Raw genomic sequence first — 54187 nt, 5'->3', positions numbered from 1 at the left:
GTGTCTTGTGCAAACTCATATTGCTTGTTCAGTGTTTATTTATCAAGACTGTGCTCTCAATGATTTACCTTGTTTGCTGGTGCTGATGTAAAGACCAGTGGTAACTGTAGTACGTGTAAACCTGAGATTGTGTTGTAACAATGTAACATTGTACATAAAAGCTGTATTGGATCTGATTGCCTAATTTAGTAGTGTTCAGCATGGTGATGGCTTGGGGATAAAATCTGTTGCTTAGTCTGTTAGTTTCAGGTAGACATTCAAACAGTACATGACCAGGGTGAGCTGGGTCTTGAAGGATTTGGTTAATGTTCTTGAGACAATGGGAGCTGTGCAGTTTTTCAAGCGAGGGGAGAGGACAGCTGACTATCTGCTAGGTCAGCGGTCCCCAACCTTTTTTGCGCCACGGACCGGTTTATGTCCGACAATATTTTCACGGACTGGCCTTTAAGGTGTCGCGGATAAACACAACAAAATAAAACCAGTACTGGTACCAAAAAAAGAAGATTTATTCATAACACACGGGGAAAGACCCAGGGAAACCCAGTTAATGATAAAAATGATTAAAAAAAGAAAAATAAATAATGATAAAACTGATAAAAACCCTGAAAACCATAAATTTCACACTTAAGCCTCAACTCCCGCGGCCAAGTACCAAATGACTCAAGGACTGGTACCAGTCCGTGGCCCGGAGGTAGGGGACCGCTGTGCTAGGTAACCTTTATAACCCTATTGTGCTCTCTCTTCTGTGCCACTGTGCAAAACCATGCACAGAGAAAGTAGCACAGGATACTTAGAATAGAATATTAGAATAGAATAGAATAGAATAGAATAGAATAGAATAGAATAGAATAGAATGCCTTTATTGTCACTATACAGTTGTACAATGAGATACAGAGCATCTCCTACTCAGTGCAAACATGCTGGGTGGGGGGGTGGGGGGGTGCAGTTCTGCAGCGCTATATACATATGGACGGTATTAACAGAGGGAAAAAGATATATATATATATATATATGTATATATATATAATGTACAAATATACAAGCCGGTTTTAAAAAAAGTAATAATAATAATAAATAGTGTTGTGTATATACAGTTGGGTTATTGCACATAGAATTGGTATTGCACAGTGGTGGTCCATAGAGGAAGTGGGAAAAAAAAAAGTCGTGTGAGTTCAGGGTGGTTATGGCTTTGGGGAAGAAACTGTTTTTGAGTCAGTGGGTTTTTGTGCTGATGCACCTGTAGCGCTGAACATGTTGAAACCAGGGTTTGCTGCTCTGCTGAGGCAGCAGGAGGAATAAATGTCCATCAGGGAGGGAGAGGGCAGCCGATGATCTTTTGTGCTGTCTTGACCACACTCTGAAGCCTCACTCTATCCGCCTTGGTGCAGCTGCCGTACCATACCGTGATGCAGTAGGTTAGCAGGCTCTCAATGGACGAGCGGTAGAAGGTCAGCAGCAGGTTGGAGTTCAGCTTGTACTTCCTGAGGACTCTCAGGAAGTGCAGCCGCTGTTGGGCCTTCTTGACGACCGCTGAGATGTTGTCTGTCCAGGAGATGTCAGCAGAGATGAGGACACCAAGGAACCGGAAGGTGTGGACCCTCTCCACACACTCCCCGTTGATGTAAAGGGGGGCTAAGTCAGTGCTGTGTCTCCTGAAGTCAACAATGAGCTCTTTGGTTTTCTTAGTGTTCAGTGCCAGGTTGTTTTCTGAACACCAGGCTGCCAGCTTCAGGACTTCCTCTCTGTACTCTCCCTCGTCTCCCTTTGAGATGAGTCCGACTACTGTGGTGTCATCAGCAAACTTGATGATGAGAGTGTTGTTGTGGGTTGAACTGCAGTCGTGGGTGTAGAGAGAATACAGGAGGGGGCTCAGCACACAGCCCTGTGGGGAGCCGGTGCTCAGTGTGCGAGTGGAGGAGAGATGAGGCCCGAGTCTCACAGTCTGGGGCCGGTTTGTGAGAAAGTCTTTTATCCAGGCACATGTGAGAGGAGGGAGGCCAAAAGTGACCAGTTTGGTGATGAGGATGTCCGGGATGATTGTATTAAAGGCTGAGCTGTAGTCCACGAAGAGCATTTGGACGTAGCTCTGCCGCTGCTGTAGGTGACTCAGCACAGTGTGGAGGGCTGTGGCGATGGCGTCTTCTGTGGATCTGTTTGCGCGGTATGCAAACTGGTGGGGGTCGAATTCTGGGGGGAGGTAATCCTTGATGTGCTGAAAGACTAGTCTCTCAAAGCATTTCATGATTACCGGTGTGAGGGCCACAGGGCGGTAATCATTCAGGCTGGAGATGGGAGACTTCTTTGGCACTGGGATGATTGTGGCTGATTTTAGACAGGATGGGATGGCTGCCTGATCCAGTGAGAGGTTGAAGAGTCTGGTGAAGATGAGGGTGAGCTGGTGTGCGCATGCTCTTAGTACCTTGCCAGGTACTCCATCTGGACCGGCCGCCTTCCTGGGGTCCACTGCTAGGAGGACACGTCTGACATCGTGCTCCGTTACAGTGAGTGGAGTGGTGCAGGAACCAGGTGAGGGTGAGGATGAGGATGGGAGCAGGGCTGAGGCAGATGAGTGTTGCTGTTGTGGTGTTTCAAAGCGGGCGAAGAAGCTGTTTATTTCCTCTGCCAGCTGCACACTTAGGTTTTCTGTTTTCGCAGTGCTGCCTCTGTGGTTGATGATGTCTTGCATTCCCTGCCACACCTCCCGTGTGTTGTTGCTGGACAGGTGGGACTCGATGTTTCTTTTGTGGTCTGACTTGGCTTTTTTAATCCCCCTTTTCAGGTCAGCTCGAGCAGCCCTGTACAGAGCTCTGTCACCTGACCTGAAGGCGGCATTGCAGGCTTTGAGGAGTGAGTGGACCTCGCTGGTCATGCAGGGTTTTTGGTTTGGGAAAACCCGAATGCTTTTGTCCACAGTCACATTTGCAGTACAGAACTTGATGTAGTCCAGTACTGATCCTGTGAAAGTTTCTAGGTCCTGGTGTTCAAATATGTCCCAGTCTGTCTCTGTGAAGCAGTCCTGTAGTTTGGAGAGAGCATTTTCAGGCCAGGTTGTAACAGTCTTTGTGGTGGGCCTGGCACTGCGCCTGAGGGGGGTGTAGGCTGGGGAGAGCAGGAGGGAGAGCTGGTCGGACTGACCGAGGTGGGGGAGGGGTATGGCTCTATATGCATGCTTGATGTTGGCTTTGCAGCGAAAAGAGGACACCAACAGTTTTTCAAAGATGTTATTCTTTCTGAGAACCCTCAGAAAGTAGTTTCTTTTTCTTTCTTTCTTTCTCTCTCTCTCTGTCAGGTGCACATGTGTGAGCGTCTGGTGCAGGTGGGGGACGGAGAACGAGTGTGAGCGTTTGAACTTTGCTTTTTTCACAGTGGTAATTCACTTTTTCGTCCTGTTGCAAAATTCTTTTTCACCTGTTTTTTGTTTGGTGTTCTTTTCGGCAGCGCTGAGCTCTTAGCTCGGTGCGATGGCCGGAAGAAATCATGCGACGGAGGGCTTTCGGAGCCTCTCCCGGCGGCATGGTATTAAAATACCAGTTGGTACCGATTTTTCTGTAGAGGAGTGTGGTCTGGCTGTAGGGGTGGTTGTTGGGTATGAAAGTATAAAGGCAGCTTCTAGGATGAATAATGCGGTTGTTATGTTTCTGAATTCTGTTGACAAAGTGAATAGCGTAGTTGAGAAGGGAGTTGTTTTGAGAAGTACGTATACCACGGTTTTCCTCTAATGAACCCAGCGAAGAAAATCATTGTCTAATTTGCCACCTTTCATCAGTGATGATAAAGTTGTCAAGTCATGGTCAGATTGTGTCAACTATGGTTATGCTCCCTTCTGGGTGTAAATCTGCGAAGTTACGGCATGTTGTTTCATTTCGCCGACGGGTGTATATGATTCCTAACAATGAGAATGAGGAGCTGAACATCGTGATGAAATTTAAGGTTGACGGGTTTGACTACACAATTTTTGCAACGACGGAAAACATGAGATGTTTTGGGTGCCATCAGGAAAGGCATTCGGTCCGTAATTGCCCTGAGAAGGTGCATAATGAGGCTGAAACTGTGCAGGTCTCTGACGAAGCAGGGGAGGGGACTTCGGTGGGTACTTTGGCAAGGGTCTCAGCAGGTGAGGGGGACAAAGGTGTTGCTGCGAGTGACGCACGGGACGGTGCCCCAGTTTTCAATGTCGGAGATGGAGAGACGGGCGGAGTTTCAGGATGTGAGACTCTTAGCAGTCATGATACCAGTGAGGTTGCCACTACTTCTGCTGAAGTGTGTGAGGAGTTTGGCCAGACGCCTACGTCAGTAGGAGTGCAACAGGAAATGGATGTGGATGGAATGGTCCGCAGTGACGGGAATTTGTGTAGGGATAATGAAAATGTTTTTAAAATTCCACATACAAAAAGGAAACCTAAGGACTTTAAAGGTGCAAAGCCAAAAAAGATGCAGGCGAAAGAAAAGGGTGGAAGAGAGAGTGAGTCGGATGTTTTATCCGATTCTGATAGTGATAGAGAGTCATCTGACTCTTCTATTCCTGATGGTCAGAGAAGTAATGGGTACAGTTTAGAACAAATTAGGAGTTTTTTTGGAAGTAAATAAGAAACAATGTGGCACTAATTCGGGATTATTTGGATGTCTCTAATTTATTGGGCTTAAACTTTGGTCTGATTTCCCTCGACCAAGAAAAGGCTTTTGATTGGGTGCCTGATAAAACGGACAGCTTCTTTGGCCTGTGCTTTAGACCACAGCTCACGGACTTTGACAGCCCTGGTCCTTTTTTGGAGAAGGAGAAGTACCGCTGGACACCACTGGATTCGCTGACTGGGAGGGTGTTGTATAAAAGCTGTGTTAAGGCAATAAACAAAGCAAAGTTAAATGGTAAAACTGATACGCCTTGGAGGGAACATTTTAAGGTTGGTTTTGATGTGGGCCCTGCATGGGGGTCTCTGTACAAGCCACCATTGACCAAGAACGCTGGTGATTTACAGTGGCGGATTTTACATGGTATCATTGCGGTAAATGCTTTTGTGTCCACCATTAAGCCTGGGTCTTCAGATGCATGTCCTTTTTGTTCGATGAGAGAAACTGTTTTTCATTGTTTTGTACAATGTTTCCGATTGATTTATTTATTTTCGGTTCTTACTGGTATTTGGGAATCCTTTGGAGAATGTTTTACACAACAGTGTTTTATTTTTGGGTTTTCGTATGATAAAGGGAAGAAGAAAAAGGGGCGATTGCTGAATTTTTTCTTGGGCCAAGCGAAGTTGGCAATTTATTTGAATAGAAAGTATAAGATTGATAAGGGACGAAATACTGACTGTGTTGAGCTCTTCAAAGGTTTGTCGAGAGCCAGAGTGATGTTAGAGTATAAATATTATTTCAATATGGATGGATTGGATGCTTTTCGAAATCTTTGGGATTATAAAGGCAGTCTGTTTTCTTTAAACAACTCTGAACTTGTGTTTAGCAATGTGTTGGTTTGAGCTGACTGTTTGTATGGCTCACTATTGAGTGAATAAATGTGTTTTTAAAAATCAAAATCTTTCTTTCTTTCTTCACAACCTCAGCAGTGTGTGTTTGGCAGGTCAGGTCCTTCCTGCTGTTGATCAGTCTTACGGTCAGTAAGACTAAAATAGTGCTTCTACTTACAAAAATCCAACATTTCACTTCCTTAGTCACTTCCTCATTTTATGTTCCACTTGTATTTTTATTAAAAAGGGAGTTGTTCCATCTTTGCTGGATTGCTCTGCTCTTTTCTCTGCTGGAGAAACTCTTTCTGGAGAGCAGTGGGCTGGTTTGTGTTCTTAGAAGAGAATCTGTTTGGACTTGTGGAAAACACTAACTTGTAGAAACCAGGAACTTCTCTAGTGTTGCTCTTCTATTTGAACTCTAATTTAATGTAAATAAATGCCCTGAACTTCTATGATCGAGTCCTGCATTTGAGTGTTGCCTGTTCAGTGATCCCGGAAAGTTTTCTTTCTGAAAGCATCCTGATGAGACTATTCATCACTAATTATTTCTTTATTTGCACATTACATTATGTGTGTACACTAATATTCAAAGCCCAATAAGCTCATCAACAAATACGAGATGCAAAGGAACAGATGTAAAGCATAAACCAGATACATTTATTACTGATATAGTTGATATAAAGACAAACTAGCATGAGTTATAGCCAGTGTAACCAGTCCCATTCATTCACCGTGTCAATGAAAGCTCTACAGAGGCAAAAAAGAAATTGCTGAAGAGGAGATGGTCAGGTGCTCCAAAAAAGCACTATCATCCCTTTCAGACCTCCTCAACATTGGAGTCAACTAAAATTGTCCATAACAAGAACACATAGGTTTTAACAACTGAACAAAAAATATTTGCACAGAGGTGTTCTAACTAAGAGATAAAATCAGAACCTTAAGATGGTCGTCCAACTATAAAATAAGTGTCTTTTAAAAAAGTTGATGTTGACATTGATGTTTTTGGTCAGTGGGTCTGACAGAAGCAGCAGGGTCAGTCAAACTCCATCAGAAGAGGAGACATTTTCACAGTTCATTGCTCCATCGTTTTCATTATTACACACCTTTAAAAAACAAAATGGCATTCTCACACATCAATACCATCTGACAAGTCTAAATTTTGTCATCTTTGGGCAACTATTACTCTGCTTTTAGTGATTATTACCCAACAAAATGACATTGTAAAGGTATCCCTGTCATTACAGTTTATTCATTTTGTAGACAACCTTGTCCAAGTCACTTTAGAAAATAAGTGCATTAAAGGGCAAGTTAGCATGCACTTGGTCTGCAAAGAAAGAATGTAATAAATATTTAATAAGTCTATTTTAAAAACTCACAGTGTTTGTATCCATCTTTGCTGGTTTCCCTAACAAGACAAGACAAGACAAGGACTCAACTTTTGTTCCACAAACAAAATTCAAGTTAATCCAACCTGCTTGGTAATATTCTGACCCTTACCTCTTTTGTATATGATGATGACCACAACAGCTATTAGGAGTATTAAACCAACAGGCACAATGATGAACATCCACCAGTCTGGTAAAGAATGTAAACAAGAGTCTAAGGAGCTTGGAAATAAAGCGACTGGATGTAAAAATTCTTAAAGATGTTTCAACTCTCATCCAAGATGCTTCAGTTCATGCAAACAATACAGCACAAACAAAAGAAATCTGTTTGCTAATTTATGTTCTGTTTAAAACAAATTAACATAAGAGGGGGAAAAAGAAGCTGCACAGGGCTACATCATCAAATTACTGTTTTATTGATCTGCATCTTCTTCCTTAATAATGAATATTGGCTACTCCTGTATTGCAATGATATTAAGAGCTACTTATTAATATCAGTTTGAAGCTACTTCCACTTACATAGATACAAGCAACATAAAACATTGCATATAAAGGAATCAGATGAATACAAGAACAAAAATCAGTTTAGGAAAAAGTAAATATCAAAATAGAAAAACAGTACATTTCTTCAAAAATGTCATTTAGATGATTTTAAATGGTTATTCTTACCTGTTTTCTTACTCTTACTTGGTGACAGAGGATAGAAACTAAACAGGTGCTCTTTGCCGCTCATTTCTGTCACGCTGCAACTTAAAAACTCATATTTTGATTTATAAACTTCATTATAAGTCAGAAAGGTTGCAGTGGCTGAGCAGGTCGACTGAGTTATCTTTGCAGATGTATTATTCACAGCCCAGATTTGACCATTTTTCATCCACATCACTGTATGTCTACACCTCCCATATGTCAGCACAGAGCACTTCACAGTCACAATATCAATGTTCTTCCGTTCAGTCACTGGTGAAGAAGAAAAAGATACAGACACTGTGAGACAAAGATAATACATAACTGTTGTGATGCTTTATTATGTTGTGCTAGGAGCACACTCACTTGTGACAACAGACAGGTCAACTCTGTGATCTGCACCTTTTTGTTCTCCTAACTTGTCAAACTGTTTGCAGATGTACTGACCAGCATCTTCAATGGTTACATTCTTTATAGCCAGAAAACATTCCTGTGTAAAACCCAGCCGGTCCGATTTGGAATAATTGTGAGCTGTGAGTCCAAAATTGACCAGTTCCACTTCTCGTTGTCTTGAACTATTAAAAATCCAGGTGATATTGCCAGAGTTACAAAGATCTTTCACATGGTTACAAGGCAAAATGACTTCATCTCCATCTCTGACGACAAACTCAAAGTGTTCAGCTGCTGTTGTTGTTCAGGAGAAATAAAACAATTATCAGATATTTGAAGATGCTTGTTTGGTTAACATCACAGTGGCTGTTTAGTAATGTCATCTGCAGACTTAAGATTAATAAAGGAAATGTTTGAAATCTCACTTATGAATAAATGTGCATTTTTACCTGTTAACTGAAGCATTGGCATCAGTAATAGAAACAATTTAGTCCATTTGAATTTGGGATCCATTGTGCATGTCAGTCTTTGCTGTCGTTGTCACTCTAATGGTGGTCACAGACTCAAAAGCAAAGCTTCCTTTAGAGGGAAACAGCTGACATGTAATGAGTGTGATTTCACTTCCTCAAAAAGAAAGTTTGTTTTCTCTCTTGACATTATTTTTTTTAATCAACATAGTTAGAACCAACCAATATTAAAAATATGAAAGGTCATGACAGGCTGACAAAGACCCTGTATATGTGAAATGACCTTGCACAATGGGCAACTGACCATAAGACGGAAAAAGTTAAATTTTTATTTACACTGATGTGTTAAAAAAAGACACATTTCTGAAGATTGTTAGTTTACATAAAGCTTTCAATATCCTCCTGAGAACCAAGGAAAAAGAATCTTCCCACTGAACTAATAGAGGCCTCCCAAACACATGGGATATCAATGGAAATCCCAGGATGTCCTCTATTTGGTACATCAGTACTTAGTAGGTTAGCTCAAATAAGTTAAAAGATATAGACCAAAAACAAATGTCCATTAGAGATGACATAAAGGAATAGGCTGGTTCTATGGAGGATATTGCTGCTCTTCCAATTTAAAACAGGACTTTTTGCTAAAATTAAAGAGCGTTAAGACAAGAGTTCACCTGATCAAGCTGGTTCCTTATTCTATTTTTGAATTTTTACATCGAGAGTAGATGAGGCATGTAGTTTCTGTTATGACCTTATTCCTTAATAATGAATATATGCTAATCCTTTTAGATAACCAGTGTCTTCTGTTGTATTGCAATGATATTAATAGCTACTTATTAATATCAGTGTATTAATAGCTACTTATTAATCAGTGTGAAGCTACTTTCACTGACATAAATACAAGCAACATAAAAAATTGGATATAAAGGAATCTTTTGTTTTCACATGAATGCAAGAACAAAAATCAGCAGACAGTTTAGCAAAAAGTAAATATCAAAATAGAAAAATAGTACAGTTCTTCAAAAATGTCATTTAGATGACTTTAAAAGGTTCGTCTTACCTGTTTTCGTACTCTTGGCGATAGAGGATAGAAACTAAACAGGTGCTCTTTGCCACGGATTTCTGTCACACTGCAACTTAAAAACTCATAATTTGATTTATAAACTTCATGATAAGTCACAAAGGATGCAGAAAGGATGCTGTGTTGTCACCCTTATGTTCAGTCACTGGTGAAAAAAGGTGACGATTTATATATTTATTTATTTATAAATCTAAAATTTTGCTACCTGTTGCTGGGGAAAGGGACAAGAACTCACCTTTGCCTTTGATTGGAGAAGTCCCTGGTGATGGGTGGGGTCAACAGACAGAACACCTCACCCTAACCACTATGAAAGTGACATGTTGAGATACAGCAGAACTGTAGAGGGACAGGGTACTATGGTGTGATGGACTGACTTACCTGTGTGCAATATGAAAGAGCTAAATATCATAATTATTGCTCTGATGTGTTTTATCTGTCCATACCTCAGTGTGACAATCTGTTACAGTACTGTAGTACTCTGATACTTCTATGGTTTACTGATCACTCCCTGTCATCTCAGCAGGTTCAGTGTGCACGTGACCCCAAGGAACATCCTGAGGATCCCAACTTATCTTTACTCTGATAAAGAATCAGACGCTTCAGTGTAAAATGGATGCTTTGCCTCTGTTTTGTTGCTCATAACTGTTGCCCTACACTAAACACAACAATACTCTTTCTGTAGCTCAGACAATGATGACCTTGATTTAACCTGTGCGCATTTCTAGAGCTCATGTTTACCTTGTAATTGTAAATACTTGAGTGATCAATAAATGTAAGAGCGTATTGGAGATTCTGCTACTTCTGTGTCAGGCTGATCTTACTGAATTAAAGGCTCTCAATTTAATCTTACAGATTCAGTTCAATTCAATTCAGTTTTATTTATATAACACCAAATCACAACAACAATCGCCTTAAGGTGCTTTATATAGATTTACCACATGTTTATGTACAAGTTGTCTTTCATTACCCAGCATTCTGAGACATAAAATGTTTCTTTTTCCTTTTTTAATCTAGGCTTACAGTCTCTCTTTGTCAAAAACATGCAGACTACTGTTAATTTCTCAGTGCTGTTTTTTGACCCTTTTGCAAAGGTAAATACAACTCATCAAGACAACCTGGTTGTGTGCGCCTCAGTTTATTTCAGATTTCAACCACACCTTTGTCAGTTGGAATAGACTCCACCCAGCTATGATCCTAATCTGGATATATAGTTAACAAAATATGTGGATGTGTGAACTCTGGGTATGAAGGACTGATGAAAATATTCCTCCTCTGTCACATACTCCTGTTTTCCTCCTTTGTTTCTCAACTGTCTTCCTGTGTTCTTTCTCTCCTTTGCCTCATTCTTCAATTTTATCTCACTCAAAATGTGTCTCCCACCATGTGAAGATGAAACAGACAGTGCTATATATCCCCATGTAACCACGACGAACTTGTCTAAAAACCCAGAGTGTTAAACCCCAGCAATACAGGTAGAAACTCCTGACAGACCTCTCTGACTCAAAGCTTCTCTGATAGTACAAATGTCCTCCATCTGTAATAGAGTCTATTTTGTCTAGCAGCTTCTGGACCTGGCATCCATCTTCCATTTCTTCATTGTTGAACACGTGGTACAGACCGCTGCAGTTTTTCAGCACCTCCTGCAGGTTGTTGTCTTTGCTGACAAACTTCTCTATGTCGATGGTGTTTTTCAGTCGGTCTCCATAGGTGAAAAGCACCATGGTGTGTTTGGAGACGTCAGGACTCAGCATGGTCTGCAGGGTTTTCAGCCCTTCCTGCTCTTGTTTGGTGAATCTTCCGAGCTGAAGGACAAGGAGGAAAACGTGAGGACCTGGAACGCTCAGCTCGAGTGCTTTTAACATCTCTGCTTTCACCATGTTTGTAGACAACCGAGTGCTGAAGAGTCCAGGAGTGTCGACCACAGAGACTCTGCGACCCTGAACATCAGCTTCTAGTTTCTGACTGCACAGAGTCACCGGGCTGGAACTGATCTTACAGTCAAACGCCTTCTTTCCCAGGATGGTGTTTCCTGCTGAACTCTTCCCCACTCTCTCCTGCCCCACCAGCACCACCCTGAGGTGTGAGCCTGAAACAACACAGGTCATCACGGGGTATTACACCAGTGTCTCAGTATGCTCACCACCTGAACACATAATAGCTCATTTTATAAACAGCAGACCACAATACACAGCATTTCAGACAGCATGTGCTTTTTCTCTTGATGCAGATTTATTTTAAAAGGATCACTTTACATTTCTTACCCTCAATAATCCAGAGGGACACATTTGACCAAACGTTGGCCTGTTGCAGGGTGTTTGCTTTGATCACCTTTGAGTCCATCAGTGGCAAACAAACAAAGTGAGACTCCTGTATATATGAGGGTCTGAATTATTTCAGAAACAACAAATTGCAGAAGATGAGATAAAAAAATGCCTGCCTCCCACCCCATACACTGTATAGTGAAGTGATTAGGTGTTCTTCAGAAAACTTCCAAATGTTAGTTTTTGAATGTTGAAATGATTCAGGCCACATGTTGATGCTTTAAATAATGTTGTATAACAAAAGTCCTGACACAGATTGTCATCTTTATATTTTATTAGAACATGCATAAAGTACAGGAAAGGCACAGAATTGTTCTGATTTTTAATCAACAGAAAACCCCACACGCCACACATGTACACACACATAAATGTGTGTGTGTGTGTGTGTGTGCATGAGAATCAGTTTAGACACGGTCTTCTACTGACATACAGCATAAGGACAGACAAAAAAAATAAAAAACCATTTAATCACACATTTAATTAAAGAAATAAGATGCTAATCTCTATCTATATCAGAGCACAAATCAGCCTCATGATAAAGATAATATGGTGACAGACTAGAAAATATTAACAATATATATGAATTATAGTTTAAAGTTTATCTAAATTTATCATATGGGTGGAATGATCTAATTACTGTACGATGCATCCTGTTGCATCTTTCACTCTGAAATATATATCTTGTTTTGGAACCCCGACAGATGCAGCTGCAACACCAGCTCCTACACCACCTCCAACGGCAGCTCCAACAGCAGCTCTAGCAACAACAGCTCCAGCAACACCAGCTTTAGCAGCAACTCCAGCAACAGCAACTCCAGCAGCGGCTGCTCCAGCAGCGGCTGCTCCAGCAGCGGCTGCTCCAGCAGAGGCTGCTCCAGCAGCGGCAACTCCAGCAGCGGCTGCTCCAGCAGCAGCTCCAATAACAACACCCTTTAGAACAGCCTGAACAAAGGAGTTGTCTTCCTCTGCCTTTCTTCTTGCTTCTTCAAGATTCATGCCTGGATGTTTTCTCAGAAGTTCTTCAATTTTTTGTTTTATGGCTCTCTCAGCCTCTTGGAACATTTCGTTGGTGTAGAAGCCTCCTCCATTAAGTTGAACCATTGCACGGATCTTCAGCAGCAGCTCTGTGAGCTGAGAGGTATCTCTGTCATCGGTGTCAAAAACATGATAATTTCTGTGACATTGACTGATGAAGCGGCGGAGATCTGGATTCTCATTAATTAATTTTTCTATGGAGGCATGTCTTTTCTTCAGCTCATCTCCATGGGTAAACAGGACCATGGTGTAACGCGGTGCCTCTTTTCCAAATATTGTCTGAATGATTTTCACTGATTTTTGTTCTTCTTTTGTGAATCTGGTTGGCTGGAGCACAACCAAAAAAACATGTGGCCCAGGAGCAGCAAAGGACATGCATCGAGCAATCTCTCTCCTCACCTGCTCTTCAGATTTATTTGTGTCACCCAGTCCTGGTGTATCAATTACAGCCAGTTTAAGGCCACCAAACTCTCCCATCTTTTTCTCACACACTTCTGTCACTGAGGAAGAAGACAGCTCAGATTTAAAAGCATCTCTTCCTAAAATGGTGTTTCCTGCTGCACTCTTCCCAACTCCAGTTTTCCCAACAAGTACAATCCTGAGATCTCCTTGCTTTACATCTGTGAAGAATTTCACAAACACAATGATGTTACCTGTTTACCTCCATTAGAACCACTATATATGCAAACATTTTTACATAATACTTTGAATAGAAACAAATAAAAGCTTTAGATCTTTGCAGCCCAAACTGGTCAACAGTGATGGCCATGACCACTACCTTTTTTGCAGAGACACCACACTAAAGTTAATTCTGTTTTGAATTAATTATTGTCAGTTTTACTGCTAACAGTGTTGATAATGTTCCTGGCTCCCCCACTTGTGTTTCACACATCCTTATACTTGCCCTTTGTCACAGATTATACCATATATTTTTCACTTTTGTAATTTTGATTAAATATTTTGTTCCAGTTCAAAAAGATTGATTGTGACTGTTAAAAGCATTTGATGAGGGCAAGTGATATGACCACATATCACCAGCAGGAAGCACCATTGCTTTAACACTGTTAAAGCCACAAGGTTTCTCTCGATGATTCTGAATCTAAACAGGGTTTATAATATCACCTATAAAGGTTTGTTGGGGAAGAGTTAAATAGAACCTGGTCAACAAATTAACTCAGCTTTCCACTGGATGAGATGGCAGAGATGGATGGGGAGAGAGAGGTTTAAGCACTTTCTATTAGGCTACTGCGCCCACAGAGCAAGAATATGTATGTGTGGACGGATAGATACAGTTCTTAATGTAAAACGCTATAGTAATACACTCACGGATAATTAGTGTATATCTTAGTCATTATCTGTATAAATGTGCGTCTTTGTTAATTATTTACTTAGACATTTTAAGTCATCCTCTGAACAATCAAAGGTTTTGCTGTGATGGTCAGTAACCACTGCCCACCAGTGGCAGAGTTTATAATCGTTACGTGCCGACCTGTCTACTTGCTGAGGAAATTTACAACTATTCTGCTGGTGACTGTTTTTACTCACCCACTCCAAACAACAACTATAGGAATAAAGCACTCAGCAAACTTTATCCAGCTACCAGTGCTCAACAGACAGCTTTTCCTAATGGTTTCCTCATTCTAGCTGGGGATTTCAACGATGGAGTTCTTAAGACTGTGCTTCCAAAAATTCATCAACATGTTGATTTTCTCACTATGGGAAACAGCGCACTGAACCTGCATTACACAACCTGAAAAATAGCATACAAGGTGTCCCCCTTCCCCCACCTAGGCTTCTATGATTGCATCAGTGTTATGTAAAAAAGAGCCTACAGACCTTGAGTGATAGCCAACAAAGTTCCGAAGCAGGTGGCCAGAGGGGGCCATGGCAGCACAGACTGCTTTGACACAGAAGATTGGAACATGTTTAAAGAGGCAGCCACTTACAACCCACAGGCTGACACACAAAAATACACGTACATGTGTGTCCATCACTGTCCAGATCACCAGATGCATATATGGTATGACGGACAGACAATGGCCACCTGAAATGATTGACTGGGGATAATCTACAGGTTACTTAATCCCTGCAACACAGGCAATTTGAGAGTTGCCAGGATGTGCTTGTCACAAAGAAAGGTAATGAGCCATTTCAAGGATAGCAGAGACACAAGAAGTCTGTGGCAGGGGATTCAGACCATCACATACCATAAATCCTCTAAAGATGTCATCACATTAGATTGCAATACTTGATACTTTATTTATCTTTCATGCTGGTATCTCATAATGTTACAGCTCTCTTTTTACATTATTTATTATTTTAATTTATTTTAGCTGCATACCGTGGATTGGGGGAGACATTTAAATCCTTTGCATTGTATTGCAGAACGGACAATAAAGCTGACTTTGATTTTTATTTCGAACTTTTAATTCTAATGATCTAAAACTACCTCTTCCCATGTATCTATACTCTGACACAGTAAAAAAAACGAATAAAGCAGATAATCTGAAAGTCAAATGTGTGTGTAATATAACCACAGCAGACCTGGCGACGTGTTTATGCTTTTCAGCATTTTTGAACACTGTTATTACAGTTGCTGTATCACACACACGACTCAGTCTCAGCTTTCCAGCTCAGCCGCCGAATACACATCACCAACAACAACGACCACAGACAGACAGCACAGCTTTTTAAGCTGGCGTGATTGCAGATGCCGTGCAGGTCTGTCTATCTCCCCTGCAGCGGTACCGCAGACCACGCCTGGTTTGATCTGGTTTGATGTTTGATGGTTTGATGTAATAAAAACTAAACAAACAAACTCTCTTTTGGGCACACTATGAGAAACCCCTTTTTTAGATGCTGCAGACTGAAATGACTGACTGCATGATTCGGTCTCTAATGTTCTCATGTTTGTGAACGAACTTTGGTAGACATTTATTCTGAAAACATTTTTTTAAATATCTACATAATCTAACAGTTTCTCATCTGTTTTTATCTTCTTCATCGGAGAAGTCACATCTAAAACTAAATGCATGAAAGATGGTTTGGAAAATGAAAAGTGAGCAGATGGAAATCCCCTCATGCTGATGGGGAATACACGGCTCAGACTAACTATGAGTAGTTCATGTGAACATCAGATTCGGAGACAGCCAAACACACCTAACTTCAACCTTTAAGTAGCAGTGTCTGGCGTTTTATATGAACTTTAATATAAAGTATACCAAATAACTTTAAAAAGGTAGAAGGTAGAAGACTGGAAAACACACTGAAATCATTCCCTTGTACAGAATGATTACATTTGAACTGTTCTATAATTTAAACACAAAACATATTTAATTGGCTTTTTATTGACTTTAACTTCAGATTTTTGTCTTTATAAAGACAAAAGAACCACGTAAAGTAAAGATAGAGTATTTACAAAATATAGGATAAATAGATTATTTCTAATCTTACACAATAAATAAAACGTCAAAATCATAAATATCTGTGATATCTATTATAGAAAAGCATATTAGCTCTAAATGAGAATAAAAGTTGTGAAAGTACTCACTATTCATTGCAGGTTTGCTATTCATGTTTTTGTTTGTTTGTTTGTTTGCTTTTTTCTAAGCAGCTGATCTATCAAGTGTGGTCACTTTCCAGTCTCCAGATGGTGAAGAGTTTCGTTTCACCGAAAAAGCTGTAATATAGCCTGCCCATAACCCCCTCACTCAACATCCCTTACACAATCACGAGTTGGAGCAGATAAAAGAGCTGCTGCCAAGTGCAATGTGGCAATGTAGGAAGTCAGATAGAATTCATAGAATTCACCTGTTTCGAACGTTCTTAGTGTGCGTCAAACACTTCAAAAATAATGTTGATGTAAGGTAACATGATACAACAGGTTTGAAATGATCCTGTAGATATTATTCGTTTTTATCTGTCTTTGTGGCGCAAGTTTAAAATCACTGTAAAAAAAAGTAAGACTGCTGTCAGGCAAGCCCTCATCTGTGAAGCTACAGTCAATCAGGTAGTTATTCCCGACAGAATTTGTTTCCCCTGAGTTGGAAGCGCACTGGACAGGGAGAGTGGATCCAGTTGAGTTCGCCTCCATTCCAACCAACTAGACTTGGAAGTAGTGATTTTTTACTTCTGTAAAAAAGTGATAAATGAGTGTTGTTATGTTACTATTCAGTTTGTGGGTTACAACGAAAATGATACATTAATTGTTCTCACGTGGTATAGGACGGGATTGTTTGCTAAATAAGAGGATAATCACATCTGTGTAAACTCATTTCATATAAACTTTAACACTCAATATACCACTTTCTCAACAAGTGAATGGCTCTGTGTTTGTTTCCAGACATCCTATAAAAATATGGTTTGCTCTGATTGTTGCACATTCCCAAAAGATATGTCTGCTGGAAACAAAAGTACACCTGAGTACATCACTGAAAACATCTAAATACAGAAATTTAGTGTAAATACATCAGCAGGGGCTGCACAAACTGCTATTACACACACACACATGAAAGTATAAAGAAATATAAAAATACAAAACAGCCTAAATTTAAAAACTAAAATGTCATTCAAGGCTACAAGAACCAGTTGCTGTCTTGGGTAAACATTTGCAACCTGAAATTCATTCCACTTTTGTGATCTGAAAACAAGGTCATTAAACAAACAGGTAAACAAATCAATACAATTGCAATGAGGACTGAATGGATCCAAGTACAAGTGAATGAGATTTATTGAGAGGAATAAAATACAAATGTTATCGTCCTTCAAAATGCCTTATATGTGCTACTTTTCCAGCTTTGTAATATGTAGATTTTGTTGTGTAGCCTCTTATTTGTGATTGTCTTGATCACTCTGTTTTGTTTCTGACATAAGAGACTGAGAGAGAAGAGATCAATTTATCAGCAAACTAACCTTCTAGCTGCTTTATTCAAAAAGTAGTATGGATGTATGTGGACTGTGATGTGTAGTCAGGAATACCTAGCTGTGCTTATTGATGTACACTAGAACTGCAGTTTATTAGTTTTGCATTAATAAAAGATGAATTAAATATCTCATTACTGTTTAAAAAAACAGGCAGAAAAAAAATATCAAAGCATAGGTAAAGAAATATTAATATTTAAGCAAAAGACACAGCAAAAGTATGTCTCTTTATGTAATGTTGCACATTTCTGTTATTGTTTCAGGCTGTTGATGGTAGCATAGAGGTTTACAGGTTTGGGATAAGAGCAGGAGGAAGCTTTCACCATACTGTAGGTAACTGCTTCATCTTCATCTCTGCCATTTTTTGCCAGGACCTAGAAATGAATCAAGATTGTGATTAGTTTTATAATGTATACAGTCACTTGCCATTTTGTTAGGCTCACCTGTTCTATTCCTCAGTAATGCAAATAATCACATAATCATATGTCAGCAGTCTGAGCAAAATGCCTTGTTGATAACAGAGGTCAAAGGACAGTTTGCTTCTAGCTGATGGAAAGGCATCAGTAACTCAAATAACCAATTATTAAAACCAAAGTAACCAAAGCAAAAATAGAAAATGGAAAAATGTTGCCTGGTCTAAAGAGTCTTAATTTGTGCTCTTATATTTGGAAGGCAGGGTTAGACTTTGGTTTAAACAAAAGCGTGGCTCCATCCTGGTTCAGACTGGTGGGTATATTGATGTGTGCGATACTGTAATCTTGGGCTCTTTCTTTAAATGCCAAAGCCAAAGTGTTGTTGCTGACCATGTCTATCTTTTTATGACACAGTGTACCCATCTTTTGATAGCTGCTTCCATCAGGATATTGTGCCATATTATGCAGCTCAAATCACCTCACATGGGTCTCTAGAATATGAAATTGGGTTCAGTGTACCTTCTGTAGACCTTTGGGATGTGGTGGAGTGGGAGAGTGCCATCATGGATCTGCAGCAACTGTGTGATGCTATCATTTAAATATGAACCAACAGTCATCAGGAATGTTTACCACTAAGAATTAAGGCAAAAAGGGGGCCCAGCTATGTAAAAGCAAAGTGTACCTAATCTGCCCGGTCCATGTAATTGATAACAATAAACTTACCAAAGTTTTAGTAGCACTCTTGGTGAAGGTGATGGAAGCATAGCGAACAGTATCTTCAGGATCAGCCTACACAGAGACAACAACATAATGACTGCTCGGTTGATTCCACACTTCAGAGAGGAAGCAGTACATGACTCTTTGCTATTACAGAGAGCTGAATGGTTGTGAGAGCAGACTGAGTCAGTATAAGGTCATCTTTCTGTTTTTTCTTCTCTTTTTTAAAAAAGAAATTGGATGTCATCATAAACTAAAAGAAAAATTGCTGAAGTTATTTTAATTTAATATAACATAAAAAAAGACAAAGTTAAGTTCACATGTGCTTAGTTTATCCCAGATTTTGGGTATTCTTGTGTTAGAGCACAAGAATGTGCCATACAAAAAGCCTTTAACAATCATAGCCTATAACAGGCTTATAATTAAAAGAAAACTTACAGTGATTTCCCTCGTCTGCAATCTGCTTTCTGAAAAAGAGAAACCCAGTTAGAGTCTTCAGGCTGCTTAGATGTTTTTCATAAAAGCTTCATCTTGTGGAGGCTCTTACCTTTAAATTTCTTCCACTGGATGAATATAACAACAACTACACTTATTAGGAGTGCCACTACACCCTCTAACGCAGCAATCACCTTCCACCATTCTGAAGAAAAGGACAACATTTAAAAAAATATTGCTGCAGTTTTTTGTTCTGTTCTTTGGCTAAAAATAAATTAAATTTAATAAATTTATTTAATAAACAAAGGTTTAGGGGTTTTTTTGTCCAGGCAAAGAAATGTGAAATCATTTTCTTGTGAGTAAAAGAGGATCTTGTTGAGCAACAACAACATGATGTCAGGCTTAGATGTGACTTAGAACATTAACTTTTAATAGGAAATGTGTCAAAATACAACATTTGAATTTCTTAGAAGGACAGTAGGAGTTTCAATGAATAATGATTATTCTATATGGAAATTACTTGGATTCCAAATTGTGACGAAGAGCCCAATAACAACATTCACTTAAACAGAGAGTCATCACTACACAGGAGTACAGGAACTGCAATATTTTTACGATTAAAAAAAAAGAGAAACAAATCAAAACAAATACCAAATTCTCACCTGTTTTCATACCAGGAAGTTGAATCCTGAAGGTAAATTCCTTTGTATTGTCATCATCATCATTTTTCACTTGGCACTTGAATAAGTCATAATTCTTTGATGTGTAAACATTATGAGAAGTTGTAAAGGTCACACTGGCTGAGCAGGCAGACTGTGACGTCTGCAAGCCTGTGTTATTTTTATCAATGGGTTTATCTTCATACAGCCACTTGACTGTGTATGGGCATTGTTCATACACAGAACAGGTCAAGGTCACCGTGTTGCCTTCTTTACGTTCGCTCACTGATGAAAAAAGAAAAGAAAAAAATAAGGAGAATTTACGGCAGTCCTCAGAGTAACTATGATTTTTACAGTAATATGATGTTGAACTGAGCCGTTTTGAGCCGATAGTATTATGATGGAAATACTCACTGTTAACAGGAAAGAGTCTGTTTATAAAATCTGGACCTTCTTGTTTTCCTGATTTGTCGAACATTCTGCAGGTGTAATCGCCAACATCCTCAGCTGTGACATTTATCACCAGCGAACAGTTTACAGTCACACTTAGTCTGGGTGATTTATTCTTAGCATTTGCATGCATCTTCCCATTTTCAAATAGTGTCACTGCTCTTGGCTTTCTAGATGTAGTGAAGAGCCAGGTAGTGCTGTTACATTTATCCTGATCATCTTTCACATTTCCACAAGACAAAGTGACTTTATCTCCAACTCTAACAGGAACATCAGAGCCCTGAACTTCTGTTGCTGGTAAAATTAGAAACAAATGCAAAAATGAGATATTAGAATACAGTTATAATAACTTTAGATACATCAGTTTTTAAATAGTCCTTCTCATTTTCACAAAGACATTATGTGAGGGGGGGCTGAATGATTAAATTGAATGGTACTTATACTATATGGCATCTTTTTAATTTGATCTTTTTCACTTAATTAAACTGAAAGTGGTTTCTCCCATACATCTCTTTCAACCAAGTAAAAGTTTGAAATTTTACTTGTAAAATTTTACTCGTAAGTACATGTATTCTTACCTAATAATGGATGTATAAGTATCATTAGAGAAAAAAACATTTGAATCCCTCTCAATTCCACCATCGTGCCTCTTGGCTTTTCTTCTTCTTTGTCACACTGTCTCTAAAATAGTCCCTCCTATAAAGATATGTACCAATTATTTCCGATGACATCACTTCCTCAAAGTGACCTATATGTTAAGTCTACGTAATTCTTACTAAAAAAAAAAGAAAAAAGAGGCCATTTGTTTTCTCTCTGAAAATGTATATTCCATTATTGATCAACAATACACTTAATAAAAAACCTTAACTTTTGCAATTAGAAGCAACATAAAGATGTAAGAGGAAATTCATGTGCAGTCTCAGTAAGACAACATTATGTGCTGCACAGACGTGACAGTGATATGTTTGAATGTCATCAGTACAAAGGATTACACAACAGCATCACTGGTCAGTGATTGAAAACTCTTAAGTATCCTGTACCTATCAGTAGTAATTATAGGATTCTTTGTGTTTCAAGGAAAAAACACAAACAAACACAAAAATCAGGATAAATCTGTTGTGAACACCTCACACACAAAATTCTCACCTGTTTTAATACCAGGAAGTTGATTCCTGAAGGCACACTCCTGCACATCTTCACCATTTGTCACTTCTATGTGGACACATTACAAGAAGTTGAAAAAGGTCACAGTGGCTAAAGAAGCTGACTGTGATGTCTTCAAGCCTTTATCACTTCCTGAAAGTGACCGTTATGTTCTGTTTGCGTCATTTTGACCAATAATACATTTTCTAGCTCATCATCCAGCACAGTTACTGTGCACCCTATAGATTAGACTATTTTCTGATAGGAATCATAAAATACATGGTACGACCCAATGTTAAATCATTTTTTTTATTAATTTTGAAGAGCTCTTGAATATCCAAATTGAACTCAGGCTTCTGCAGTAATTATGATAATCACCATATGGAAGATAAAACTAAATAAAAATGTGCTTCTTAATGCGTTATTAAATCAAGCCAGTAATCTTCTACAAAGTCAGAGTAGCTGAAAAAAGACCCTTACATAATCATCAATAATCAGCTATTGTTTTTTAATGTCATTAAATTCCTGAAATGGATACACATATACGGCATATGATGTTGTAGAAGGTGTTGATTGGTCAAGTCTGAGAAACACATAAGTTTCAAACTCCATTAGGATATCTGACATTTTCACTGTTCATACGTCCAGCGTCATCATCATTACACACCTATAGTAAGAAATATATCAGAAACATATAGTGCATGACACATTTCAAACTTTCTAATAGTAACATTACTCCACATAGTTCAAACTATATTAAGACTCAACGTTACCTTCCATACCAACATGCAGTTGTGGTAATGACATATTTGACACCCTAAAAAAGAAAGATCAAAGAGGCGTGTGAGGATTGCATCTTCAGATAAATATTTATTACAGTTCTTCTATTTCTTACAGTGTGATGTTACCATGTTACTCAGACAAAACAAATGTAAATTTGGTCTTTTTTTTTTGGCTTTCACATGTATATAGAGTAGTGACTGCATTGTTTATGGTGTTTATAGTTATCCCGCTGACAAATCTGCCTGTCATATTACCCCAGGTGGACCCAGGTTGCTCCTTCCTCAGCCAGGCAGCTTATTCTTTCATTCTCTTCTTTTGCTCATTCTCTGTCTTTCTCTCTCCTCTCACTGAGAGAACATGGCTGGCACTGTGGCATCGAGCACCCTCAGCTGCAGACACACCTGCTTCTCCTGTGCTCATCTACCTTTCATTGTCCTACAATGATTTGCTTTTGCATTGGTGCAGTTCTTATACAGTCAAGAAAGTAAAACATGTCAATTCCACTCTAGTTACAAAAATGCTTTTGTCATCAATAGAATAGAATAGAATAGAATAGAATGCCTTTATTGTCATTATACAGCTGTACAATGAGATACAGAGCATCTCCTACTCAGTGTAAACATGACAAGCATGTTATAGACTGATTTCGCATTCCTTTTCTGTTTTTTAAGCACTCATGAATTTAAAAAGAGTCTGTAGCTTCTATTCTAGCTACAATAGTAGCTTCTGTCAACAACATAATCATACACAAAAATCATCTGGCATGTAAGACCTTGTAACACCAGTGTCACTTCATTGATATACCCCCAGTTTATTAAATACAAACTTTTACACATTCTCTTAGAAACTCACACTAAATCTTAGAATGTCTTGGCTTTTAATCTTAATCCTATTATCCTCTTTTAGTGTGGTCTGGGTCACTTTTCCTCATATACGTTTCTATGTTGTTGAATGAGTTAAAAGGGTAAAAGGAGCAGGGCGCAGCATTTGGTGGCATCTGCTGGTGAAGTTGCTTTACAACAGATTCACTCCCCACCAATGTTCCCTCTAAGCTGCGCACGTGCGCAATTGCGCACTGTTGGCACGGTCTCTGCGCAGAGAAAATCTGCGTTGCGCACACAAAAAAAATTCTAACCTGAATCGAAAATAAAGTAAATATGTGCCAACACTGACACATTTTTCATGTGTCTGAGCGAACATACAAACTCCCTGAGCGATCTCGTGGACCACTGTGAGCGACATCAGACGTGTGCACTGTGGTCATGCCAGCGTCGAATCCATCCAAGTTACATCTTTATTAAAATAATAAAATTACAGCATTTACATTTCTGTTAGACTACTTTTAATTAACTGCTTTAGCCCACTTACAATGAATTTTTTTTTTTTTTTTTTTTTAAATCTTGTTCATGACCTGTGTAGTATGTTAACACTATTGGAAGTAAAAATAACTTGAACTCCAATTTTGAAAACACAACTTTCTTTCTTTAAAAAAAAAAAAACTCTGACAACAAAGTTTTTTGCAGTTCTTTACCTAAAAATGCAGCCAAGGCGGTTTTTTTAAGCAAACATTTCAAAATATTTACAGAACAATCAGGTGTTCTGCATCAAATCTGATGCCACTCCAAGAAATAATTTCTTTCCACTATGAGATAAAGGAGAACAACAGCCTGATACCTGCAGGCCTGACAACAGGAGATGTATCACTCCTGTAACACCTGTAACATTCAGCAGTCACCTCATTGTTCTGACACACACAAGAAAACTATTGACTACACTACACACTAACTACACAAGATTTGCGCTAAACGTTGCAAATCTCTCACGTCTCAAAACACCATCGTCACTCCTAAAACTTCCTCCCGTTTCTTAACAACTAAATGCCGTGTTTTGATTGGTCGACATGGTACATTTTTCGACCAATAGGAAAGGGTGGAGTGTTTCGGTTTCGTCTTTGCTCACAGGCGGAGAGTGCTTTCGAGCGTTTTCCTTATAAAACCCTGTTTTTACCGTTTCTTCCCGCAGTAAATATGAACAACAATAGTATTCAGGAAGAAGACCAAACATTGCATTTTTTTTTAATCATAACTCTGGTTTTATGTGGCTTATCAATACAATTTAAAAACTGGTATAAAGTCCACACTTTTTCCGTCAATTGTTCGTCTGTCCTGCTCACATCTCCAAAGGTTGTACACGTTGTCATTAACGTGGCTTCACTCCACATCAGCCACGACGCTTTGCTAGCTAAAACACCGGTGTTGGCACATATTTACTTTAATTTCAATTCAGGTTAGAATTTTTTTTGTGTGCGCAACCAGATTTTCTCTGCGCAGAGACCGTGCCAACAGTGCGCAATTGCGCACGTGCGCAGCTTAGAGGGAACATTGGTAGTGATGGGTTCATTCCATGAGCAATTTGGGTTTGTCGCAGTTCCCATTATTACAGTTTAGACAGCACATAGGTGAACTACCCTGTATTAAACAGTTGGCTTTGTTTGGTTGATTACCGGTGTTATGACAGGTAGGTGAACAAAACAAATAGAACTAGACAAGACTTAAGTTTTCCATTTACAGGCCCCTCCAAAAAGATCAAACAAAGATAAAAGGGGTTATGGACAGAAACATTTAGAAAATGCACAAAGAAACAAGTCTGGAAAATAAAAATGTATGTTATGTTAAAATATAACAAGTCTGATAAGTGACATACTGGCATCTCAAAGCACGCAACTTAGAACAAATTTAACTTCAAGTTTAAATTAGTTATTTGTCATGAACCGCAGTGCGTACACACAAGCGGGACCCAAAAGCAGACTCAATACGTCTAATGCGAGCAAGAACAGTTTATTGTTTTAACATAAGGTGACCCGGAACAACCAAGGAAGCAAAAACGAGGAGCTGAAGAAAACCGGGAAGACAAATGACACAGGGAAGCCGTAATCGGGACCGTGGGAGGTATCAGAGCGGGACCGTGGGGCCAGGAAGGGGGGGAGTGTCTGTGGGAAGTGAATCCGAGGAGGGATGAGGACAGATGATGCACTTAGTGATCCGAGCAGGCAGGAGGACAGGCAGGTGGCAGACACAAAACGCTGGATCGTAACCACTGAGGGGTGACTAACTGGCACATCCGTCAACACAGGGTTAAATAGTCCTCCAGGTAATTGCCCGGAATGGAATGCAGGTGTGCAGGTGATGGCCCAGACTGGGGGTGTGGCCACCGGGGCATCCCACACTATCCTCAGACACAGACAAGGCCACGGACCATGACATATTTCTTACACAGACTCAAGAAAATAAATTCAAGCATTTGGAGAAAAAAATATTCAACTTAGGATTAATTTAATTTAACTTTCTATATGTCAATGTGCATAGATGAGTAATTTAATAAACATGAATATAAAGTCTAAAATATAGAAATATTTATTACTGATTTGTTTGATATCAAAGGCAGGACTGATGAGCACATATGATGCATCCTGCATGACCATCTCCATTCAGAAGTTTTTCTTTGTTTGTGCCTCCACATCATACTACGCTGCCCTTGAGAAAGCTGACAGCAATGACCAGGCCAGGCTGTTGGTGTCAAAAAAGATCCACAGGGCTTCATTGAAATAGTAAGAACATTTTAGAGTGCTTTAAAACTCTGAAGAAGAAAAAAAAACACCAGCATGTATAAGTTTCTTCTGAAGGCCTACAGTATGAAGAAACCCTGAAAAATGTCTCAAGCTTTTTATTACTTGTCTAAACCTTAAGTGTATGAACCTGTATTTTTTTATTTCAAATTTTGGTCATAATCATTTGTGCTAACATCTGCAGTTTGATGGACCCCAATAGCATTCCTTTTTTCTTTCTTCTTTTTGTGTTTTCCTTCAAAACAAACAAACAAAAAACAACCAACACAGAGGGGAACAAGGACAGTGGTTACAACAACTAATACAGAAAAACTGATTTTTATAAAAGCTTGTAGGATTCTAAATAGGACTGTATCGAGAGTTAGGTGAAAAAATGAATCTATGTTTAAGAAGTTCTAATATTTGTACAAATATACGGCACACTTATGTTGGTCAGACTTCATCGAGACGTCAAGGCTGGACATTTTCATAGTTCACTGCTCCATCATGATTTTCATTAAGCACCTGTGAAATAAATCATGATGACACACTCAAATCACCTGAGATCTTCACATTTTCTAGTAACAATATAAATTCTCTGCTCTTTGGGCATCTATTGGTCTTTATAAAGCATAAGTAAAAATGACATCGTGCTCATCTGGTGCACACTTCCATCCAAAGCAAACATGTGCAATTGAACTCAGATGAACATGAACATTGAAGAAGTTTAAAAGTTTAGCATGAACACAATGGAGATTAATTATCTGTAGTCTTAGCACGAGAGGACTGATGAGCACATACGATACACATTCCTGGAAGGAAATCAGTTTATGGACTTAAACTACACGCAGCTTTTGACTGAGTCACATATGAATCCATAATTCAAATTAAAGTTAAAGGAAAACAGGACTCAGTCCAGCTTTTCAATTCCATGAATATTCAACTCATTTGGCATTATTTCTTACAGCTTTTTAAACTAGACCAACAAGGCCTGTATCAAACATCACAGGATGAAAACCCTGTTTGTATTGGAACTGGAGTTTATTATTTGATTCATTTATCCTTATATGCGCTTTGTTCGTATTTCTCATAAGTTAGATTTCATCCTGATAGTAGCTGGCTCTAAAATTTGTGTATTAGTAAAGTCTAATATACAAATGTGTTTTTCAAAGTGTTTTAACTCCGTTTAATAGACTCACCGTGTTTTCATTTGTTTCTTCTTTTTTACCTAAAAAGACAAGAAAGATTCGAGATCAGCTTCAAAAAACAGAATCGTGATATGTCTAACCTTCTGGTTTAGATGTGAATACTCTCACCAGCTCTTGTCCAAGTATTAACAACCACAGCGACTGTTATGAGTGCTGCCAAACCCACAGCCACAATGATGAGCCTGGGCAAGACTGGGAAGAGAAAAAATACAATTTACAAGTTGTTTCTTGTTCTTTTTAATATGGATGACTTCAGAAAGAGGGAATACATGTCCTCAGTTATTAATGGGTGCCTGCTCAATTAAAATAAATAAATTATAATAAATCAATCTGATTTATAATAAATCAGATTGTTCTTTTGCTTTTCTTTGACATGTGATTGAAAACCAATTCTCCGATGTGTAAATACAAGGTCATGTTAGAAATTTGACAGCGCAACTTTTACATCATTTCTTTGTTATTTTGAATGAAATCATATGTTCATTTGTTAATTTGAGTGTCTCACCTGTGATGATGTGAAAACTTTACTGCAACTGTCAACATACATAAATATTGATTTGTTGTAATAAGCTAATGTAATTTTATTTGGGGGTGGAGTTGGTGGGTGGTGGAGTGTTTCTGCATCAACAACATAATGTAAGTCTAAGGCTATGTTCACTAATTTCACTACTAATGCCATTAACATCAATTGTGCACCTGAATAAATAGTTACACGTGGCTCCCTTTAGCTGAAAGCTCACAATAATAAGTTTTAAACAATTAAATATATAATTAAATATATAATTATGGGGAAACTGGTAAAAAACTGTTTGCATTTAGATATGGCATGAATGTGTTCTTTCAGCAGGTTCAGGTAAAGGTCATGGATTCAGGTTATAATCTCAGGTGTGATTATAGTTAAAATAATAACCACTTCTGAACTAGTGTCGCCGCCACCGCTGGAGGTGTGGGCGGCCTCAGGAAGAGATACGCCCTGTCGGGGGTGGGGACACCAGTTGGGGAGAGTAGGTTCGGCCGGATGGCTCCCTGGCCTCAATCCAGCGATAGGGGTGTGTGGTAAGACGTGGTCGGTGGTGCCGCGCGGACGCACCTGCACGGCATCCGCAATCACGCCCGCCTGTTTAAACACGGGGACTCAGGGGTTGGTGGAGGACTGTGTTGTGGTGTGATGTGTGGCTGGCAGCTTGTGAGCTGATAAAATGGCTCATAATTACAACCTGTGGTCCCGCCATGCCTTATTCACGTCACAACATACAAAAAATATTTGGTTTCAAGATGATGCTATGCTATCTCATTTATGTAGAGATGAATACATGATGTTATACGCTCTAAGTAGATGGAAAAAAAGACATTTAAAACACATTTACAAAAGCAGTTCACGGTATATTCGATAAAAGCGTAGCCTTAAGATAAACTATTATATGAAGTTCTTATTCCTAAAAGAATGTGACACCACATTATCTCAGTTACGCAGAGATAAATAAATGAAGTTACTACAGTGGGCTCTGTGTAAATGATAGAAAAAATGTTACATTTAAAAGACAATTACAAAAGCAATTCACATTATATATTCTCACCAGTTTGGTCAGTTTGGTCACTTAAAGGATGATTCCTGAAGGGGAACTGTTGCATTGCTTTACCCTTTCTCACTTGGCATTTGAATACCTCATAATTCTCTGATGTGTAAACATTATGAGAAGTTGTAAAGGTCACACTGGCTGAACAGGTGGACGGTGATGTTTCAAAGTCTTTGGCATTGTTATCAATCTCTTCATCCTTATAGAGCCACTTCACTGTGTATTGGCATTCACTGTATTTCAGCACAGAGCAGCTCAGTGTCACTGTGTTCTTGTCCTTATGTGCAGTCACTGGTTAAAACAGACGAGAGTAAAACTACAGTTTGAACTTCATTGAATTTATGTTGTTCTGAGGGGAAACTTGAGCTGAAAACATTGTGATGGAAATACTTACTGTTAACAAGATAGAGGAAGGCTGGAATATCTTGATCTTGTTTTTTTTCTGATTTGCTGAACTTTCTGCAGTTGTACTGACCAACATCCTCAGCTGAGACGTTCCTTATCACCAAAGAACAGTTTGCTGTCAAACTCAGTCTGTGTGATTTAGTTTTGGTATTTTTGTGAATGTCTCCATGTTCAAACAGTGTTATTGCTATTGTGTTGCTAGAATTAGTGAAGAGCCAGGTAGCTGCATTACATGTATTCTGATCATCTGTCACATTTCCACAAGACAAAGTGACTTCATCTCCAACTCTGACAACAACATCACAGTGTTCAGTTACTGCTGCTGTTGAGAAGAAATTAAACACTTATCAGAGATTTTAAAATAGCACGTTAAGAAAAACAGAAACAACATACTTTGCTGCACTTAAATGACCATTGATCATATTACATCATCAACAGTAATAATAAAATACATCCCTGAAATCTCATTTATATCTGTATATGCAGTCTTACCTGTTAACTGAAGCATTAGTATCATAACTGAAAACATTTGAATCCATATGAAGTCAAACATCGTGCTCCTCAGCCTTTCTGCTTCTTGTATTTCACAGTAATAACTGTCACCGTGTCTAAAATAGTGCTTCCTGTAGAGAGTTTCAGAGATGATTTCCTGTGATGTCATTTACTTCGAATGAATTTGAGGTTTTATTTCTAAAACTGAGATGTCAGAGGTAATACGCGGCTCACAAAGATGCTGTAACAATCCAGTTTGACTACAGGAGAGACGAGTGATTGTGAGACAATAATTATTTAAAGAAAATTAATTTTAACAATTTAAATCAGACTTTAAAGCAACACAGGGCTGTGATAGGAAAACTTTTTTAAGACTCAGTAAGCACACACTGTGTGCAGTCCCTTGGTGGAAGGTGGCAATGACATGTTTGATGCCATCAACAGGAACAGGAACATGTCAGGATTGTACTTTAAGATAAAGATTTCCCATAATGCAACTCTACATTGCTTTATACAATGTCTTTTACAGAGAAAGAAAAAGAAGTTAAACTGTTAAAGAGAGTGAGAGGTGAACTGCCTAAAGTCTTAATGTCCTCATATATCAGACTAATCAAACTATATTCTATTGTTCTATTAACACACTTAAAATGACTTTGTGATCTGTTGCTGTGGACGGTTCAGTTAGACTCTATCAGAACATCTGACATTTTTAAAGTTCACTGCACTGTCATCTTCATCGTTAAACACATGTCAACAAAATAAATAAATAAAACTTTTTAAATAAAAAAAGTCTGCTTTATAAAACATAAAACTGAAACCTGAATACTATAAAAAATAAAAGATAAAGTAAGCTGTATTTATAATGGGCAACTCTAACTATTAGTAACAAATTAATTTCTTAAACCCTGAAGCGAACGAAAAAAGAAAAAAAAGAATTTCAGAAGATCACTCTTTGAAGCTGTTCATGGTGCTGTTTTTCCACTGAAGACAGTCTTTAAGTTTAAGAGATAGCGGAGTCATCTTAAAGCTACCATTAAACAAATAAATACATTTAAAAAAAATTCAATTTTAAAGCTAACCTGAAGCATTGATGTCATTAATGAAAATATTTCGATCCCCCTCAGTTGAAACATTATGAATTTATTTCTTTTTTTGTCACAGTCTCTAAAATACTCCTTGTAGAGTGATAAAGTGTTGTGTTCCTGTGAGTAGCGTGATGTGACAACAAAAACAGACATGTCAAGGACACAATGTCTCATAGCATGCACAAGCAAAAGTGACGTGTTTGATACCTTAAAAAAAGAGTAAGAGAAAAGGTGTGAAGATGTTTATAGAGATAATTGCTTCCAGTAACGCACTTCTTCATTCCTTTATATAGCATGCATTAGAAAACAGGATGAAGTGTTAAAGTGAAGTAAAGAGTCAAACTCCTCTCCCGCTTGTCTGATTAACATGCACCAAGCAGATGGTAATCTGATCTGGTATTGCATTTGTTCCAAATATAATGTATTGCTTTATGCATATAGCATGCATGTCTGCATGTTGGCTTTAGTCATATGAGAATGCTTTTAATGGATAATAAATATCTTTCTTTTCAATAAAATGCAAAACACAGGTTAGTACACAAAAGGGTCACAAAACAAAACAAATTAAACTTTTTTTCTTTTTAATTCACAGACATTGTGTACAAATGTAAAATGCATAAAATGCATTTTGAATTAAAAAGATTACAGGAATATGAAAATATTCTAAGCTTCTGTACTGAAATATAACCTAATGAAAACCTTCTTCTTTTGCACACAGTAATACAACCCAAAACCAAACAAAAACAAGCACACAGAAAACGAATCATTTATAAATGAAAAATGATCGTAATAATATAAGCTATATCTATACTGTAAGATATTTTTCTCATTTCCTTCATTACTTGATCTTAGCATAGAGATCACTGGGGTCTCCCACAGAAGAAGAGGAGGGAGCCTTCACGATGCTGTAGGTCACTTTGTCATCTTCTTCATTATCATTTCTACCCAGAACCTAGAAATCAGTAGAAATAAAAATGGCAGAAAATAACTGAATGAAATGCAGCTGTTTAATATCTAATAAAAATAACACAATGTTAAATAATGGAACCCAAATTTAAAATGGAATAAAGCACAGCAGTGATTCAGAATAAGTTCAGTTTGAGGACTTTTTGTTAAAAGTTGGTCGACTGTTTTTCAACTTTTTTTGGGATGGAATTTTACATGATAGTTTTTAGCACGTTGACACATTTTCGTCTCTTTTATGAGGCATTTGTATTATTAAGAGACATTTCCTTTTTAGACAAAAAGACAGCTCACCTGGGCTTTACTGGCAGTTTTCTTTGTGAAGCTGATGGTGGCATAGCTAACAGCAGTTTCAGGCTCAACCTACAGAGTGAAAACAACATACTGCTCAGTAACAATGTTAACTGTACATATACAGTTACGAATAACATGTAACTGTATGATCTCTAAAGTTTGTGTGAAGGAGACTGAGTAACTGCAGGGTTTCAGTTCACACATAAAATAAAATTAAAGAGTAAAAAGTGATTTGTTTTCACAATTTCATTTTGTCTGTTTCTCTTTAAGGTGTGGAGACACAGCAGAGGACAATATCAAAGTATTTAGTCTTTTAAGTGTTTCTGATCATTTCATTTTAAAACTTACTGTGTTTTTACTCATCTGTGGATTGTTTTCTGAAAAAGACAAAAAAAAAATCCAGTTGTTTAGAAGGGGAATCTCAGGTTTCTCCAGACTCGTGTTATAAGTTTGACCTTTTAAAGTTCTCACCTTTAGTTCTCTTCCATCTGATGAACGTTACAACAATGATGAAGAGTGCTGCTACACCCAAGCCCACAAGAATAAACGTCCACCATCCTGGAGAAAACAAAAACTTAATAACATTTCTGTCTGTAGCTTTCTTTTATGTTAAAAGTCCAGCAGGTAAAAGAAAATACATGCATGTTTTAAATCTATGATAAATGTTGTTTTACTTTTCTAACATTAAGAAATGTGGAGTAGTCTTTGCCTGAGTAGTTTAATTGTTAGATATGTGTGTGTGTGTGTGTGTGTGTGTGTGTGTGTGTGTGTGTGTGTGTGTGTGTGTGTATGTGTGTGTGTGTGTGTGTGTGTGTGTGTGTGAGAGTGTGTGTGTATCGACCACAGCTACGTAAGGATTATATGAAGTTCTTTTAAAATTCCTAAAAGAATGTGACACCACATTATCTCAGTTATGCAGAGATAAATACATGAAGTTACTACAGTGGGCTCTGTGTAAATGATAGAAAAAATGTTACATTTAAAAGACAATTACAAAAGCAGTTCACAGTATATTTGATAAAAGTGTAACATAAACTATTCATATTCTCACCAGTTTGGTCACTTAAAGGATGATTCCTGAAGGGGAACTGTTGCATTGCTTTACCCTCTCTCACTTGGCATTTGAATACCTCATAATTCTCTGATGTGTAAACATTATGAGAAGTTGTAAAGGTCACACTGGCTGAACAGGTGGACGGTGATGTTTCAAAGTCTTTGGCATTGTTATCAATCTCTTCATCCTTATAGAGCCACTTCACTGTGTAATGGCATTCACCGTATTTCAGCACAGAGCAGCTCAGTGTCACTGTGTTCTTGTCCTTATGTGCAGTCACTGGTTAAAACAGACGAGAGTAAAACTACAGTTTGAACTTCATTGAATTTATGTTGTTCTGAGGGGAAACTTGAGCTGAAAACATTGTGATGGAAATACTTACTGTTAACAAGATAGAGGAAGGCTGGAATATCTTGATTTTGTATTTTTTCTGATTTGCTGAACTTTCTGCAGTTGTACTGACCAACATCCTCAGCTGAGACGTTCCTTATCACCAAAGAACAGTTTGCTGTCAAACTCAGTCTGTGTGATTTAGTTTTGGCATTTTTGTGAATGTCTCCATGTTCAAACAGTGTTATTGCTATTGTTTTACTAGAACTAGTGAAGAGCCAGGTAGTTGCATTACATTTATCCTGATCATCTGTCACATTTCCACAAGACAAAGTGACTTCATCTCCAACTCTGACAACAACATCACAGTGTTCAGTTACTGCTGCTGTTGAGAAGAAATTAAACACTTATCAGAGATTTTAAAATAGCACGTTAAAAAAAGGAAACAACATACTTTGCTGCACTTAAATGACCATTGATCATATTACATCATCAACAGTAATAATAAAATACATTCCTGAAATCTCATTTATATCTGTATATGCAGTCTTACCTGTTAACTGAAGCATTAGTATCATAACTGAAAACATTTGAATCCATATGAAGTCAAACATCGTGCTCCTCAGCCTTTCTGCTTCTTGTATTTCACAGTAATAACTGTCACCGTGTCTAAAATAGTGCTTCTTGTAGAGAGTTTCAGAGATGATTTCCTGTGATGTCATTTACTTCAAATCAATTTGAGGTTTTGCTTCTAAAACAAAGATGTCAGAAGTAACAGGTGACTCACAAAGATGCTGTAACAATCAAATGAGACTACAGGAGAGAATTTTGACAATACAACTTTTCCAAGAGGAATTTAAAACTAAATTTAAAGCAAAAACACGGCTGTGAATGGAAAACTATTTTAAGATGCAGACTGTGTGCAGTCCTTTGGTGGCAGTGACGTGTTTGATGGCTTTAAAAAGGAATAGGAACATGTGAAGAATGTCCATTGAGATAAATGTTTCCCATAATGCAGCTCTACATTTCTTTATATAATTTTTATAGAGAATGAAAAAAAGGTTGACTTTTAAAGACAATGAGCGATGAAGAGTCAAAGTCCTCACACACCAGACTCACTGAGATGCAAGATATGAATAAAAATGTATTCTAATATATTAAAACACTTTAAATTACAATTTTTTTTTCAAATCACCAACTAATGTAAAACTTAAAGTGAGCAAGATCAAAATGATAAACTGTAAGTTGTTTTTCAGTGGAGTCTTAGAGAGGGAGGAGGTTTAGTTAGACTCCATCAGAAGATCTGACATTTTCATTGGTTGACTGCAACGTCATAAAAACCACCAGTTATTTAAACTTTCTAATAGCAATTTTACTTTTCAGTAATCAGAAACATATCACAATATTCTAAAAACCGCATTCAATTAGATTAGCCCTCACCGAATCACCAGCTGTTCAGAATAAGAACAAAGCTTTATGTGGATTATTAGTATCTGTCTTTTTGTCACAATCTCTAATATTGATTTCCTGTGAGTAGTGTGATGTCATTTCCCCAGAGTCACCTTTAAGTACTGTCTACACTATTTTCTTTTTTTTTTTTTGTTGATTAATAATTTTAGATAAAAGCAGCATTAAAGCTGTAAGCAGTCAATGCACAATTCGTTAATACAGACAAATTAATTACTATATTTAGGACACAATTTTAAGAACAGTATAAGTAGTTGACAAGGAAACCATGTTAAGGACACGATGTGTCATAGCGTGCACAGGGCAGAAAGACATGTTTGATACCTTAAAAAAAGAATAAGAGAAAAGGTGTGAAGATGTTTATAGAGATAATTGCTTCCAGTAACACACTTCTTTATTCCTTTATATAGCATGTATTAGAAAACAGGATGAAGTGTTAATGTGAAGTAAAGAGTCAAACTCCTCTCCCACTTGTCTGACTAACATGCACCAAGCAGATGGTAATCTAGTGATCAATGCATTTATGCCAAATATAACTCTGCATGTTGGCTTTAGTCACATTGTAGTGCTCACAGTAGGTGCACAGTAAAATATCCACCTTTAATAAAAAAAATCCACAGCACTGTTATCACACAAAAGATTCACAAAATACAGAACAGATTAAACTACTGTGTTATTTTCAGATTACAGATGTGCGTTTGAATCTAAAGCAAAGAAAAGCTAAAGAAAAAATATTGTTTTGTTGATCAACATTATTAGAACAACACAATATCAAAGTAGTCAGAGTAGAATAACTTATTACAGAGAAATGCATTTTTGTATTTAGGACACAATTTTAATAAATTCATAAGTCAGTGACAAAACAACTATGTTTAGGACACAACATGTCATAGGGTGCGCTGGAAAGTGACAAGTCTGATACTAGAGAAAAGAATGAAAAAAGAATAAGAGCACAAAGGTGTGAAGATTGTTAGTAGAGATAAATATTTCATGTAGCACAGTTCTTTGTGTCTTTATATAGTGTTTATTATAGTGACATCCACTGTGAAGGTTCCATATTGCAACAGATTCCCTTGTTACTTGCTCTCGAAACATGTAGGAGGGCCTAGCATGAACATACATGAAGATAAGATCACGAATGGCCGTTTATAGAGCCCCAGTGTTTGGGTTGTCAACTCTGGGCTGCTTTAGCTTTTTTTTTAAACTGGATATTGCAAAATAGACAGCAGGACTGATTGTTAACTTGTTTATTTGCAGATTACATTATGTTAACATTTACTTACCCCATTTAGATTCAGAACTCATTTAAACTGATCTTGAATTTCTGAAGAAGTTTAAACCTATTATATCCAACCTCCTAATGCCTCTTGAATTTAGCTTGCCAGTGAAGACCCCAGCGGCTGACTCATAATGATTCAGCTGCCTGTGTTGCCCCTCAAACCCCAGCCATTGCTCTTTTCTCTTTCTCATTCTCCTCCACTGCTCTGTGAGGCTTCTAAGATGATCCCAGAGAATGTCCTCCTTACTGTTTCTGTGTGTGTGTATAGAAGATAATATGTTAACAGTGGTGTGAGACTGCAGATACAGAACACCGCCAGTAGGGGGAAGTTAAGACTATTTCCAAGCATAGAAAAACTTCTTCCTTCAGCTACTCCCTTTAGCATATCATTTCACAGCATATCATTTTCATCCACCTCACATTATACCCCGGTCCTCCTCTGTCACACCAACCCTCTGCATGTCCTATTTCTAAAAACTGAACTATTGCACTGACACAGGCTCCTCTAAGGGGCAGGTGTAAAGTAACTAAGTGTATTTAATAGAATATTATATTCAATTCTAAGTGCCTGTATACACCCCAAAACAACAATCAGAAACAGCTTTTCAAAGAATCTTTTCAAACAATAACGTTTATCAATATGAAAAATAAAAACAAACTAAAGACATGCTAAGCCTAACCCTATAAAAAAGCAAAAAATAGGAGAAAATTGTACAAAAGAAAACTGCAGTTTACCCCTACTGCCTAAGTGATGTAAATAAAGTTACTTCATGAGTTAAGTTATTTGCAAAGACTGCATCAGACAAACCAGCAAACAGGCACGATGGCACAAACATCACTTGACAAGGGAACAAACAACTATCAACTTTGGAGGTCAAAGTCAGGGCAAAAAAAGCTGCTTCTGTGATTACTGCTGGAACCAGGGTTTTTTTTTAAATGGTGAAGTACCAGTCAGGAGTTTTGACTGAGGCCTGGATGTGGGTTTAACCACTCAGGAGAGAGATTCTCAAAGGTGGTGACGTCAACTTTCAACTTTCTGGTTGTCCAGATTTGTTGTACTTGCTGTAGTTGTGACAACTTATATTCTGAACCGTTAATTTATTTATTACCAGGGAACAGTTTTCTGTAACACTCAGTCCATCTGCCTTGTTTTGGCATTTTTGTGAACTTCTCATATTCAAACAGGAAGCAATGTTAAGGAAGTCAAAATTCAGGCTGGTGCAGGTTGATAAAGACCCTCCATAGCTCTATAGCTTAAGTGGGCTTGTACAGTAGACAAAAGGGGAGTTACATCAGCACTAGAAACAGAATATTAGCTATCAGAATAATATTCAATAAGACCATACCGTGTCCCATGTTGCATTAGTGCCAGTGATGTATCTGATGTCTTCAAAAGAAAGAGAAAACAAACATCTGAAGATTGTTACATTTTAATTGGAGTTCAGATAAATGCGTGTGATGCTACAGATCTTCTTTAGATGGAATACAAATATAATATCAGAGTAAAAGCTTAAAAGTCATAGTCATGATACAGACATCAGGTATTTTTTTGGTTTGACCTGCTGGTTCCTTATTCTATTTCTAAAGGATTTCTTCTGAAAAGTAAAGAGGAAGTATTTTAGGCAGAATGTCAACACAGCGGCAGCAGAGCTCTTGTGGTTTTAGTATCTAATGATAATAAAATACAAATCAGAAATACAACAAAAACAATTTTATAAAACATTGAGTGTCCCTTACATGCTTGATAACTGGTCTATTTAAGTTTACTTTGAAAGATAGATGAACAAGACAAACAATATTAAGCAAGACTGAAGTCCTACATTTGCAGAAGGATGTTAGAAAAAAAAAGCTGTAAGTTTTAGGCTATATACATCTGCACTTGCTGTGTACAGACTGAGGAAACAAATGAGCAATGTGTGGGGAGAGAAGTAAAAGGTGGGAGAAGCTGGACTCAAATAACACGAGAGGTTAAGAGGTGCCGGACCAGAACAGAATTATTAGGCGATACTTTACTTGCAGATTACATTCTTTTCAAACATTAGATTCTTGAAAAAACAAATTTTATTTAATTTTAAATGAGTTCTTTCTTACACAGAGTCATAATAAAAAACAGCTCAAGCCTTTGCAGCGGAAAATTTCAGACTAAATTATATTGAAGTTTAAATGGGTTGAAGTGCATACAGAGGCGTTTCAGGAAACAACAATATAAATTATAAATTATTGAAATGTTTATTATGGATGACCGTCTCAATTCTGAAGTGTATCCTTCCACAGATAATTTTTTATGCCCCCCAAACATGTCATGTGTGTTGTCTTTTGGTTATAATATTTCACTTTCTACCACTTTACTTCCCGGATATCTGTGGTTCAAGGAACACCAGCAGGATTTTTTTCCTCATACAGAAAAAGAAGTGAAATGTCTCAGCAACTAATACAGGGAAATCAGTTTTACAAAAGCTGCCAAGCTTCTAAATACAAAATGTTATCAAGACTTAACTATTATAGTCTAAATTGAAAGTAATGTGAAATTATGATTCTCTGTTTAAAAGGAAATAATGGCTATGCAAACATACAACATGTTTATGCTGATGTTGTTGACATTTATTCTCCAAACTTCATCTGGACAGTTTCATGCTTCACAACTCCATCAGCTTCCTAATTAAACACCTGTGAAATAAATCATAATGATATACTTGAATCTCTTTTTTCAGTAAGAATATAATATATCTAATCTTTAAACATCCACTGCCTTTCATTTAGCACAAGGTAATACACTGTAGTACCCATGATATGACATTAGACTTGTTTGAAACACAAATCCATCCAAAGCAAAAATCAACAAGTGCAATCAAGCTCAAATGAACATGAACAACAAATACATTTCAAACAATGGCCACTTGCACCAAGAAGTCTGTTTTACAAGTTTGATTTACAAATCATATAATTCAGTTTCCACTCTGTTCAGCGGACTCACCGTGTTTTCACCCGTCTGTGCTTTTTTACCTAAAAAGAGATGAAAGACTCAACTTTAGCTTCCAAAATAGAATCCGTGTTTTTCCAAACTTCTTGTTTAAATGTGAATATTCTCACCAGCTCTTGCCCATATGATGACGACCACAACAACTGTTATTAATGCAGTTAAACCCAAAACCACAATGATGAGCCTGCACCAGAACCAGACTGTGAAAAGAATGAAAACATGAAAAGCATATTTAAAAAGAGTAGATCACCTTTCCCCTTTGCTGTGTGAGGATCTAGTTCAATTTAGGTGTAAACAAAATCTCTAATCGTGAGCGTGTCAGATTGTTCTCTCACTTTTCTTTGGCATGCTTTTTCCAACATTTCTCCGTTACCTTTAAATTAACTCCATAATTAATTTGTGCATGTAATGTGTTACGATGTAATAACATTAAACAAAAAAATTAAAATGAGAAACAGTGGTTTCTCCTGCACATTCACTTGTTGACCAACAAACCTAAAATAATCCCTCATGTTGGGTAGATGTGTTGCTTCTCTTTTTCACTCTGCAACTTTTGCAAAATTGCTTTGTTATCTTAACCTAACCACATCCTTAATTTGGTGTTAATGATGATGAAATGTTCTTGTTTATGCACCTGAACAACAAAACACAACTCCATCAAATGCTCAATAAAAGGCTGTGAGCCGGCTGTCTGATAAGACAGAATAACACTAAACAGAACTGTCAAAATGACCAAAAAAATGTTCATATCATCTTCAATGATTTTTGCTGCACGTTTATTCGTTTGCTAATTGACCAATGCAAAGCTGAAAGCTAAAACCATCCTTCATGTCAGACCGTGTTGTGGTTATACCTGTATTTGTGTTGTTTTCGGCTGCTGAAAAAAAAAAGTTCAACAAGCTGTTCAATAGGAAACTGTATGTTTTGTTATAGAACACATTCATAAAACTGTTTCTTGGTTACTTACTTGTTGAACACGGGTTGAAAGGAAAACGATCCACTTTATCATATATTGTAACGGCACACATAAAGTCATAAGTTGATATGTTACTGCAGTTAGTGTTCAGAATGGCCACAGAAGCAGAGCATGAAGACTGTGATGTTTTTATATATGGATTACGTATAAAGATGCCTATCCGGTCGTGGATCCACTTCACTTTATGTTGTTCACACTTTTTAGAAGTCGACACAGAGCAGTTCAAAGTCACATTATCTCCATACTTCTCTTCAGTTACTGGTGAAAATGAAATGCATAATTAGTATTTTATATTTACTGTATTTAATGAATAGGGTTAGAGTTCGTGTTATTAGGGTTTGTGTTATTCTAATAAAAACAAAGCGAATTAAAAAAAATACTGGAGGTGAAAATACTCACTGACAACGACAACAAGGTCAGTGCAAATAACAGAACCAGGAGGTGTCCCTTTTTTGTTAGTCCCACTGCAGGTGTACTGACCAGCATCCTCAACTGTTACCTTGTGTATAACCAGAGAACAGTTTGCGGTCAAACTCAGTTGGTCTGATGTGGCTTTTTCTTTAATCTGACCTTGATTAAACAGCTCTACTTCTGCTCCTTTTCTTAAACCCCTGACATGCCAGGTGACACTGTTGCAGCTGTGATGGAAACAAGGCAAAGTGACTCACTGAAAACTCACATCACCCTGTGTTCCTGCAGATATGAAAGAGAAACACATATTACATATTAGTGTAGATATTTTCCACAAGTAGGCAAGTTGCAAAAAAAATATGGTTCTCATCTTTTGGTGCACCATGGTCAAAGTTTGGTGAAACAAGAAAGTTTATGTTATGAAGCAACATCTGAAGTTAGAACTTTCTGTCTTTTAAATGCATCCTTACCTGTAAAGTGAAGGACCAGCATCAAAAACACAACGACTGCACCCATTGTTCCTCACTGTCTCTTTTCCTCTGTTACTTCTATTACTTGAGCTTCTTACACACACAGCTGTTTCCTATAAGTACTTTAAGCAACAGGACACACTTACACATTTACTGTTTTATCACATCACTCCTGTAGAGATACTTTGAGGACATAACAGAAAGGAAGGAAGTAGTATCACTTCTTCATTTGTGTGTGTGTATTGCAATATGAAAAAAAAAAGATTTTTGCTTAAAGTATTTTGAGCCGTAATAAGACTTCAAAAGTGTGTAGAACAGGACAGCCTCACAGATAAATTTGCTATGAAGTACAGATGTGGATTTTATGTAATTTATGACATTTATTCCCAGCTGATTGGACAATTATTGGCGAGGAACCCTGGGCAATCCACAAAATACCATGCATGTGTGGATGGTGGTTTAAAAGAAGCAACCCACACCTCTTCCTGTTAGTGTACACTATAGAAAAAGATCTATCTTTATTCTAAATTCCACAGATTTTGTTTGTGATATTAATTTAAAGTGTGTACTACTTTTGAATATGATAAAATACATCCCTCCTGAACCAAAGAACCACTGCTCAATGGAGCCTATTAATAAACTGAGAGAGCAAAATATGTGATCTTGTATATATTTGAATATGCTTCTTGTTTGTAGTTGAGCTTGTGAGGTACTCTTTATTTTATCTGTGAGCTCATCTAGGCTTCATTTTCCAGTTTGCATGAACTTTATTGTAAACACATTAGTTATATACAGTATATTGGAGATTTGGTTTTTGTTGCTTAAAGCACCATTAGTCTCCCTTTGATTTTATGCCTTTTTTAATTTTATCAACACTGTACTGTGTTACTGTAGTGCACACACACACACACACACACGCACACATGCACTTAGACATACGTAAACCCATTTGAATGCAAACAGACATATACAATCTACTTAAAAATATCACAAAATTTAAAACTTTCTTATAACACTGACAGAGAAAACCAAAGTAGCCAGCACCACCAACAATGCAAAGAACTACAGATACAAACTTCCGTATACAGCAGTGACACATTTCAAGACTACATAAACAAATTATACTGTAATACATGTCAATGACAACCAATATTGGTAATAAAAAAAAGGGGACAGCACACAAAGCAATATCAAAGTACATGATTAAAATTTAAATAATTATATCATTGAACCATAACATCAGGAAAGATATTATTTACTCTTTAATTTCAATATTGTGTCTCTATGTACATTAATGTGAATGCACTTCTGTGACACTCTCACATCATAGTATTAAAAAGAAAAAGATATCATTCAAAATTCACATTTATCAGTCTGCCTAAATCTTAAAGGCATTATTTGTATACCATTTACATTTTCAGTCACTGTGATGTGTTACATTGCATGAAGACATCTGCTTTACAGTTTGTTGTAGTTATAACCTATACAGCACCCCCTGCTGGACAAAACAATTATAGCCTGGGAAATGAGTAGCCACACAGGACACATTTACTGGGGTTCTTAATGTTCAGTCTTTTATTGTTGGTGAAGACAAAATAAGTAAAAATGTCTTTTTTTTCTCTATATACTTTTGTCCAAAAACAAACATATGGACGTGTACTGAACTTTGGCAGCATTAGGGGAAATGTGGCAAATTAACAGAATAAAAGAAAAAAAATGCTCCAGAGAAATACGAGGGATCAAAGAAAAAAAATACAAAGGAAAAAATATGGCAGTGCCCTCTGAATTCCACGCCAATATCTCAGCTCACCCTGGGATACTGGAGCACACAGATGATCTCACAACATATCCCCTACACACAGTATATCGCCACCCCACGCTGCATTCTTCACCAGAATCAGGTTCCACATCTAGGCAACCAGGAAGTTCCAAGAGGAATTTTTCTAAATTGTGCTATTTTTTTTTTTTTGCTACATTTTGGGAAAACTGTAGTTAACTCTTAAGCACTGTCCCCTGTTGACCAAAATGTGCAACTAAACAAACCCCCAAAAATGAACATATTCAAGTGCAGAAAACATGCAGATAACAAAGGTAATAACACAAACAATGAAGTTTAATTACTCAATAACATTGTTGTCAATTTACCATTCAGCTATACAATAAAAATCATGATGCTGAAACTGGTAAAATGTTGTGGTCTGTATGTTAAAAATTAGTGTGATACATATGTGGACATATGTTTCATTTAACTAGCTATTTGATGTTAGAATAGAGATCGCTGGGGTGTCCAGCTCAGAGGGAGCTTTCATGATACTGTAGGTCGCTATGTCATCTTCTTCATCATCAATGCTACTCAAAACCATGAAATTGATAGAGAAATAGTATACACATGAAAAAAGAATAAGATGAGGAAATGCAGCTTTGTGATAAAAACAACACAATGTTTAGTAATGAAAGTGAAAGAAAGTGAGAGAAATGCAAAGCAGTGTTTCAGAGCCAGTTCACTTTGAGGATATTGCTTTAAAGCTTTGTTTCTACACAGACTGAACATGTCAGCCTGCTTTTTTTCAAATGCAGGTAAAAAGTGACATCACCACAGTCCTGTGACAGACTGACAACCTGTCAAGGGTGCACCTCGGCCCTTGCCCTAATGAAGTTCTGATAGGCTCATCCCAGCAGCTCTGAATTGAATAAGATGGACAGAATGGATGGATTGATGGAGAATCTCTCAATTTGTAGAAAACAGGCTTTTTTTTTTCTTCCCTGGGCTTTATTGTCATTTTTTTTTAAAGCTGATGGAGTCCTAGGTAACAATACAATGTGAAATTAAATATACTGACCGTTCAAAAAGATGTGAAATGCTAATTGTAATTGTATTTATTTATTTACTTTCACCAAAAACGCTTTAGTATTTACTTTTTCAAACAACATCTCTCCAAATTACTTTAATTCAGTTCAATATTTCTTTAAACTAAAAAATCTTGTTTTGATATGTTATATCAGAAAGTATTCAGAATAGTTACAGAAACAGAACATAAAGACTGTGATTTTTTTTTTTAAATATATGGATATATATAACAACTGGATATATATCCTTACAAAGCTTTACTTGTCAATGGATTTTTTTTTTTTTTTTTTTTTTTTTTTTAGGAAACAAAGGGAAAATCTATTCAGGTTTCTCCAAACCTTGTTTCCATAAATGTGTAATCTCATCAAAGCTCTCACCTGGCTGTAACAACAACAAGAGAGTGCCAAACATAAATAAATAAATAAATATAAAAAAAAAAACAAAACAAAATAAGGCAAGACTGAAGTTCTCCATTTATAAAAAGATGTTGTAAAAAGGGGAAAAAATTTGCTGCCTTTAGACATCTGGACTGAAGAAACAAAGGTGGGAGTGGCTGGACTCAAAGGATATGAGAATTTAAGACATGCACAACCACAAGGGATTTGTTAGGCATTACTTTATTTGCAAATTACATTATTTCCAAACATAAAAAAAAGCTAAGACTCAGAGCAGTATCAGTAAAGCACATTTTAGATTTTCCACAAACATGACTTACGACAAACCTAACTTCAATTCATTTTAAATGAGTTTTGTCTTACAGAGAATAAGTTCAAGCTCTTGCAGCTGAAAAAAAGGGTATATGTTAAAGAGCCTACAGAAGTGTTTCAGGAAACCACAAAAAAAGTATAAAATTCTGAAATGCTTATTATGGATATATTTGATATCAAGAAGAAGACAGCTGAGCACATATGATGTATTCTACATGACATCCTGACCCTCATTTCTGAAGCTGACAGATCCTTTTCGTTAAACCTTTGCTTCAGGTAAAAAAACCAAATAGGCCACCCTTAAGGAAAAAAAGAAGACACCAAAGTACCTAGAATAAACAACAAAGCTTTATAAATATGAAAAAATATAAAATAATTGAGTACTTTAGGTGGTAATTAGTCACATTAGTTTAAAGTTATTTCAAAATTCATAAAACACTCTCTTGATTACTTACCTGTTGAATGAGGGCTGAATGGAAAAAGCTCCACTTTGTTATCGTTTATCGTTAATGCCACACATAAATTCATAACTTGATATGTTACTATAGGTAAAAGTCAGAATGGTGAAAGTAGTAGAGCACAAAGACTGTGTTGTTTTTATATATTATTTCTATTGATATTTGAGGATTATGGATCCACTTCACTCTGTCTTCTTCACACTTTTTAGGAGTCGACACAGAACAGTTCAAAGTGACATTATCACTATACTTCTGTTCAGTTACTGGTGAAGATGAAATGGATAATTATTGTAATTTATCATGTTGCAATGAATGACAACACAATCTGAATGAAAAAATACTGGCGGTGTAAATCTCACTGACAAAAACAGCAAGAAAAGTTGTAAGAACAGAACCAGGAGTTCTCTCTGTGTTATCAAACTCTCTGCAGGTGTAATAATCTGCATCCTTCACTGTGACTTTGTGTATAGCCAGAGAACAGTTTGCAATCACACTTCATCTGTCTGATTATTTTTTTTCTTTAGATTAAAGAGATCTACTTCATCTGCATCATTTGAATCAGTGAAGCTCCAGGTGGTACTGTTACACATGTGGTTATTGTAAGTCACATTTCAACAAGGCAAAGTGACTTCATTTCAATCTCTGACAATTAAAGACATAATACCCGCTTCACCTTGTGTTCCTGGGGATATGGCAGAGAAACATATAACATTTCAAGAAATAGATTAAATTAAAAAAAAAACTGTTGTATGTCCTTTAAATGCATTCTTACTTGTAAAATGAAGTCTCAATAACACGAAATCTGCAACCATTGTTGTTCACTGTATCTGTTCTTTTCTTACTTCTATACTTCTTATGCAATTACATTCCTGTATGTAATGTAGTATATTGTTCTCATTATGTTTTTCTTCCTTAAATGCAGCACAAAGAAGGAAGAAATGCAGTATCAGTTTCTCAGTATTGCTTTCTTGTCATCTTTTTGAGTGTGTGATGAGATTTGGATATGAATTTCACTTACCTGCTATTGTGAATCTTATTCCAGAATGTAGACCCTGCTCTGTAGTCTCTTGCATGCGACTGGCTCGGAGCATTTTGCTTCCGGGCTTGATCCTGATTGGAAAAGAGCCAAGACTAGTTCACTGAGTGGTATGGATGTGTGGACTGATTTCAAATGTGCAGTTCACACCTGTTCCTCTCAATGTACAGTCCACATAAATAAAAATATTTAAATTCAACTAACTTTTATTTAAATGTTTGTACTACCAGTTTAAAATTATGAAACTAATAGACACATCACTCCCGAAGCAAAGACAGGAAATATACCTCAAACTGCACACAATTCCACACTGCTCAATGAGGCCTATTAATCAACCCAAAATCCTGGCAAAATATTTTACTCTTTCATCCAGTGTGTTTGTTGATAAGTCTGTGAGCTTGCTCTTTATTTCTGCCCGTAAGCTAGATTTAGCTTTCCTATTTGCACACATTGTTCACACACACTAATGTATATACCTTATTGTACAAACCTTAGTTAGCTGGAGCCTATCCCAGCTACCACATGGCAACTCACATTTAAACCTATGGGTAATTTAGATTCACTGGTTAGCCTAACCCCACTAACTGCATGTCCTTGGACTGATTTTTTCTTTTGTACTGGCCAAAGTAAAAACTGCTCTTAAAATCTCCAGTTTAATATGAAATGACACTTTTGTTTTGAAGACTAGTGTTTAGGGTTTAGTGACATCAGGCATCACAGCAGCTTTTACATGTATTTGTTTCTGATTCATAAAAAATGAATTCAGGTGACCAAAGAACAAAAGAAAACATTTATCAGCTATTACAATAGAGGTGTTTTATACTCTTTGTAATATCATTATAATTGTATATACTTTCTTATCTGTTAAGTGAAGCATTTAATTTATTAATGAAAATAATTTTATCCAATTTAATTCAACTATCATGCTTCTCTAAGCATCTTCTTCCTGTTAACAGTCACAGATTAAAATATAATTGATTTTTCTTGCTGTCTTCATATCTTTTTTTTGGTCCACATTAATATATCCTCAAACAGCCACTTGACTTTGTATCTGCAAAGGTTAACATGACTGTGTTGTTTTTATTATATTCAGTGACTGGTGGAAGAAAAAAAAGGATTAACAATTTCAGAAATCCTCAATGTAAAGATTATTAATATGATATTTTATTATGACCCAAAACAATGATAAGAATAATCAGAAGAGAACTGTTGGATTGATGGATATTTGATTATAACACGATGAGATATTTTGAGCTATGAAGATTTTAATCACACAGAGATCAGCAGAAATCTCTTGACCTTCTTCTAGTTTTGAGCCACTGAACTTTCTGCTGGTATAAAGTGTTTTGTGTTTGTGAATCTTCCCAAATTCAAGCGGTGTTACTGTTGCTGTCTGTGTTAGAACTACTGAAGGGAGTGTTAGTTTTGTTACATTTTTCCTAATCATCTTTCACATTTTTGCAAGACAAAGTGACTTTATCTCACTCTCTGTTGTTCAGTTGCTGCTGCTGTAAAAGTGATAGTTGGCAATATGTCAATGGTGCTGAGAGTTTGAAGGTACATGATTTCAGCCAGCAGGGGGCAGTTGTTATCATGGTGAGAAAGCGGCTACAGCTGTTCAAAACCCCACAAGGCTGGCCGACATGATTGATGATGGGCAGGGCTGTGAGTACTCAGACTGTGTTTATTGAACGCAGTATGGATATGATCTTGGAGAAGCGCATGGCTCTGCAGCGGAAATTGATAGACCTGGTGACCAGTATTAAATCCGGTTCTTTGGATTCTTTACGGCCGAAAAAAGACACAGCTCAGAAGTGGTCTTATTACTTTAAAAGATCTTTAATTTTACATATCCGGATATGGAGACCCAAGCACAACAAACACAACCTCAGGTCTCAAGCAGAAGTGGAAGCCTAGGTATTTATATACTTGCTCTCACGTCACACCACACTTTAAGTTTCGATCAAACAGCCTAGTTGGTTTCACTTTTTTAGCTGCAAAAGCACGCTTCTGCAAAAGCATGCAGTTTCCTGTCAGCACTTTTGGCACAGAGTGTACTCAGAGTTAGGCCTTTCTTATATAATGCAATGTAATCAGCATATAAGCATTTAAGATTATAAATTTAAACTCAACACCAGTGACGGACATTTGTTCGCACTAACCCAAACAACCATCTTCTTCACTCATGCGGATCCAGAACAACAAATTCTTCTCCCTGATAACAGGACTGTGTTTTGACTCTCTGCCCATATGCTTCAAGGTCACCTGCATCACTGCATGTACACTGATACAGATACGCACTCACCCACCCTCCCCCCATCCCAAACACCTCCAATGATTGCTACGGTGCAGTCTGGCCAGCGCTGGAAATGGCTGCAGGGCAAGATGGCTGCTGTCTACACCCGGTCACTTACCCTACACCAGGGGTCGTCAACCTTTTTGATGATGAGTGCCATCTAAAATTTCCTCACAAGTGAATGTGCCATATGATTGCATTAGCAATAAATTTAATAACGCTCTATATGAACAGTTACACACTATATAGAACAACTTTACAGTAATAAATTTGTTTGCAGATGTTGGCAGCTATCAGTGAATAGTTATCAGCTAGTTTGAAACAAAAAAAGACATTTTTATCCATAACAGCAAATGAACTTTACAACAGAAATGCAAATGCTATTTATGGTCTCCTCATAACAATGAAAACAAACGCTGTTGTGACAGTGAAGTAAATAAAATAAATAAATAAATTTTTATTTATATAGCACCTTTCAAGACAGAATGACAAAGTGCTGCACATAAGATTACAAGTCATAAAAAGATTGAAAAAAGACAAAATAAAACAGGCAAAAACAATTAACCAAAAGCAGTTTTAAGTTGTTTTTTAAAAACAGCTACTGAGTCCGCAGTTCTTAATGTTTGGGGGAGAGAGTTCCACAGTCTCGGGGCCTCAAAAGAGGAGTTGACGTCACGCCGCAATGCATTGTGGGAGCGCGGCACCATTTTCGGGGTCTACGAATCAAAACAAACACAATGTGTTGGAACGACGATTACAAGATGCTTAAAAGCAGCTCAAAAGAGAATAGACTGTATAGAGACCGATTGCGTCCAGAGGCAAAGCGGCGGTACTTGCAGAAATAGTGTGCATTGGAAATGTGGACCCGTATGAAATACGGCCGTGGAGTAGAAACCCTGAAGACCAACCGCTATTGACTTAGCCTGACATATTTTCGTACATTATCTGTGGAGTCAGCGCGTACAAGTCGTCATTCAAACAAAGGTAAGTCACCTCGAGTACTGCGTGTGAAATGCGTTTGATTTCCCTGCAAACATTCAGATTAGTGCAGCATAAATTCATTCATGAGGGGGAAATTACAGTGAGAACATGTGGAGGCTCTGTTAGAGGGATAACATAGTGAGTTCAGTGCATTGATGTGACATTGTCCTGAAGGATTTTGTTATTCTTTATGGTTAAAGAAATTGCAATGATTTATTCATATTTATTATAAATAATTCTAATTATACATCTTGCTTCAATATTTGTATCTTGTGTCACTAAAATATTTTATATATCTTATTTTATTGTTTACTTTATTTCATTTGTAAAACATGTATATACACACTATATACACACTATATACACACACACACGTAGAAAAACATATTTAGTACACACGTTCAGTAATGTATATACCTTTATATATTGTACATATATTTATTACTTTTTAGATTAGCCATTTTTATATTTTGCTTGTTTTACGTTATTGTATTTTGCACAACTCTGTTGCTTGTGAAGCTCGCACACAAGAATTTCACTCACATGTACTGTACCAGTGTACCTGCACATGTGACGTGACAATAAAAGTTATTTGATTTGATTAAAAATACATTTTATTTTAATTTTATACATTGATTAATGACCTGCAGAATCTCCTTATCATATTAAGTGATTCATAATTGTCACTTTATGCTTTCTCCATCTCTAAAGTGATTACATCCTTGCGTTACATACTTTAGGTTCATTTTCTGCCGGCAGGTTTCTGACAGAGAACAGGCAGATTTAGAATCTAACATGCAGCGTTCTATAGATGGACACATAAAGAAATGAAAAATTACATGTATGTGCTAACTTTCTAAACACTTTGTTACATTTATGATAAAGTAGATAAAACACATTTATGTCGGCCTTGGCTCATAGTTCTTGTCTTTAAATTAACTTTGTCTGTGTGTGTTTCAGGTGCTGCACTCTCAAAGACTGAATGAACCAGCATTGCAGCCATGGGTCACTGTGAGCATCACAGGGAAGGTTGAAGCCGCCCACTGCACCTGTATGGCCAGAGTCATGGAGACCTGCACCCATGTCCCTGCTCTTCTGTTTAATGTAGAAGCAACAGTGCGGATCAGTGGCACAAGGACTGTTACAGATGAACCTGCATACTGGGTTTTGCTGGGTAATGTGACCAAGATACAGACAGTGGTTGGCCATAAGATAGACTTCTCCTCTTCAGCTGCCCAAAAAAAGGCTCTTGATCAAAACATAAACAGACCATCCTAACTGAAAGGTAAAAGGAGCCGTCCTCAAAAAAGAAAAATCCCACCTGCTACTGTGGAGGAGTTGTCACTGCTATAATGCCATAATGTTTTATCTAGGGGTCTAGATTTATGCCTGTAGTGCACTGCCATGTAAATAATTTGCATTTACTGAATATGTACTGACTGAGTACCACTGTTCAAAAATTGAATAAAGAAACAAACTAATTTTTGCCTCTTTTTCTTTTCTTTTTTTTAATTAAAACCACTTTATAGAACATCACATCCGTTACAATGTAGAATCCATGTCTTTTATAGTTTACAAATGACAGAATGTTTACATAAAATCATGACAGTGTTTACATGATATCACCCACTACTAACATTATTTACTGTATCTTTTGAAAAAAAATACCACTATTTATACAGCAAAAGACTTAAGAATATTTAACAGGAGCAAGTTTCATTGTTCCCTGGTTTTATTACCACACTGTTCAACAAACGCAGCAAACCTTCACCATCTTATCCAGAAGGGTCACCTCTTCACCCTCATGGAAGAAGTAATCTGATTGGCATGGTGGTATGTTTGAGGCAGGTCCCTTGTGTAGCGCTGGAACCCGGTCACGATGTTTCATCCATTTCATAGGCTGGTTTGCCTGCAATAATGCCAAATAATTAGCAACTCTATAAATAGAAGGTAGTTCTGCAAAATCACTCAGTAGGATGTTTGTTCTAATTTGCTATGACCTCAGAGTGCGTCGAAAACAAAACTAATAGGCTATACAGAGTGATATGAACATATTTAGAACTTACAGGAATAAAACTGTCTGGAGCACAACAACAGATATTTGGAGATGGAAGAGAACTGGATATCAGCTCGTCTCACAGCTGCTATCCAGGCTAGACGCCTTCGTTTGGTAACATCGATACACGAGCTGCCTCATGTTGCTTCCAGGTTGGGAAAGAATGAAAAGACAAACCCTTTTCAACCTTAGTCTCTTGCCGGTTGTGCGATCGAACATTGCAGCCGACCACACAGCAAATACGAACCATGGCTGTTGTGTGTGCCTTCGCTCCTTTTTCGCTTGCGCTTTGTTTTGACCCCCAAAATGGCGGATCAGGCCAAAATCCTTTCCACGCCCACCCCCGTGACATCACGCTCCAAAGCCCTATTATATGGTGGGGGGGAGAAGATATATTAAAAACAATAAAGGCCCCAAAACTGAACCTTGAGGGACACCATAAGTAAGGGAGGTAGAGGATGACCTAAAATCGGAGACCTCCACAGAAAATGATCGGTGATGGAGATATGAGGAGAACCACTCTAAGGCAGTTCCAGATACACCAACCCAATTTGTTAGCTTTTCAAATGGTAAATGGCCTGTATTTATATAGCGCTTTTATGGTCCCTAAGGACCCCAAAGCGCTTTACATATCCAGTCATTCACCCATTCACACACTGGTGATGGCAAGCTACGTTGTAGCCACAGCCACCCTGGGGCGCACTGACAGAGGCGAGGCTGCTGGACACTGGCGCCACCGGGCCCTCTGACCACCACCAGTAGGCAACGGGTGAAGTGTCTTGCCCAAGGACACAACGACCAAGACTGTCCGAGCCGGGGCTCGAACCGGTAACCTTCCGATTACAAGGCGAACTCCCAACTCTTGAGCCACGATCACCCTCCTTTTCAAGGAGGATGTGGTGGTCAACTTTGTCAAAAGCTGATGTAAGGTCCAACATAAGTAGAACAGAGCATTTTCCTGCATCATTATTCATCAAAATATCACTAGAGACCCTAAGAAGGGCTGTCTCCGTGGAGTGAAATCGACAAAAAACAGACTGAAACTTATCGTAAATGCCATGTTTGTCCAGAGCTGCCATAAGCTGCTTAGCCACAACCTTTTCTAGAATCTTAGCAATTAACGGTAATTTAGAGATAGGTCTGTAGCTGCTCCAAAGAGAAATGTCTAGCTGAGGTTTTTTTAAAAGTGGGAGAATAGCAGCGTTTTTAAAATAAACCGGAACTATACCAGATGCCAGTGAAGAGTTGATTAAAGTGAGCACACATGGGCCAATAGACTGGAAGACATTTTTGAATAATGATGCAGGTACAATGTCAAATGAACAGGAGGATGCTTTCACTGAATTCACTAGTTTTGCCAGCTCAGGTAGTGAAACAGGAGAGAAAGTATCCAAGATAATGGGCCGAGATGGGGTAGAGATCAAGATAACAGGTGCTGAATGTGAAAAATTCATTCTCACGTTTTGAATTTTTGCAAGCAGAAAAGAAAGAAAATTTTCACAGTCCTCGTTAGAAGAAATAGGGGCCGCAGGTAGAGCAGGAGTAACAATGTCACTAATGGTGTTGAATAGCACCTTAGGATTGCCTCTGCTCTTTGTAACCAAGTGTGAGAAATGGGCAGCCCTCACATCTCTGATCACATTATTAAAAGAAGCTAAAAGGTCCTTAAGATAGAGGAGGTGAACATTTAGATGAGTTTTCCTCCACCTGCGCTCCGCTTTACGACAATCACGTTTTAGACAATGAATACTGTCATTTAGCCAAGGAGATTTGGAGGCAGAAACACTCCTCGTCTTAACCGGACAAATTTCATCTAAAATAGAAAGGCAATAATTATTAAAAAGACTGGTAGAGAAATCAACACCATTTTGAGGAGATAGCTGTAAGTTAAAAGCATCCACAAATTTCTCCGCTGTGGAGGAGTTTAAGATGCGCGAGTTAACCATCCGTCTAACGGGGGACAAAGACTCATTGAAAGAAAAATTAAAAACAGTAACATAGTGATCAGAAATAAAAATGTCCTCAGAGCAAATAAAATCAATATTTAAACCCAAAGTAAAAACAAGGTCCAGTGTGTGACCTTTGCTGTGTGTAGGACCGGACACATGCTGAGTAAAATGAAAAGAATCTATAATGTTCATAAAGTCTCTGGCGAATGAGTCGGAGTCATCATCAACGTGTATGTTAAAGTCCCCAACTATAAGCACCCTAGACAGCTTCATAGTAGCAGATAAGAAGTCACTGAGCTCCGATAAAAATAACCTATTAGATCCAGGTGGACGATACACCACAGCACAGTAGAAAGGATCCTTGTTACCAATTTTAAGCAGCTGCAGCTCAAACGAAAGAAAATGTGCAATTTTCACGGAGTGGCAGGAGAAACTATCCTGGAAAGCCATGGCAAGCCCACCACCCCGACCAGATAACCGAGGCTGGGTAATAAAAGTATAGCCATCCGGGCAGAGTTCAATAAGTGATGAGTAGTCTACATCCCGCTGCCAGGTCTCAGTCAGGAATAAAAAATCCAGTTTTTTAGATAATATAAAATCATTCAACAAGAATGATTTATTAGACAGAGATCGAGCATTAAAAAGCACCATATTCAGTGAGCTAGAAGCCTCATTATTTGCAGAAGCTCGAGTGAAGGGACGTAAATACACAGGGCTGGAGCCGTCACACTCGAAGAATCCACTCACAGAGGGAAGAAAAAGCCAGCCCGCAGAAGAGTCTGGATAAACTCTCGTAAGGTGGCAAGGTCTCAAAAAGCCGGGCCTAGTGTATCCAAACAAGGCTGTGGAAAACAAGTCCCCCTCCATGGAGCTTTTCTGAACACAGGAGACAACGCACACTCGACGTTGCTTACCAGCCAAA

General features: G+C 37.7%; 2 protein-coding genes across 5 annotated transcripts; both read right to left on the bottom strand.

The window, feature by feature from the left end:
- Positions 1-6095: 6095 nt before the first annotated feature.
- LOC102078139 (immunoglobulin superfamily member 10) lies at positions 6096-8468 on the bottom strand. Of its 2 annotated transcripts, none has more exons than XM_005463314.4 (6): positions 8368-8468; positions 7895-8212; positions 7514-7801; positions 6957-7034; positions 6836-6864; positions 6096-6562 (listed from the first exon to the last, which is right to left on the bottom strand). In XM_005463314.4, exons 1-6 carry the CDS (start codon positions 8429-8431, stop codon positions 6497-6499), a joined length of 843 nt encoding a protein of 280 aa, XP_005463371.1. In that variant the 5' UTR covers positions 8432-8468; the 3' UTR covers positions 6096-6496. The 2 variants fall into 2 exon arrangements, with proteins under 2 accessions (XP_005463371.1, XP_025755074.1); XM_025899289.1 differs by having other exon boundaries at positions 7895-8215; positions 8368-8466.
- Positions 8469-10369: 1901 nt separating this feature from the next.
- LOC106096484 (GTPase IMAP family member 7-like) lies at positions 10370-16506 on the bottom strand. Of its 3 annotated transcripts, XM_025899278.1 has the most exons (3): positions 16370-16503; positions 11338-11549; positions 10370-11265 (listed from the first exon to the last, which is right to left on the bottom strand). In XM_025899278.1, exons 1-3 carry the CDS (start codon positions 16392-16394, stop codon positions 10822-10824), a joined length of 681 nt encoding a protein of 226 aa, XP_025755063.1. In that variant the 5' UTR covers positions 16395-16503; the 3' UTR covers positions 10370-10821. The 3 variants fall into 3 exon arrangements, with proteins under 3 accessions (XP_025755063.1, XP_019201044.1, XP_013121656.2); XM_019345499.2 differs by having other exon boundaries at positions 10370-11549; XM_013266202.3 differs by lacking the exons at positions 10370-11265; positions 11338-11549 and adding an exon at positions 12041-13439 and having other exon boundaries at positions 16370-16506.
- Positions 16507-54187: the final 37681 nt, after the last annotated feature.

Source organism: Oreochromis niloticus, linkage group LG15 (assembly GCF_001858045.2).
Source record: "Oreochromis niloticus isolate F11D_XX linkage group LG15, O_niloticus_UMD_NMBU, whole genome shotgun sequence".
Classification (NCBI taxonomy): Eukaryota; Metazoa; Chordata; class Actinopteri; order Cichliformes; family Cichlidae; genus Oreochromis; species Oreochromis niloticus.
Note: the sequence above shows the minus strand (reverse complement) of the source record. Positions and strands in the feature narration are given on the sequence as shown.

Coding starts and splice junctions, on each gene's coding strand:
- LOC102078139 (XM_025899289.1), bottom strand. CDS start 8,431: ATGGATCCCAAATTCAAATGGACTAAATTGTTTCTATTACTGATGCCA. Junction 7,802..7,894: donor TGACCTGTCTGTTGTCACAA/GTGAGTGTGCTC, acceptor CTTCTTCACCAG/TGACTGAACGGAAGAACATT. Junction 6,563..6,835: donor CAAAGATGGATACAAACACT/GTGAGTTTTTAA, acceptor TGTTTTTTAAAG/GTGTGTAATAATGAAAACGA.
- LOC106096484 (XM_013266202.3), bottom strand. CDS start 16,394: ATGAATAGCAAACCTGCAATGAATA. Junction 13,440..16,369: donor TAGCAAACCTGCAATGAATA/GTGAGTACTTTC, acceptor AATTCTTCACAG/ATGTAAAGCAAGGAGATCTC.